At 39.1% G+C, this 72,089-nt stretch overlaps 1 protein-coding gene across 1 annotated transcript; it reads right to left on the bottom strand.

Annotated features, from left to right (window-relative positions):
* Positions 1-46,900: 46,900 nt before the first annotated feature.
* PLK2 (polo like kinase 2) lies at positions 46,901-52,965 on the bottom strand. The gene is made up of 14 exons (XM_040452718.1): positions 52,567-52,965; positions 51,866-51,973; positions 51,605-51,721; positions 51,281-51,410; positions 50,947-51,034; positions 50,379-50,474; positions 50,069-50,267; positions 49,832-49,979; positions 49,386-49,483; positions 48,943-49,072; positions 48,460-48,700; positions 48,208-48,337; positions 47,829-47,939; positions 46,901-47,693 (listed from the first exon to the last, which is right to left on the bottom strand). Exons 1-14 carry the CDS (start codon positions 52,834-52,836, stop codon positions 47,502-47,504), a joined length of 2,058 nt encoding a protein of 685 aa, XP_040308652.1. The 5' UTR covers positions 52,837-52,965; the 3' UTR covers positions 46,901-47,501.
* Positions 52,966-72,089: the final 19,124 nt, after the last annotated feature.

Here is a 72,089-nt window from a genome sequence, read left to right as displayed (position 1 = left end):
CTGCATTTTTGTGATGTGCAGACTGCTGGATGTGATCCCCAATTTGCCTCGAAGGGTCTGCCTGCGAGGCACCAAGGATGTGAGCAGCAAGTCACATCCCTTTTACTTCCATATGTGTACATGTCTATTCATGTTCACTGTCTTCTCTCTTCTTGGCTATAGTGATATCTTCCTATTCTTTCTGTAATCACGCTTGTAGTTTCTGTAATTCATTCTCAATATCATAGAAAGATAGTTTTTATAAAGGAAAACTTGATTGTATGATCTTCATGTTAATGTATGTTAAAATACTTAAGAAAAAAAAACTCTTTAGCCCCCTCATCATTGCCTGGCTAACACTTGTTTTCAGATCTCAGTTTTCCTACAGGATACCTTTCCTATACTCCAGCAGGTAAATTTCTGCCACCCGTGCCCATAGCAGGCTGCCTTCTACATTGATGGCTATTATTACAGTGATTATTCCTTGCTCACTGCTTGTCTTCCTCACTTGACTGTATACTCCAACAAGGCAAGGGACTCTTTGGTCTTGTTCACTGTTCTGTTTTCGTGCTTATGACCATGCTTGGTGCTCAATAAATATTTGCTGATTTGATTGATTGAATTATAGCCATATTTGCAGTTTATGCTAATTTGAGAATAGGCAGATTAATGTAATCTATTATATTCATTGAAAGATCAAAGGGGTCTTATTTTTTAAGAAGAGTCATCAACATTTATTGTGGGCTAATAAGACATCAGGTAAAATCACCCTTGTTTCTTTGAAAAAAGACACCCTTGATACAAATCAGGTGTGTGAATAAATCCCCACTGAGGAGCTGTTGAAATCCCAAGTTAACTGCACCATTTTATTCAGGGGATCAGCACACTTTGAGCAATTTCAGGAAAAACTTACCTGTGCCAATCATTGAATTAAAAGAACTGTTTCCAGAGTGTTAAGGCTCTGCATGCTCTCTGACTCCTGCCAGGAATTGATCTTTCCAACAGAACTGTTTGTTCTGAAGAGAAGCATGGATTCTCTGATAGGTGCTTAGACCAGATTGTGGAAGACAAAACAAACCATCATCCAGGTCATGGCCCCTACTTTTTCCATTTGTACTGTTGACACACTAGTGTTTCAACTACACGTTTTGTGAATTTATAAATTTATTTGACAAATACCATGCCACAATATCCTTAGAAAACATGTTGCATTGTGATGGGGCGCCTGGGTGGCGCAGTCGGTTAAGCGTCCGACTTCAGCCAGGTCACGATCTCGCGGTCCGGGAGTTCGAGCCCCGCGTCGGGCTCTGGGCTGATGGCTCAGAGCCTGGAGCCTGTTTCCGATTCTGTGTCTCCCTCTCTCTCTGCTCCTCCCCCGTTCATGCTCTGTCTCTCTCTGTCCCAAAAATAAATAAACGTTGAAAAAAAATTTTTTTTAAAGAAAACATGTTGCATTGTGAATAAGACATACATGTCTTACATTTTCCTTGATGTGGGTTAGGAACTGGGAAGAAGCATGGAATGGAATTAACTATATCCTATCTAACTTGTCATGGTAGTGAAGAGAAACACTGATTCAGAGGATGTAACACCATGGAGAGTTTGCCCATCAATTTCGGGGTGGCCCCTTAACCTCTCTAACCCTTTGGTATGTGGCCCTAGTCCTTGCCCACTGGCCGGTTCGTGTAGTAGAGTGATGAGTGTCACCTGACCTTGTCACAAAGCCCAGAGCCGTTTCTTCCCTCCAGTTGCAGGCTGGGTGTGGGTTCTGGCCAGTCATCCCTTAGTTCAAAACAAATACCTACTGAATAGTTTTTATGTGCTAAGTACTCTCACAGGTTGTATGTTGATATGATACCCCAAACAATCCTAAATTTTCTAAGTTAGTTATATCTCAGAAACAGGCCCACGTGGTAAGTCTGAGATCACAGACTGTTGTAGAGAGAGCCAGGAATGGCACCCAAGCCTTGGGCTCTGTCAAACCGTGACTGCCCTGGATGGTAGTATAGTCTACCCTGGGTGTGGACCTCTGCTGTCTGACTCTCACAGACTCCTACAGCAGGTGGCATTCTTAGGGGTTGGCTCAGAGCATGGAGAGGATTTATCACAGAGGAGAGGATCAGGGAGCGGGAACCAGGGCACAAGGGAGGACTTTTATGTGTCTCTTCCTGAAGAAGGGACTAGAACCACCCCTTTCCTCTGGCTCTCCTGGCTTTCCCTGTCTCCTGCTCTGACTGCAGATTCCTCCTCAAGCATGGCTCAGTGAATTCCTTTCCCTTTCGTCAGGTCACTGAAAACAATCTAAAGGTAGCAGGTGGGTGTCTGTCCAATACAGCGGGGCCCAAGCTCCGACTTAGAACAAGTATGAAAAGGAAAAAATGGCTTTCTTCTCCATAACAGGATTTCTCCCCTATAAATGGACTCGCCCCAAATTCTGAGAGTCACGGATATAGGGCTTACGAACAGGAATTGAGAGGATTGATCATCAAAATTTCTATGAGCTTATTGGCCAGCACGAGGTGTCATTTGTCTTTGTGTTTCCTGTCAAGCAACATGAAAACTATTGAAAAGTTTTAAACTACATCAGTAAATAAATACTTATGTATGTTCAAATTGTAGAATTTTATGCCAGAGATATTGTATGGACAGATGTATGAGGAAGAGGACAGAGAACAGATTTGATTTGTTTTGCCCCATTTCCCCTTTTTTCCTTGCAAGGTCCTCCTCTCTCACTCCCTCTTGGCTCATACGCACTGTTCCCAAAATTAGTGTCACTGTGTGTCTGGCCAAGAGGAAGATCCCAGAATGGCGCTGCTGCTGGGGTGGCAGTCACATTTGAGAATCCAGCATAGAGGTGAAGATGGAGGGTGAGAGGAGAGTGACTTTTACAGATGTAGAAATTTCAGGGAACAGTAAGAACCTACAGAAAGAAAAGGCAGACTCTTGTCTTTTGTTCATTACTTGTTAGAAAATTTGTTTTGCCAAATCTATTTTTCTTAAGCTGTTTGTTTTTCTTTATATGTGGTGTAGTCATAGAAAATAAACTCCTTACTTGGGGCAAGTAATTAAAACTATTTCTTGGCTCTTTATTTGTGTGCCAGCCAGACTGCTAGAAGTGACCCAGAATTGCCCTGAATGAAAAGGTAGGAATTACAAGTTGGAGATAAACATCCTGATTCTTATGAGACCACTAACCTGAATCCAACCCAGCATCAACTGTTTTACTAAGTTGTGTTTCAGTTTTATGTTCAGATACTGCTCATTTACCGGTCCCTGCACTCAAGTCTTAGAGGAAATCTTTGGAATTTAAGTGATTTTATGTTCCTTTGTTATCAAATGGCAATTTGAAATGTATGCAAACCTTGCTGCCTACTCCTAAAGCTTAAATTGCCTCTAAGGAAAATAAAAAATACAGCAGAATAATTAGTTTTATAAAACCTCTTTACATAATCTAGTAGCTTTTTCCTTAGACTCTCAGTGTGACTTAGGTAATCCCATTAGGCTACTTTTGAGGCCTGTTTGCTCAAGCTAAGAGAACATCATAGATTTAAGGTCACTAAACTGAACAACTGCCATGTTCTTGGAAGACTACAGGTCTCTAAACAATTGATGTCAATACATTTCTTTATAGTTTTGTCTCCATGAAGGTATTCCAGATTGTTTACAAGATCCCCTTCCCCAATTTCTTCATTTAGAATGTGATCCATTCAAATCATCAACTTAATTATCTAGTACTAGAAATTCTTAGCACTATTTTTTTCTTTGCCTACAGATAGAGGAGACACTTAGTGTTGTAAGTTCTCTTGGCTGCCTAAAAGTCTGACTTATATGATGAGCATTGGCCACTGGTAGAGGAGAAACTATATTCTATGAGAGCTGCAGAAACATTTCCACTGTTCTAGGAATAATTCCTGGGAGAAAGCCTTTGACAAGTAGTCCCCAAATTGGGCATTCTTCTGTGTATATTTCTGCATTTGGTTGTCTGGAGGATACCGTTGTGGATGAGCTCATCTTGCCCACTCAGCCACAAGATGGCAACTGGGTCATTGACCCAGGCAGACATGCAGACACCTAAGGACTGCTGGAAACACACTTCTCATACATCTTTTAGACACTAAGAGGAAATACAGCCCATTATAGTTATTGTGACTCTAGAGAATAAGATACAGTCTGCATTTGCTTGTCTAAATGAAATTTAAACATTTACAAATCACAAAACCTTATAAGTTGTAAATAGATTGTCACTGCAAAACTGTACCTGAGTAAAGAGACGTGTGGAGACATGAAACATTAAAAATGTTACGAATACCTTAGTGCTGAAATATCAGGGGGAAAGGATGTAAGATGGATACAATTCTATTTTATAAATATATAGGTCTAGAACCCTTAAAAATGTGTTTTATAAAAATAAGTACATACACCTGGCTGAAACTATGCACCTTTAGGTGCATAATGGCCACAAGTGTTTCTCATTCTCTACCTGACCCCCCACAAACAAACAAGCAACAACAAAAAGCCTGTATGGATTTGTGCTTGAATTTCATCAAAATATTTCTTATCTAACATATATTCATTCTTTAAATTTTTCATTGGTCTGATATAAACCATTAATTGCCCTTGATGTTCAATATCACAAATTCAAAATAGTGTGAATCTAACAAAGGGAAGCTGCTTATATTCATGAAATCTAAGAGTTGGGTTATAAATTTCAAATCTGCAGAACAAGGTAGTGTATGACTTTTTTATGACATATATTCTTTTTTGCGTCTTTCATCTAATGACATCTCCAAGATCTCCATTTGCATGAAAGTGTCTGCAGTTACTGTCAGATTGCAAACAGTGGCTACCTGGGTTTGGCATAAGAAGGTACGAATGTACTATGATTCACCACATTAGAAAATGCCACATTTTATTTTCCTTTAGTTTTTAATGACTTGAAGGGTTTTGAACAATTAATTTGCTGGTGAAAATAAGGCTTCTTGTGTAGTGTTATGTTGACTGAGAACAGACTATCTGCCAACTAGAAATGCCAAAGCCCCACCCAAGGGTAATCATCACTTTACAGCTTGACACAGTGTTTTACTGGAAAGATGATTATCTACTTCAGGGAACGGCCTTTTAAAAATATGGATTCTATATGGCTTCATGAATAGAAGCCTAACCATTTCAACAGCACATGAGTTAAAAGAAGTCAGGTAAGATTATTAAATCAAGTGCACTACCAAAGGCAGTGGCTAGCATTTGGCAAACAGGGACAGAAGAGAAATGGGCATTTCTAGTTTGGCAAAACATGGCCATTGCATTCAGGGTGAAAACTTATAATCAGTTTATCATGGGGGAAATTGCCATGGAAATAGTTCCCCAGTCGACACTACAAAACACAAAACCAGGGAGAACAGCTTTTAAAAGCTCTTAGAAATAACACGGTTCCCTGAGGATGGTTTCTTTTAAAGTCAGGAAGGGGAAACTGGCTAATATACTCATGGTTTGGCTTTGGCAAGCTTAGGAGCCCTACCTAGTCAGGAGGCTTCAGCTTTGCCTGCCTGTGCAGGCAGTCACTGACTTCAGTGAGGAAATAAGATAATGCCTGCAGCAGGGAAAGAACCAGCTCTTCATTCTTTTCCCCTTCTTCCTCTGTTTCCACTCCCTTCTCCTTTCTTTGCTGCCAAGAAAATCATGTGCATGAGGCAACGATAAAGTAACTCAGTGACCAAGGTGAGAGTGGCCATTGTGGGTGTGGATATGTTAGGGAAAAAGAAGTTATACAACACTAGTGTCTTGCAACCTTGCTATTACCCCTTCTGCCAAAATGATTCAGAATAAAGTATCTGTTTTAATCACTAAATAAGGTGATTGCTGTACCATGCAAAGTTACATCCAAACCCTCCAAGAGGACCCCTTTCAGAATAGATCCCAAGAAAAGCAGATTTGTGAGATGCTGGCATGTAAGTTAGCATCTTTTTAACTCTTCTTCTGACCTTAGTTTAGGTAATGGGAACACTTATCTCAATATCAGAAGTTCTAGTTTTCATATCCCCTGACCTTTTGACATTCTCTTATATTAATTTTATTGTGCTTGCTTAAGACTTCCTCAGTGTCGACAGTGGCCTGAGTACTCTGCACAGCACCTCTGTCCTTCCCCAACTGATGTGCTCAGCACATGATGTATTTGTTGAATCACAGTTCGAAGACCTGGCCTTTGCCTTGCCATTATTTGACCTTGGGTACATTTGTCTTGTCTCTGTGTGATCAGTCACTTCCATAGTGTAAGAGCATTTTCTAGACATTCATCTCCAAGTCTGTGATTCCCTGAAAATTAGGTAATATTGATTGCTCTATTTGAAAATTAAATAGTTCTATCAGGCTTCATTATAGAAAAGCCCTACCAGAGCAAATTTGTGAAGAGGGACACAAAGGGATTATGCAGATGGCCTACAGCTCCAAAGGTACTATGTGGTAGAGGCAGGAATTGATACCAGATCTGTTTTGTCATCCAGATCATGTATTTGCACTTAACCAGTATTCGTGGAATCAAAATTCCTTAACACCAAAGTTTCTAATGGCGGAATGTCAGGTCTGACAGGTATGACTGGAAGAGGTCTTACCTGGAATGCCTGAAGACGTATGAAAAGCCAGCTCCTAACTCAGTCTAACTGAAGGGTGCAACCCTTCCTCGCAGTCCTGCTTTACAAGGATATGGTGAAAACTGAAGCTCTTTGGTCTGGAGTGGAATCTGAATCATTCAAGAAAATGTCTTTGTCAAGAGATGTCTAAGGACTCATCTTGGTGACCAACACTCCTCTGTTTTGCAAATCTTGTTCAAACTAGAAGGTTTGGGAAGAGTTTATTACCATATTTCGTGTTGCCCTTTTGAGTCAGCAAAAATTTTGGAACATTTGGTGCAACCTACTTTAAGCATTGTTTTAGAGAGACTGCCAACGTGATTACAGTAGTTTCTTTCCATTCTCAAGTATACCTCATGTTACCCCCTGTGTGAAGACCTAAAAACATTCATCCTAATATCATTTTTATAGTTATATTTTAAATCCTTTAAAGAATTTCACTGTTTAAGAGAGTCTCTACTGAAAAGCTTTTCCCAAGAAGGTACAGGTTTCCCTAATTCATCAATTTTTCCATTTTAAATTTCCATGTGTTGCGTCTTGCTTAAAGGGAATTATTAACACTGCGTATACTCCACACCTACTCTGGATTTTACTGCATGGATGACTCCAAGATACACAGTTTTTTTGTTTTTTTGTTTTTAATGTCAAACCAGAAGTATTTCTTCAGCAAATAGTCTATGTGAAAGAATTTCTTGGTATTGCCTTTCTCTCCTCTTAAGAAGAAATAATAGATAGATGGGCAACTATAGACTCTAGTGTAACTACAGAAGCTGCAGAACCAAGAGAGATTACTCAGTGTAGTATCAGCACAAGGTGGGGAACTAGGGATTGGAATGTGGGGCTGTGGCTGGAAGATGAAAGGTTGGTAAAGGAGGAGGGTTGGATCTTTGTCACAGGGAATCTGGTGAAGATCAAGGGTGCAGCTGGGCTTGAAGGTCAAATGCAAGGCTGAAAAAATGAATTTTTCATTCAAAACCATAACTTTCCCCTTTCCTATTAGTGTAATTCCATCAGTGAAATTATATTCTTTCCTTTGATGAAGGGATGCTCTTCCAACCAGCGAGGCTCATGATCTTTGAGTCATCTTTGCGTCAGAGATGCATAGAATTTGAGAGCTGGATGAAGTCTTGAAAGCATACCTAATCCAATCCCTTTACTTCTCAAACAAAAATATGGAGTTGAAAGAGGTCCTGTTTTTTCCAATTCACATTTGTTCACAAGCAACAGAGCCTAATGCTTAGTTTCCTAAAGCACCACTGAGTGTCTCACTGTTCTACCTGGCTCTTCCCTTTCCTTCATCTGTTATTTAGCCAGATACCAAATCTCACTAACTCTTCTTTTGGAACTTCTCTTAGGCCTGTTATTTTCTTTTGCCTCCAGTCTAGTCTAGGCTCTACTTACGATTACTTCCTAAAAATGTTCATTGTCTCTAGTCTCTGCTTCAGTCCATTGTACTCATCATAGCTATGTTAATCTTCCTTAGACATTAATTTTGTCGTATTTCTCAATAACCCACTTGTTAAAACCTGACAGCATGGGGTAATAAAAAGTGCTTGGGTTTGGACTCAGATAAATTTGGGTTCAAATCCCTGATCTACCCCTAACGGTAGGTGAGTTACTTAACTTCCCTGAAATTCACTTTCCTTATCAGTAAAATGGGAATTAAAGTTATAAATAAAAACCATAAAAAATGGTGGCTATGGTAAGAATGGAATGACCTCATGTATATTAATTTGCCCAGTAAATAAAAGATGTTAAAAAAAATGTGAATTCTCTTCCATCCGCAACATGGCTCCCACCTACCTTCAGTCTCGACTCTCATTGTCCTTACAGGACAGGATTTTTGCTTTAGCCAATGGGTGTGGCTCTTGAACACACTCAGCTCACTCTCTTTTGCTTGAGTTATCTCTACTTCCTGAAGATGTTCATCCCCTTTTTTATGGTTTGTACAAATCCTTCTATTTTACCAGAGTCTATGTCTCCTTGGCTATCACTTATTTCCAGGAGAAAAAAGAAGTGTTCAAACAGAGCATGTAGACAACACTTTGAAGTCTTTAGCTCTGAACACTCAAGCAGGCCTGTGGCAGGGACCTGTGGACATCTGTTCTCCTGGAGTGTACCAACCATGTCACTCCTCCACTGGTGCCTCCATGCTTATTGCCTTACCGCAACAGTCACTCATCCCCATCCTAGCTGCTGTTGCTGTGTGGCACTCTGGTGCTGTGGTTGCCCCTCTGACATCCTTTGATTCCCAGCATGGTCCTCAGCACTCCTTCCCCATTCTTTCCCTTGCTCACCATCCTTTCTGATGGCACTAAATCATGCTGGGTGACTTTGGAACCTATGGATGACTTAAGCGTACAACTTATGCTCCTCAAATCTTCATCTTATCAGGTCTGGGTACATCAGTGTATCTAAAGGAAAGGATGGCTCCAGGTGACACAACCCTGAGTAATCTGAATGTCTCACCATCCTCTTGCTGAGGCTTTTGGTAACTGTTGTTGCACCTCCCTTATTAGGCTTGCTTTCCTAGTTTGTCACAAACCCTTCTTTCCCTCCCACGGTTTTAAACTCTGGGCCTGAGCTGGGAGGCACTTCTAGGGGCTCTGTTCATTGTCTCATACCAATAGTTAGGCTTTCTGAATTCATGGAAGGCAGTTTTCTCCTCCTGCAGACTAAGTTCTCAGCCCACGTGGGGTGCTGTCAGGAAGCTAGGAAGTCCCATTCGCTGTCCCTTGCCACCCCTTCTCCCCTTCAGTAAGTTTCTTAAGCTCACTTCCAGTAGTAGTTCTCAAACTGTGGAGCTCTTGCCCTCAAAATTGAATTAATCTACATAAAGCATTTCACACTGTGTGTGGATGTGTTGGTTGTAGCACGAACAAAGGTATCTTGCTGAGGAAGCAAGATATGATCCAGCCATATGCCATTCCCAAAGCCCAAGCGTGGGTATGGGATTGACCTTCCCAGAGGAAGAGGCAGCACCTTATTTATGCATTTATTTGTCTGTTTATGCCATTTATTTATGATTTAAAAATTTTTCAAAATATAAATGAAATATAATAGAATCTTATATTAGTTTCAGGTGCACACAGTAGTGATTCCACAATTCTGTACATTATGCAGTGCTGATCACAAGCTAAGTGTACTTACGTACATACAATGTTACTACACTATTACTATTTTTCCTATGCTCTACGTTTCATCTCCATGATTTATTTTGTCACTGAAAGTATGTACACCTTAATCCCCCTCCCCTCTGATGTCCACCAGTTGTTCTCTATATTTATGAGTCTGTTTCTGTTTTTTGTTTGTGTGTTTTGTTTGTTTAGATTCCGCATGTAAGTGAAATCATATGGTATTTGTCTTTCTTTGACTGACTTATCTCACTTAGCAAATGGGTCCATCCATGTTGTTACAAATGGCAAGATCTCATTCTTTTTATGGCTAAGTAATATTCCTCCGTGTGTGTGTGTGTGTGTGTGTGTGTGTGTGTGTGTGTGTATATACACATCATATCTTCTTTATCTAGTCATCTATTTATGGTCATTTGGATTGCTTCTGTATCTTGGCTATTGTAAATAATGCTACAATCAACATAGGGGTGCATATGTCTTTTCGAATTAGTGTTTTTATTTTCTTTGGGTAAATACCCAGTAGGGAATTACTGGGTTATACAGTATTTCTACTTTTAATTTTTTAGCAACCTCAGTACTGTTTTCCACAATAGTTGCACCAATTTACATTCCCAGAAACAGTGCACAAGGGTTCCCTTTTCTTTACATCCTCACCAACAGTTGTTATTTCTTATCTTTTTGATACTAGCCATTCTCACAGGTGTGAGGTGGTATCTCATTGTGGTTTTGAGTTGCATTTCCCTGACGATGAGTGGTGTTAAATATCTTTTCATGTGTCCATTTGCTTTCTGTATGTCTTCTTTGCAAAAATGCCTGTTCAGTTTCTCTGCCTGTTGTTTTAATCAGTTTCTTTTTTAGGTTGAGTTGCACAAGTTCTTTATACATTTTAGCTATTAACACTTTTAAGATAGATCACTTGCAAATATCTTCTCCCATTTAGCAGGTTGCCTTTTTGTTTTGTTGGTGGTTTCCTTTGCTATGCAAAAGCTTTTATTTTAGTGTAGTTCTGATAGCTTATTTTTCATTTTGTTTCCCTTGGCTCAGGAGACATATCCATATATATATTGCTAAGGCCCAGGTCTAAAAGAGTACTGTTTATGTTTTCTTTTAGGAGTTTTATGATTCCAGGTCTCACTTAGACTTTTAATCTGTTTACATTTATTTTTTGGGGGGGAGCACCTTTTTAAGTCTGTACAAAGATACTATTGCTTGTTAAACCCTATGCCCACCAGCTAAGGGGCTTTTTCTAAGTTATATGAAGGTTCTGAGCCAGTGTAAGCCATAGTAGGACTTAATCCAAGCTTCATAAATCCTAGCTAACATAAGTCTATTACTGACTCCAAATATTAACTGTCCCAAGAGACTGTCTCGGAAAAAAATTAATGAGATACTATTAAGGGCTTTAAGTTCATGGAAACACTGAGACTGCAACCAAAGGAAGGGCATCGTAATCAAAGTAAACATTCCCTCATTGATCTTACTTATATTGTTCATACACTAACCAGAAATTTTTCCTTGTTGCAGTTGACCTTACTCAAACCTTAACAACAGGAATCTTCCGGGGGTGTCTGGGTGACTCAATTGGTTAGGCATGCGACTTCAGCTCAGATCATGATCTTATGGTTGGTGCGTTCGAGCCCCACGTCAGGCTTTGTGCTGACAGCTCAGAACCTGGAGCCTGCTTCGGATTCTTTGTCTCCCTGTCTCTCTGCCCCTTCCCTGTTCGTGTTTTCTCTCTCTCTCTCTCTCAGAACTAAATAAACATTAAAAATAAAACAGAAATCTTCCTTTGAGTCTACCCCTTGTTTTAATTTTGAAATATAACAGGTCTGACTTAGTTATCTGCCAGGTTAGAGGATTGGCTCATAGTAGTCCTATACAGCTTTTGTTAAAGCAACAATCAGACACAGAACACATTTATTTTGGGAAAGTTTGAGAGATAGTATGGTGTTTTACTCAGAGACATACTAGGGGGAAAATGTACTTTCCTTCCCACTGTAAATGCTGCACAGTGAAATTCTCAGACATGACATCATCAATTTCTGGTTTCCCAATGAGGAATCTTAGACTATAGAGCTAGTCTGGGGGAATAAGAAGCAGATGCACCAATACTAGAAAAGGTGAAAACTCTAGAGAACAGTTCCTTTCTTAAAAAGGATCCATTTGAAGCAAGGTCTCCAGGAATTCTAGAATCTTTCCATGAGAACAAAGGGATGATTAAAGTGGTAGGTTTAAGAGAAGCAAGGTATTTAAGAATTATCTAATTTATAATATGTGACGATAATAAAACTATGGCATACTCTATTCCTACACAAGACTGTTTTAGCTTCAGGGAAATTAAAGTAGCAAACAGTTTTTTTTTTTATTTTCGTATGAAATTTATTGTCAAATTGGTTTCCATACAACACCCAATGCTCATCCCAACAGGTGCCCTCCTCAATACCCATCACCCACCCTCCCCTCCCTCCTACCCCCCATCAACCCTCAGATTCTTCTCAGTTTTTGAGAGTCTTTTTATGGTTTGGCTCTCTCCCTCTCTGACTTTTTTTTTTCCTTTCCCTCCCCCATGGTCTTCTGTTAAGTTTCTCAGGATCCACGTAAGAGTGAAAACAGATTTAAAGAAATGCCTAAAGCGTATTGTTGTGATCATTTCTACATAAATGGCACCACTTTCAAAGTAGCTGAAGAAAAGAGATAGAAATATTTCAGTTTCAAAAAGGGATACACAATGTCCAGTGTAACATATGCATTCAGAGTGAAGGATTTGGGGAAATACTGTTGAGGGATTACAGAGCTACAAGTCAGGGACAGATGAAGCGTGCGTCAGGGAATAGAGACTTCAAAGTATACTGTTCACAGTACGTATATGACAAGAAAATCTATGGACCCCCACTCTAAGTACATGTCATTTGTGAAGAAAGCTGAGCAAAGGAGACATATGCTGTTTAGAAATATTAATACCAAGAGTGTAACACCTTCCAAATCCAAGCTAGAATACCAGATGCTGATGCTTCCTGGTCAATTGCCCAAGGTTTACTATTTACTGTGTTCATAGGAGTATCACAGCACTGCCACAGTTATGTCACTTTTGGGAAATACCAGTAATCTCTACCAGGAATATATTTTTCATAAATAGAGAATAAAGGATTTATATCAATAATATGTAAGTCATTTAAATATATACAAGTAAAATACACCCACATAATTCATAAGAGCAATAAAGCATAGCCACAAATTAACATGAATTAGATGTTCTGTCGCACTAGTTAAAGAGATGTAAGATTTAAAGACTTTTCTTTTCCTATGAAATTGACTTCAAACTTTCTTTTTTTTTTTTTTAACTTGTCAGAGTTAGATGAAAGTGCTGAAGCTAGTGTGAGCACATAAAGCAGCATACACACTCCTAACAGGATCAAAACTCAGTACTGTCCTTCTCGAGGTCATTTGGCAATATGGGAACATAACTGTAACTCTAGTCCAGAAGGTTCATTTCTAGTAATCGGTTCTAAGAAAATATTCAGAATATCGAGCACTGGGTGGCTCAGTCAGTTAAGCACCCAACTCTTGATTTTGGCTCAGCTCATGGTCTCATGGTTCATGGGTCTCAGGGGTTCATGTCCTGCTGACAGCACAAAGCCTGCTTAAGAGTTTTCTTTCCCCCTCTCTCTCTGCTCTTCTTCCCCCACTTGTGCACTCACTCTCTGTCTCTCTGCAAATAAACAAACATTTAAAAAAATATTCAGAACTAACAGAAGTAAAAAAATTTACACATAAGCTTGTTCATTATAGTATTTTTTATAATGGCCAAATAATAAAAACAACTATAATATCCATCTCAGTGAGTTTTAAAAATAAAACATAGTTTGTAATATGCAATATGAAGCAGCCAGTAAAAATACTGTTTTAAAGACTATAATATAGGGGCGCCTGGGTGGCTCAGTTGGCTAAGCATCCGACTCCGGCTCAGGTCACGATCTCACAGCCCGTGAGTTCAAGCCCCGCGTCAGGCTCTGGGCTGATGGCTCAGAGCCTGGAGCCTGCTTCCGATTCTGTGTCTCCCTCTCTCTCTGCCCCTCCCCCGTTCATGCTCTGTCTCTCTCTGTCTCAAAAATAAATAAACGTTAAAAAAATTAAAAAAAAAAAGACTATAATATATAGGGAGAATAGAGAATTGTTCATGTCATAATGTGAAACAGTAGCAAGATATAAAGCTGAATATATATTAAGATTTCAAGCATGAGTGTGAGTGTAATGTGTGTGTCTCTGTATGTATCTGAGAGGTGATACTCTTAAATATTAGCAGTGGTTATCTCTGCATGGTGAGATTAATATTATTTTTTAATGGAGAAGATATGTAACCAGCTTGTATGTCAATTGAAATATTAGGAAATACTCCTCGTTTGTATGAATGCATTTGCTTGACACTTCCAGATACATTCAGCACTTGAGCTGAGGAAATGCTGTCACAGTAACTGCACTGCTTGAATAGGTTTGAAGAAATATCTGTGACCTAATAAACAAATAAGGTGTGGTGGGAACCAAAGTGGAAAATCAGGATCCTGGACACCACCTTACAGCATGTTCTCTCTAATGGGACACACTAAGCCAATCTCAACCAAAAAGCATTAAAAACTCTGGGAGACTAACCCTGACTAACGAGATTTGGATGTCTCACCACAGAGTCAGAAGCAGAAAATGAGGAGTCCTGGTCTTCTTGACCTCTAGGTGGGAAGGAGAGCCATGTATTTTTCCTCATTTGAGCACAACGTAACTCCCTATATGTCTATCACGAATGCATCTGCTTCAAGCCACAGAAACCCCAATCAAGTAATGGCTTAAGCCATTTAAAGGTTTTATTTTCCTTCTGTAACAACATGTCCAGCAGCCCAAGGTTGGTATGGTAGCTCCACAGTATCGTCAAATACCTAAGATGGTTCTACCCTTCCGGTTCAGTCATTTTAACAGATGGCTGTCACCATCATGCCTTTGCACTGTGGTTGCAGGATGGCTCTGTCCAAGAAGAAAGGTCAAAAGGAGACAGGAGAAGGGCAGAGGGAAGCTGCTGCCTTAAAGAACTTTCCCCTATAGTGAGAAACATAGGTCCTCATTTGTTTAAGAACTGTTAACAGACTTTCTATTCTTCATTGCAACTGAATGCTTCCCTAATGACATAGCTTATGTCCCAAAGGGCCTTTCTGATAATTCTCAACTAAGCCCTACTGAGAGAACAAAGTACATTGCATATTACACAATATTGTGTGCTTATTGAAAGGACAGCCCACTTTTTCTTCTTAACCTGGACTCTGCTTGGGTTGAACACTGGCTGTAACCCTTCCTAGGATCTAGACTCTGCTTAGATTGGGTGCTGGCTCCAACCCTTACTATTAAATTACTCTAGGCAAGTTTTTTTTATTTAACTAGAAACTTCCTCATCTGTAAAATGGGAAATACAATACTTACACCTTATATGGTTTTTTGTGAGCCTTAAATGAATGTATAGCATTCAGCTGATCTGCTAATGCTGAATGATTTAAATTATTGATATTTCTTTTGTAAACTAATTTTAATACTTATGTCAATTTTTTAATCTATAAGGAAAACAGTATTTAAGAAACCATGGGTATCCTGCACTAATATTAAGCACAGGATGAACAAAAATCAATTTTGGTTTTCTGTTAATATTTTCAAGTCTTTATGTTTGGAAGCTTCACCTTTTGAAATTCTACCTCCTCCAAACCTTATTCACCTGGAAAATTGGTTGTGCATGTCTCACCTTGAAAATACATCTTTATGTCCCCACATTTCTCCTTATTCATTTATACCTCATCTTCTTTGCCTTCAGCTATGTTACTCAACAATAAATCATTTGGTCAACGATATTCATTGAGCATCTATTATGTTCAATACGCATTTAAAGGAGATAAGAAAAACTAGAAGTATTTCCATTCTGTGAGAAAGAAATCAGAATTTATTAGATAGCTGTATCTTCTGTCAACAGAGGTCTGCACTCTGAGAGCTGACAGTCAGAGTCTGACAATATTTGAGACCAGACCGTTTTGTAATATATAATATTGTGGCATTTTTGAGAGTTATACATTGCATATATTTATATTGCATATGATATAATTCATCAGAGATCTGGGGCATTGCCTTATAATTAGCATATTACTACAGTAAAATGTATTAATAGTTACTCTAAGAAGAAGGAATAAATACTATAAATGGATTTGCATCAGTTGAAGTCAGCTTTTGCTACTAAATAATTCAGACCAAGTGAGGTTTTTGTCTCCAAATGATTTACAAAAATCTTTTCAATTTTTCAGTGTTTTTGTATTTTAGATTTGGAGAAAAGGGATTGTAGACTTGTACCAGACATTTCAGTGAGATGTGACACAGTCTAGATAGATGAGCAAACCAAGATGGCTTCTCTCTCAATAACCTTTTTATTACATAAATTAATCCAAGAACAGACATACATGTCCTCAGACCACATTTGTGAACCCTATAGAAGAAACAAGAAAGATATTGAGAGCTATCCAGTATTCTCCTCCCTGATTCCAAATTTCAACTTTGGAAAATCCCAGCCACCACAGATTGGAAGGAAAGTGTGTTTTTTTTAGGAGAGGAATATGTACATAAATGTTAGTTAAGACCCTAGTCTTAACATCGTAGAAGTCAAAGAAATTTTTTTTTTCTATCTTATTTATGGTTTTGCGATTGTGGCCTGCATGAGTAGAGTACTTGGCTCTGGAAGTCTGAAGTTATTTTATATGAGGAATACATGTCCATTCTAAATCAGACTTAAAGAAGTAATGCATTTGAGTGAAAATGTATGACATCAGATTTTTCCTATGAGAAAATCATAAAAGTGGGATAAAACTTCATTGGCCATTCGAGAGGAAAAGGGTATGGGATAAGGGAAGAAGAGAGTGTTAAGAAGGATCCAGGGATACCAAAAATGTCTTCGTGATCAGCTTCAACCAACACTGTTGAAGGCAGGGTCATTATGTTGTTGATGGAGCATTCCTTCCACCTCCCACAGTTAGTGACTTATTACTAAGATGTTTGTCCCTTCACATCCTCCCTGAAATAGCTTTTCTCCATTTCTGAAGTTACAGCTTTAATCAGGAAATGAGGACCATTGTGTAAGTTACCTATGAAAGAGTGCAAGTTGCACAGATAGAATGATCCAATACACCATCCATTAACTCTTAACTACATTGATGTTTTTTTCAAGGTTGTGACAAAAAATGAAAAGAGCAGAATACGTTCATGACAAGAGAATGCCGGTTCTAGCTAGTGTCTTTCTCAGAATTTCCCAAATAGTACCTCTATAAATAGTCACCCTCTACCCAGCAGAATTTGATTTGGAAATTAACAGCTGCCTTAGTGAAGAATTTTAGCCCCACAGGAAAAAAAAAAAGTTTATTAGAGAAGCAGCTGCTAATTGCACTGCTGCATTTCCCGAATGTCTGACTGCTTCTGAGCCGCAATACAATGTTCCTCCATATATACAGTGTGGCTGTTCCAACAGTACAACAGTACATCCTTAAAGTGATTTCAGTGTTGTTTTAAAACATAGTCTCATAATGTAAGTCAGTAGAATTACAAGGCCGGATACCTGATTCACTTCAGTGCCCTCAGAGTACTAGTGCTTGGCTTCTTTATTAGTTAATCTACACTAGGCGCTTTCCTTTTGCTTCCTGTGGTTGTTCTAGGGGATAGTAATGGAGACTGGATAGGACCTAAGTACTCCCTGTGCCATGGGCAGGTGCCTGGGCAAGAGGCTGTCCTCTCTGTGTCAGAAACTGTGGGAAAGCCATCGCCACAAGGTTGCTATTCAGTCTCTCTAGAGAATTCAGCATTTCTTTTAAATGTTTTGGTTTTATTGAAACCTTTTATTTTTTTTTATTTTATTATTATTTTTTTTTTATTTTTTTACGTTTGTTTTTGAGACAGAGAGAGACAGAGCATGAACGGGGGAGGGGCAGACAGAGAGGGAGACACAGAATCGGAAGCAGGCTCCAGACTCTGAGTCATCAACCCAGAGCCCGACGCAGGGCTCGAACTCACGGTCTGTGAGATCATGACCTGAGCTGAAGTCGGACGCTTAACCGACCAAGCCACCCAGGCGCCCCTAAACCTTTTATTTTTTTATTGAAACATTTTAAGTATTTTTTTTTTAGAAGATGTTAAGTAGACCACTCAATGTTTCTTTGTGTGAATGATTCTTCTTTCTCTCTCTGTGTCTCAGAGTTTAGAGTTTGCTCCACTGTAAATTGCTGTTAATGTCAAACAATAAAGAACTAAAAAATAAGAATGGGACAGATTAATACACTCATTAATAAATACGTAGTGAGAAACTCTTTGGTGGCCGATGCTGTTTTAAACTTCTAGAATCTTATGTCTAGTAAGAGAGAGAATCCACATTCATAAATGGCTACAATGTGAGATTTTATGTAAGAAATTCCAAAAAATGGGGAGAGATCAGGAAGGTTTAGAGAAGCGGCTGGCAGGATAACTGAAGTAGTCACAAAAAACACAATGTCTTTTGTCTCTTGTCAAGCTGTAACACTTTTTCTGTTCTCTTCTGTCCTTCCTCTGCATCATAGGTGCTAGAAGGCTGGGAGCAACATTTTCTTGAGTCCCTTGCTAGTACATTTGGGGAAAGATTCTGTCAATAAGAGGCACTTACACAAAGTTTGAAGCCAAAAGAGACACAAAACCATATTATTGTTCCTTTGCCAGCAGTAATCCAATGGGTGAGCTACAGCATAGTTGAGGGGTTCTAGTGACTTTTGGTGTTTTCTTTAGAATTACCTACTTTCGTGCTTGAGGCCATCATGAACATCGATGGCAGTTTTCTGTGGTTGTTTGAACTTTCTTATTCTGTGAATGTTAGTGGCAAAACTAAAAACTAGTGGTACTTTTCCCTGATCTTGGTTTCCTGCCATCCTTTCAAGCACCTGTATCCTCATGTTAAACCCTTTCCTAACTAAACTTCCTATACATGTCACCCTAGCTGAGCACATAGCAGTAAGGAGGATTGGGTGTGGGTGGCAGAGTGGGAGATAATCAGAAGCCAGGGTTGTCTAGAGATCAGCATGAGAGCAAGTACATCATCTTACCATCATTAACATTATCATCACCATTGCCAATATTTGTAGGATGTGCCAGGTACTGTTCTAAGAGCATATTAACTCCCTTAATCCTTAAAATAGCTAACCTGAGTGGTATTATTGTAAAAATGAGGAAGTTAGTGTCAAGAGGGGTTAATTAAGCTTGCCTAAGTTCACAGAACTACCAGGTAGTGAAACCAGAATTCATCGTGTTTGGACAATGAAAGATACATATTTAAAAAATAAATAAATATATGGCCAAAGAAATTTAGCCAAAACATTGATGGATGGTCTTTACTAGTGTAAATTACTAATTTTGTTTAAAATTTTTATTTAAAAATGTTTTTAAACTCACAGAGGTTGCAAAAAAGCAACAGAGAGGTCCTGTGTACCTCCCCCACCCCACCCCCGCCATCCCTAAATTATAACATCTTATGTAACTATAATACAATATCAAAAAGCAGGAAATTGACATCAGTGTCATAGTGTTAGCTAGGCTACAGATCATATTCTGATTTCACCAGTTTTTACATGGACTTGTTTGTGTGTTTGTGTGGTGTCTGTTATATATGATGTGATCAAATAAATTAGAGTTTTTGAACTTAAGAATTTAACTTCATAATAAAAATATGCCCTAACATCTTTTCAAGAAGAAAAAGCTTTGCTCAATATAAACTCAGTGTGAGGGAATAATATAACATGATCCTTGAAAATGGCCATAGGCTGGTTTAATAGAAATGCAGTGGTAAGAGTGGTATACATTGCTTGTGGTATACATTGCTTAGACCTCATCTGGACAGTTGCTGTGCTCACCCAACTTAGGAGACACAAGACAAACTAGAGGAAGAGGAAAATGGATGTTGCAGAGTGATGAAAAAGGATCTGAAGTCCCTGCCTTACAAAGGAGGGGTGAGAGAATAGGCACTATTTATCCATGAGAAGAAATGATCCAGGCAAATGTTGTGTCATGTTGCTCATCAACCCCCATATCTCACTTTTACACATGACACTCAGTTAAGCCAAGTACCCACTGAGGCAGGAGCATCTATACCTTTCTCACTTTGGAAGCCGTCTTCCCAGAAAGACTTCCTTGATTTTTTATTAATCCTTTCTGGAATATATAAAGCGTTATCCAAATGACCCACATAATGAAGCCTACTGGTTATCAAAGTGTGATCCAAAATCAGCAGCCTCAGAAATCCCTGGAAATTTCTTAGAAATACTAATACCTGAACTCCACTTCAGATATTCTGAATCAGGAACTCTGAGGGAGGAACCCAGAAATCTTTACTGTAACATACCATCACGTAAGCTAATGCACACTAAAGTTCCAGATCTATGGTGTAACCCTTAACTGCCTAGGGTATTATTGTACCAAATATGAATATCTTCTCTCCCCAATGACTGCTTTGTGAGAGAAGGTTCTACATCCCCAACTGTGTCCAGAACAAAACTAAACATACTAAGATTGATCTAGAAGTGTTAGTCTATTTTGTTGAGAGAATTGTATCTGTTCTGACATATATCTGGAATTGGCATCCATCCAAGCATGAGAACTTTCTCTGATTTCCTAGGATTTGATATAGTTCACTGTCAAAGCTAAGGTTATTAAAACTGTGATATACATTAACTGTCAGTGTTGTTAATACATTTTTTTACACCAAACTGAGAGCACAGACAATGACTTCCCTTAAGGCTCTCCTGTCATATAGACTTGGCACATGTCCTCTGTTGACCAGCTGAGCTAAGGCCATGGCCAAAGGATAACTAACATGCCTTTACTATGCAGCTCAGTTAGCTGGCTTCCATATCAAAGTTTGGGTCATGGGACGTGTGGGTGGCTCAGTTGGTTAAGCGTTTGACTCTTGATTTCAGCTCAGGTCATGATCTCACAGATGTGCTGACAGCGTAGAGCCTGCTTGAGATTCTCTCTCTCCCTCTCTCTCCCTCTCTCTCTCTGCCCTTCCCTCACTCATACTCACTCTTAAAATAAATTTATAAAAAAACCTTAAAAATCGAATTATTAAAAAAAAAAAAGCTCAGGCCAGAGAGTATAGATTCGCCTTTTCCATTCCAGTAAGAATATTGGAGCAAAATTCTTCCATTGGAAGTCATTAGTCTTATTTCCAAAGAAGTGTCACATAATCAAGAAGTATACATTAAATAAATGTTTCTAAGTGGTAAAAGGCATGCACCGTGCTCTTTGAGAGTTGTTTTTAGGGACATCAGAGTGCTTCTGAGTTTAGTTCAAGAGAAAATCCTTCTGCCTCCCATCTCTCCACTGAATCCACAGGCTATGAGCAGTGAGGATCAGGTGCCCAGGATAGGTGATTCTTCTGGGTATGACTCCCAGTTTCCTGAGGGGGTTCCAGGACTTCTTCACTGACTGACAGTGGTGGTTCTCAGGGCAAGAAGAGTAGTTCTCAGCATTTAGTGTATTTCAGAGTCATTTGGTTGAGAATTGCAACTCTCAGTGTATTTGAGAACATATTGAAAATGTACCTGGAGTCAATATACAGAAATTCTGATTTAGTGTGTCTGAAGTGAAGCTGGAAATTTTATGTTTTTAGCAAGTACCTATAGAGACTGATTCAGGAGGTCTGTGGAACACACCCAAACAAATTACAAGAAGAACAGTCTCACTTAGAGTATTTGACATAGGCTGAGACCCCAGTGAAGGGGCAGAAAGCAAGATGTCTGTCCTCCTCCCCTTCCCAGCCAGTCTTTAGAAGTGTATCATTGGTAGTGCACGTGCTGCTCATAATATATATACATATATATAACCCAGGGATTATTGCACATATTATGGCAAGCTCCTGTTCTAGGCTCTGGGGATAGTGAGGGAACAAGAGAGACAGATCCACCACTAGGGGAAGACAGATATTAACCATACCAGTATCAAGGAGACAAGGAGTACAACAAAAGTACAGCGATCTGAAGAAACATAGAGTAGAACTATGGCCAGAGTTGAGGAGCCAGGGGTTAGGAAGGGCTGACACTTTAGGGCACTTAAATAAAGATTTCACCCTGAGGGAGGGACATTTGGAGCATATGCAGAATATCATATTGCTATTGCTCATCCTTTGGAAACAGAGGCTGAAGCAGTATAAATTCCTTGCAATCAATTGGCTAAATAAAATATCTTACATTTTATAAAACATAAAACCATTTTTAAACATGTATATAGAAACATATTTATTTAAATGTTATAGCTGTACATAGAGAAATAGCTGGAAATGCATGCTGAAACAATTTTGATATCTGGATTTTGCGATTACTGGTGATTTCCATTTTATCTTTGCATTGATCTACATTTTCCAAGTTATTTATAATAAACTTATCTTTTGCAATAAAAATATTATTAGAAACATACTAAGGCAGACTCTGCAGTAATAATGAAAAGCATTCATATAATACAATTATGGAAAATGTATTGAGCCAAAATACATTTATTAAGCATCTCCTATGTAGATAGTAAAAATCCTAGAACCATAGTCTATAGATATTCCGCTTGTTGTGTAATATTGGACAAATTATGTGTGCCTCAGTTTATTTATCTGTAAAGTAGTTCAATTGCATCCATTTGGTTTTGGTGATAATTAAATGAATAATGCATGTTAAATGCTTAGAACAGAACTTGGCACTCAATAAGCCCTGAATAAATGTTAGCAATTACTGTTTTTACTGTTATATATTATATTATATATAAATATATAAATTATATAAAGAATTGCTGTTTTTCCCTAATTGTGAGTCACCAGGCTTTTCTAGAATATGATTAGAGGTCAGGATCTCATTATTTCCTAAGATAGCCTCTTAGATTATTGAACAGTTCTATTTATTGAAAAGCTGTGTTTTACGCTGAGCCAAGATATGCTTCCCTGGAATTTCCATCCATCGAGCACTCTTCTTTCTGTTACAGTACTATAGAAAATTATCACTTCTACACAAATTCCTTCGTGTATGCAGATTGCGGTCTTTCCTTCTCTCAGGCTTCTGTTCGATGAACAGTTCCTCAGATGACATAACATGAGCAGTTCCACTTGCCTTGTACTTTATAAAACTCTATCACGTGTCTTACCTGAGCCTCTCCTCAGTACATAGGGTAATATTACTTCCATCATCATTTTAAGGGACAGTAAATTCAAGCTTGGAGAAATAAATGGCTCATGCAAGATCACAGCTAGTAGGTGCTAGGACTGAGAATTAAACACAGGATGCTTCTCAAACCCAGATGTCCAAGCTTCTTTCCTCTACCACGCCCATTTTAAAATACCATATTTAAATGTAATACTCCCAACTGTACACTGAGGGACTCGGCCATGTCTTCAACTGCACCCTTTTATTATTGTAACTTGAGTTCGAACCTCTGCAACTTCCAAATACAGGGAACTATCCTAGAAGGAATTGGTTACACACATGATGGAGTAGATGAAAAGTCAAATGGGGTGCAGAGGCAACCAAGAGGATAGCAAAAGCAGGAAGCCATTACCACCCCTCAGACACTGAAGCACAGTCCAAGAGCCAGGTCCACACAGTGGAAGAATTAAGATCTAGCATGGACCGTCTGTGGGAATGAGAGCCACGTGACATAGGAATGGTGAGGGGGGTGGGGGGGAAGAAATGCTCTTGCTCCTCGTCTTTTCCTGCTTCCAGTTATCAGTCCGAGCCTGGCATTGGCTGGACATAACCAGAAGCCAGGATCCAGGGGAACTTTGGAAATGCTGTTCATGAACAGAGCTGAGGTGGGGAAGAGCAAGGACTGGTTCTGAGAGAAGCCTGACTATTGGAGGCACACGTCTTGCTTCTAATTCACAGTGAGCTTATTGCCAAGGTAGACCCAGGCCCTTTTTCACATGAACTTAAAAGACTGTCTTGTTTCATGTAGTTTTAATTTGGCAAATGGCTTTTCAAATGCAATTACTTAATAATGGCTTTGCTTCTGTCTTGCTTAATTTCGTCTTTCGACTTGTGGTCAGCCTTTTAGATGGTTATAAACCTCTCTTGTCCTACCTAGCCTTGGGTAATAAATCAATTAGTATGTTTCATATACCTGTATTCAAATTATTATTAAATATTTTGAATGAGTCAGGGCTGAGTCTTGAGATCAGCAGCCACAGAGGGACAAGGTGGGGGCGCATGAGGTACAAAATTTCAAGTTGTACCAAAAAACTCAGTGATCAGGATGAACAAGATTTTTATGTACTGTTTTTAAAAATCAAAATTAATGCAAAACTCCAAGGTAAACAAAATACCAAAATTATAATTCTACATAAGGACACAATCCATAGATGATTAATATTTATCAATTTATCAGTTTGTCAGCCAACTACAAATTCTTTTTATGCTCTAACTTAACCCACCCATTTCATCTATTACTGAAGAATAAGATAAAGTACTTTGTCAAATATCTCTCAAATTCTTTGATACATTATCTTCTAAAATCTAGTATACTGATTTCCTCACGGTGTGGAAGAAGAAGTCAAGTTCAGATCTGAAGCTTATATAAATTGGGGATTATCATGCTCTGAAGTCAATTATAACAAATGTATCCCTAACTTGACATCACTTTGTGCCAAATGTCCAAACTGTGGCCTCCTGAGAACAGGGAAAGTGTGGGGAGTGCAAGTGGACAGAGACAAGGGTCTTAACTGCTTGTGGCTAATATATTTTGCAAACCTGACAAATGCATGTTGTTGTGAATGTATTGTGCTGCTTCTAAGGACATGGGAGGGGTCCTTCCAAGTGAGGCTTTATTACTTTCATTTAGAGAAAATTTTTAGTAAAATTTTCTTCATGTAAAATAAGTCACAGCAGCATCTCACATCATGCATTATTACACAGATCTGATTCCTTTCTAGACCAAATCCATGTCTTCTGACCAAAATCTCTTCTTTTAAAAAAAAAAAAGATTTGTATGCATTTTTAAACGTTTATTTGAGACAGGAAAGAGAGAGAGCGTGCATGTGCCCCCGAGTGGGAGAGGGGCAGAGAGAGGAAGAGAGAGAGAATCCCAAGCAGGCTCCGCACAGTCAGCGCATAGCCGAACGCAAGACTCAGTGTCATGAACCATGAGATCATGACCTGAACCAAAATCAAGACGTGGACGCCTGAACAACTGAGCCACCCATGTGTCCCGACTAAAATCTCTTCTATATAAATGAGAGGATTGGAAGACATGGTTTTGAAAGTGCTAATTTAAAAAAAAAAAAAAAAAATCTATTTTCCAAAATAAAAGCTGTTTCAAAAATAATCTAGAACAAAAGTGACCGTCAATTTCCCCAACATAGGTTTTATAAAAAGAAGTCTAAATGTAAAGTATATTTTTAAGTAAAATGTATCATTTACAAAAATGCTGTCCCAATTAGAAAGAACAGCTAATTCACAGATTTTTTTTTTTTTTCTAACAAAGACAGATATCCTGGTGTACTTTAACCATGAAACCAACCAGAAAAGAGAAAGGTAAATGAGCATTAAATCTTCACAAAGTCCCACTGGTGCTTTCTAAAGAGGATCATGTCTAAAAACAAGCCCAACTATGGATAAGACTGGGAATTTTAAAGAAATGATTTTAAAATGCTAATATGAATGCTATAAACTTGAATCTCTATCTTATGTTTAATAGTTTAAAATTAATTCCCTTCCAAAATTGTGACATTGCTTTTTTTTTTAACTGTTTTTTAATGTTTGTTTATTTTTGAGAGAGACAAAGTGTGAGTGGGGGAGGGGCAGAGAGAGGGATACAGAATCTGAAGCAGGCTCAGCTGTCAGCACAGAGCCAGACTGGGGCTTGAATTCAAGAATGGTGAGATCATGACCTGAGCCAAGGTTGGATGCCTAACCAGCCAAGCCACCCAGGTGCCCCAGCATTGCTTTTTAAGTCAGTGGAAAACCGACAATGGCCAATTCTTCACAATGAACCTCAAAAGCAATGTGTTAGGATACATGATAGTGTGGTAAGACAATCTGAACTAAATGATTGATGTATAAGAAAGATATTTTTGGTCTTTAATCTTGGAAATGATAAATACCCATTTTAGAACAAAAGGCAAAGCCTGACTCAGCTAATCTAAATACATTTCTTTATCACTTGTGAAAAACACCCACAAATAAGAGACAGATTTTCTTTGCTCACATCATAATAACTTCCCAGATCTCTTTAAATTTGTAAAACTGCCAGTTGACTCTAATAAAAAACAATCAGCATAATTTTCTCTGGCTTGATATTTAAACACTGAATTTGATTATTTAATTGATACTGAGTTTTGAATCTCAATGTTTAAAAGCCAACTTGAAAAATTAAGTCTCGGTAGTTTAGAAGCATGGATTGCACCTAAAATTCACAGTAAAAAATAAAACAATGTAAACCTATGTCGTTTTACTAGTAGTGCGGTATTATTTTGACAGCGACCTGGTTTTTGTCAGCATATAAATGATATTTATTTTAGTTGTTATTTATTCTAATAAATGCCATCTATTTTTAGATTCATTGTATAGTTCTTGATTTACTACTATTAGGTCCTTTATACATTCTTCTTAATTGTTTTCCAGAACATGTCTAAATCTTATCAGATTAAGTGTAAATAAAATTTGATTTCATTCCTTCTTCATACAATGGCACCTTTCAACCAGTAAATATCAGTTGCTGTTGGGGAGCTAAACCACCACTGTAGCAAAAGATGGGAACAATATAAAGTATACTGAGTTTTAGTATCTGTAAAAACCATCCATTGGTTTCAGCTGACCCATATGAAGGGTAAGTACGTATTGTACAAATGTATTTGTAACAACTTGATTCCATGTGGTCTCATTTATGCAAAGGAGGTCAAGAAAACCCCTAACAACCCACTCAGCTCAGCAGTTATATGGTGATAATGAACTAGTTATCGTCTGTAAGATATTCAACTACTTGTGGATAGAACAAAATTTATATTAGCATATTCATCATTATACTTTGAAATAAGTTTTGGCACTCATTACTCATGAATAAAAGAATGTCAGAGCAATGAAATCCTCTGAGGCAATTTTCATAACATGAGCATTTATTTCTTCAACCAAAACCTTCCACTACTAAGGCACTTTTTGGAAATTGAACTTAATGCTTCAAAGTACCTATGTGAAAAAAGGATGAAATTTAATTTTTGAAGGTTGTTTTTTTTTATTATTATTTCATAGATTTCCACTTGAGAAGATGCAGCAGGTGCAATTCAGAATATAAAAAATAACTACCTCCTTTGTTTATGATGATGTAAATGTCTAGATTCTTATTCTGACCAATTCATATTTCCTCCTGATCAAAAAGGATCAGGCCTCAAACCTGATCTGAGCATAAGGTAATTTCTCATCTCCTGTGATGGAGATGTTTATTGGGAATTTGTGTTTTTAGGGATAAAATAGGGTCCTCTATGTTGTACCTACTGTGTATTTAGAGGGCACTTTGAACTTGAGAGTATTTCAGTGAGTTTTAGTTGTCATTTCTCATTGTTTTCCTTGCAGTTGTATGATTACCATCATTTGATAAAGAAGCTCATGAACATTAAGGTTCTGGTTTACATTGTGTCAAAAATAGCTATCATTCCATCAATGCAGCTGATCCAGTCATGGCGGAGAAAATAGCAGCTTAGTCATGACATTTGGGACTATCAGGACAATAAAAAAAGTAAATAAAAATAAAAAAAAAATATGTACAGTACTTTTATGGGGATATCTTAAATAAATTTACTATGTTCATCTAAGATAGAAATTTATCATAAAACTTCAGACCTGGCAACTGCCCAGCATGGGAATAAATACTCATGGAGATGACACCAGATGGGAGGGCTACTCCCCACCGCCATCCCCCAAAGATATAAGTCATTTCCATCATGTGCATACAAAACACTTCTTTTAGTTCATTTCAATTTTCTTTTTCACATTAAGAATTAGATTTCCCCAGTGTGAATATTTTGAAGAAAAATGATAGCTGAAATGTAGTGAGTCTTCACTGTATGTCAGCCACTATCGTGGGTTATTTTTTTTTTAATTTTTTTTTTCAACGTTTATTTATTTTTGGGACAGAGAGAGACAGAGCATGAACGGGGGAGGGGCAGAGAGAGAGGGAGACACAGAATCGGAAACAGGCTCCAGGCTCTGAGCCAACAGCCCAGAGCCTGACGCGGGGCTCGAACTCACGGACCGCGAGATCGTGACCTGGCTGAAGTCGGACGCTTAACCGACTGCGCCACCCAGGCGCCCCTATCGTTGGTTATTTTTGCCCAATCTTCAGAAAGTTCATGGGCCTATGACTCACATTTTATGCCTAATTTACAGGGAATGTGATAAAGACCCAGAGAGAAGACAAGCAACTTGACTAAATTCACACTAATTTTGATAGAGCTATGACTGGTACTCAGTGATCTGACTTTAGCTTTACCATTTCATCAGATGGGGGAGAAAATATACCCGGCATGATGTTCATCACTCAGATTTTTTCTCAGTCTTGACCCTAGGACCCATGACTTGGTCCCAGGTAGAGAAGGCATGATGAGTAAAACCTGGAGTACTTGTTTTCACTGAAAACTCACAAGGCAGCAGTACTGTGGTATTTGCAAAATGGGAGTGGGCCGGCCTGCACACAGCATACCATATGCTTCATGAAGACAGCTTCCACCGCTGAAGTTTCATACTCTGATTTGGCATCTGGAGGTTTTCAGGCCAGGAGCGGGGTATTGCTTTATGATGGCATCAAGGAAGACGTGTTAGGTGGGCCTGGTGAAAGCCTTTGCATTTTTCGAAGAGCAGAAGAAAAAAAAGCAAAAGAAAAAAAAAAGGCCAGTTTTCAGTGCCTAAAGCAACTACAAGAACACAGGAGAATGCCAGTGAGAGATTCCCCTCAGACTCCTTAATTAGGTGGGGAGGAAATAATTTCCCTGGAAGTTAAAGATTCTGCAATAAGAAGTAAGAGCAAAAGCTCAGAACACCAACATCACTATTCATCTCACTCCATTTTTACCTGCCTCCCCTCCAAGGCTGGGGCAGTCCAAGAAAACACAAAGCATGAAGTTAGTCCCCTGACCGTGTCCTTTGTACACAACGTATTTGACAAAGAGTTTTTAAAACTTTTCTCACTCCACTGTTGATGTTTTGGATTTCCATGATTTTTCTATGTATGTGGCTCACTGTGCACGATCAGTAGGATGTCATACTGTGATTACCAAGAACTGAGTTTAATCTCTTTAATACAGCATATAATTGTCTCTGACCAGAAAAGTAAATCGACATTGTAATTATATTCAAAGTTAATACATAGGTTTAGGGAGTAATACAGAGAAAACATCTCAACATCATAGCAGCCATGTAGGTGCCAGGATGGGGGCTAAACATGCTGCTACACTAACCTAATCATTGTTTTTTGTTGTGTTTCATGCTTCTGGTATTTTTAGGGGCCTGTACATGGGAAATCTTTATTATTGCTTTTTTATGGCTGGGACTATTCCTGTTGATTTTTAACAGAAGAAAGTACAGGTATGGTTTGAAGGATTTTTCATTCAAGGTCAGAAAGCAGGCAGATTGTCATGAGGTATATTGAGAATGATTACAGAATGTACACACACATACCTATATGGGCTGTGTGCCTTGGAAGAGGGACAGGGACCTTTCTTTGCTCAGTTTGAGCAGTATCAAAGTGACATGCTGGTCATGGTAGGCAGCTGAAATATAGTAATCCAAAAGAAAGAGTCTTCTCAATTGCCAGGAATATTGCCAAGGTTAGGAGGCTTCTAAGAGGTGTGGCAGTCAGGATCTGGGATTCGTCCTGGAAACACACACAGCCCACCCACATGTTTCCCTTGAATGAGGATTAGGCAATGGACACCTAGCCTTTCTTTCCCCTGATAGAGGCATGAACTTTGGGTCCCTCATGGCTCCATATGGTTACTCTCAGTGTATCCTTCCTGAATCCCTCAATAAAAGAAGCTCTGCCTACTGTGGCTTTGCTTCTGACATCCATAATAATGATTAGTAATAATACTTCATTTCAGTAGAGGACTTGGCATTCTCCAAAAGCATTTGAAACCTTTTATCCCCTGTGATCTAGAGTTAGGGTGACATTTAGCCTTGATTTGCAGAGGACACAGACTCAAGGAAAGACTTGGTCTATGTCCGACAGCTAGTGAGTGGCAGAGCCAGCGCTGATGACATCAGGTGACTTCTATTGCCACAGTCCCATGCTGCCTCTAGAGCCATGGCCAAGTTTCTGAAAAAAATGAACCCCTAAACTGCTGGAAAGATTCATCTTCAACTTTTACTTACCACAAGGGATTCTGGGCAGTAAGTCCTCTTTAAAATGTTGGATGAAGTGAACAAAGAGATGAACTTCTTTTTTATTTGTAATCTTTGTCATAAGTTTCTGTTTATCATTGACTCTGCAATGATGAGCAAATTGTTAGCTTCTCTGACAGTCGATTTCTCTATCTTTAAAAAAACAGAGGAGAGGGGGGCGCCTGGGTGGCTTGGTCGGTTAAGCGTCCGACTTCGGCTCAGGTCATAATCGCACGGTCTGTGGGTTCAAGCCCCGCGTCGGGCTGTGTGCTGACAGCTCAGAGCCTGGAGCCTGCTTCCGATTCTGTGCCTCCCTCTCTCTCTGCCCCTCCCCTGTTCATGCTCTGTCTCTCTCTGTCTCAAAAATAAATAAACGTTAAAAATTTTTTTTAAAAACGGAGGTAATATTTGCCACTTACTGATGTCACTAGAACTAAGGAATTAATACCTCCAAAGTACTGTGAAAGAGATTATTTCAAAGACAAGCTCTAGAAATAGAAATATGAGGTTTAGACTGAATACATTTAAGTGTTATTTTTGAGCTAAAATTACAATTTCACCACTGATTTTTACCACCCTGAACTCTTCATTGTTTTGTATTGTTATTATGATGATTTCTTTTTCACTTTAAGTGCCTAGGCAGTAGATGGACTTTCCAGTTTTAAAGATTCTGCCATTTTCCAGCTCACTGCTGCAGCTTGAAATCCCATTATCTTGTACCTCCACCTGAGACTTCATTTTACTTGGTTTGTATTAGCTAAGGATATAAACATGGCCTATTTTGCTCTACATAGGTAGCCATGTGTTCTTTAGATACTGACTCAGAAAAAAAAAAAAAAAAAAAGCCTCGGATGATGGAGCAGGCTTTGCTTTAACACTAAAAGTGCCACTTTGCTCCATAATCTAACAATGACACAACAGTACCACTGGCCCTGGTGATTGTTGCATTACAGTGATAGTCTTCATTAGTCAGGCTGACATGCCTCCCACTCAGGGGAACTACAGGATGTGTAATCTCTCCAAAGAGAGCCTGAGGTGTAGCAACCAGACAGCTGAAGTCTTCTTAATTAATGACTCTACTTCAATAGGCCAGAGTTACTCGGGATAAAACTATTAAGATAGAGAGACATCTATGGCTTGCACATTTGACGTGTTATGCTTATTCTTCAGAAGCCATTTTTAGATAAGAAGGGCAGACTTACACCCTGGATCGGATCGTCCAAGAACCTGAACCAACAAAATGTTTTCCATAAAGGTGCTATTTATTATCTGTCCGTGTTGACCTTGAAATGGTACAGAAGCATTTTTCTGAAAGAACCTGAAATTTGGAAATCAGTATTTTCATGAATGATAGCATACATTATTAACTATTTCACAGGAAGTAGTTTTTTCTTTTTTTTTAATTTTTTTTTAACGTTTATTTATTTTTGAGACAGAGAGAGACAGAGCATGAACAGGGGAGGGGCAGAGAGAGAGAGGGAGACACAGAATCCGAAACAGGCTCCAGGCTCTGAGCTGTCAGCACAGAGCCCGACGCAGGGCTCGAACTCCCGGACTGTGAGATCATGACCTGAGCCGAAGTCGGACGCTCAACCGACCAAGCCACCCAGGCGCCCCAATAATTTTTTTCTAAATTAGGTTAGCATCATTTAGTTTTTCTATCTTTCTCTTGTTTTTAGAAAGACATTGAATTAATATACTGCTAAAAGTCCTCTAAGACATAAAAACTTATCTTTTAAAGGCCTGCCTTTCTAGATCCTTCCCTGAGTCTTAATGAATAGTGTCAACCACAAAAAAAAAAAAAAAGCAAACGTAGCAGTTTATTTCTCAAAAGGTCTATTTATTTGTTTATTTTCTTAAAGACGGGGAATGCTAACTCAAAATGCTCAAAAATGCTCATTTTGCTCATGGCCCCTCCCTTGTATTTGGACACTTGGGTTAGGGATGTGCTTTTTGTGTTGTTGTGCTTTATTTTATAAGGTAAGCTATGTTCTTTCATTAGCAAGACAGGACACTGCCCTCTCATTCGTCCCACACCCACTTAAAGCAAGCCCACTACATTTAGAGGAGAATTGACAATATCTTCACCAGAGCCATAGGTTGGAATATAACCAAAGACTGAGAATTTGTCCACTTTATTGAGCTAAAATTCCTTGATGTTGACAAGAAATTTTCCCCTATGGATACTTGGTATGTTTTCCTATCAGACTGGTCCTGTGACAACAGTGTTAGATAAATAATATAAAATGTCTATTACCTTTTCTGAGAACTTCTTAGTGCCTCATTGAAAAAAAGTCACTAAAATACATAGAGAAATTAAGGCTATGTCTATGTAATTGAAATAAATTATATTATTTAAAAATAAGTTACTTTGGTCATTTTGATGATAAACTGATAGAGTAGAAGAACGAGAGACAGAGTCTACACCTTCTTTATAAGAATTTGGAGTATTGTGATGTGGCTGTGTTTTTCAAATCACAAAGTTTAAGTTGTAAGTAAAAACATTGTTATAGCCCAAATATTTTTTAAAAATGTTTCTCTTGACTATTAATTCTTAGAAATCTTTAAATGCATTTTTGTTATTATGTTTTGTTATGATGACCCCCAATCTTAATTCCTGCTTTTATTCTTCTCCCCATTAAAATAAAAAGATAGCTTCAGGAAAATGTGGTATGTCACTTTTATACCATGAACACTAAGAGAAAAGCCACTTAGAATCTGAGAAACCCTAATAAAAATTTTAAGTTGGTATGCAGTATGTTTTGGTGTAATATCTACATCACTAAAGCAAACCTGATATACCTGATATAAAGTGCATTCTTTTAATTCATGGGTAAGCCCATAAAATGTACCAATACAACTGCAATTTTAAATGCTTCAATAAACTGACAGTGTTACTAAGCTAAAGGTGAAATTCCTTTAACGTACTTAGGAACTCAGAAGAATATTACTTTATAACTTCCTTACCTAGATAATTATAGTGTCTTGGTATGTTTAGTTAGTATTGGAATTTCAGCTAATATTGACCAAAGAAGCTAGTGTGGCTATATTTAAACTCTTATCTTCATAAGAGCATCATCACACTCCACAGAATGTTTTAAATATTTTAAAATCAATAAGATCTGTTACTCTCAGAGCACAGTTCAAATTTATTCATTTTTTTCTGTCAAATTATTTTTCCAGTTTTATCCACCTGAACTGAGGGAAATCAAACAACTACTCTGTAATTCTATTTCAGCCCTTCCTTTTTGAAGCCAGGATGAAATCATGTCAGTGCTTAATATAACCATATACTTCCACATTGAAATGATAAGTAATTGATTATGACTCAGAGTCTGTAAAAGATTGGTGATTAGAGAAACCATATCCTGCCCAAATAAGTTTATTTCATTCTCATTTTCCAGATGGTACCTGTGTCATTAATGTTTTTTTACCAACATAGTTTTAATGACCTTAACAAGCAGATAAAGTAAAAAGAAAAAGCATATAATGTGTACTAGGGACTGTCTGACTAAATTTATGTAGCTTGAATTCATTTTTCTTCTGCTCTGTTTAATGAAGCATAAAAATAAGGTCACAATATTGGAAACTTGTGGCCTTTCTTTCATAGGAGAAGGAATAGAAATAAAAAGTACAGTAACCTGGGAGTGGGTCATGGTGGGTGCATCTTAGCTACGTTAAACTCATGTGGGATCACAATAGGGTAACCATATAATTCATCTTCCAAATCAAGATATGATTGGCTTGGACAGGGCATGGCTAAAACTTTCCCAGGTAAACTGGATTGTGTGGTCATCCTTCACATATATGCATCATATTTTCAGTAGTGCACAGCTGTTTGATACGAGAAGAATAAAATGGACTATATCATCAATAGCTAGCACAACATGTTCCAAACCATGGAGTGAACATTGAAGGACCCTCTCCAGTTGAATTAGAACTATAAAATTATATTTCAGGAACAGTGTGAGATTTATTCAATTGAGGTTTCCTGATTTTTCTTCACTGAACTGAGTTTCTATGTCACTTCTGAATATGTAACTCCTTTCCTCATCACACCTTTAAAATAAATCAGTTATGTCTTTGGAAATATCTTCTCCCACTCCATAGGCTGACTTTTAGTTTTGTTGGTTATTTGTTGGCTGAATGAGAGCCAGAGTCTACACCTTCTTTATAAGAATTTGGAGCATTGTGATGTGACTATGTAGAAGCTTTTTATCTTGATGAAGTCCCAATAGTTCATTTTTGCTTTTGTTTCCCTTTCCTCTGATGATGTGTCTAGTAAGAAGTTGCTCCAGCCAAAGTCAAAGAGGTTTCTGCCTGTGTTCTCCTCTAGAATTTTCATAGTTTCCTGTGTCACATTTAGGTCTTTCATCCATTTTGAATTTATTTTTGTGTGTGGTGTAAGAAAGTGGCCCAGTTTCATTCTTCTGCATGTTGCTGTCCAGTTTTCCCAGCACAGTCGAACAGCCCAAAAAATAAATAATACAGTTAAGAAATGAGCAGAAGATGTGAATAGACATTTTTCCAAAGAAGACGTCCAGATGGCTAACAGACACATGAAAAGATGCTCAACATCACTGATCATCAAGGAAATACAAATCAAAACCACAATAAGATACTACCTCACACCTGTAAGAGTGGCTAAGATTAACAACACAGAAAACAGCAGATGTTGGTTAGGATGTGGAGAAAGAGGAACACTCTTCTACTGTTGGTGAAAATACAAATTGGTGCAGCCACTCTGGAAAAACAGTATGGCATTTCCTCAAAAAGTTAAAAATAGAACTACCCTAAGATCCAGCAATTATACTACTAGGTATTTACCCAAAGGATACAAAAATACAGATTTGAAGGAGTACATGTACCCTGATGTTTATAGCAGCATTATCACCAGTAGCCAAACTATGGACTGAGCCCAAGTGTACATCAACTGATGAGTGGATAAAGAAAATGTGATGTGTGCATGTGTATGTGTGTGTGTGTGTGTCTATAAAACTTGCTCTAATATATTCCGTGTATACACACACACACACACACACACACACACACACACACACACACACATTATAATAAAACCTTGGTTTGTGAGCATAATCCATTCCGGCAACATGCTTGTAATCCAAAGCCCTTGTTTTTCAAAGTGAATTTCATCATAGGAAATAATGGAAACTCAGATGATTCATTCCACAACCCAAAATTGTTCATATAAAAGTTATCATAATACTATAATGTGATACAAAATATTAAAGAAAATACAAAATATGAGGAAAAATTAATTAACCTGCACTTACCTTTGAAAACCTTTGTGGCTGGTGTGAGGGAGATAAGAGAAAGGATTATGGTGTAGGATGACTTTCACCATCATTAATAGAATCACTGCTATCTGTTGGCTCAATGGAATCTTTGTCTGTATAGGGGCCATTGTGTACACTCACATCGATGTTGACTACAGTACAGTATTAATAAACTCTTGTCATATACTGCATTTAATGAAACTGTCAATAAGGCAGCAGAGGAAAGGGTGTATATCTGCAGGCAGCCTGACCTAGAATGAAGTGAAGCATTCCTAAGCTTACTCCTGTATAGAAAAGCAAAGGACTGTCCATAGGTGCTTTGAAATGACAAAAAATACACTAGTGACAATTGTGGACACCTTACAACATTCTGAAAAATCACTGATTTCTGCCAAACACCACTGCCTGAGACTGAGCATCTGACAATGGGAGTCAATCATCCACAATCCTGCAGAGGAGAGAAAGAGAGAGAAGAACCATTGGCTCAGTTGTGATCATGTGAGGTTTGGCGTCATGTACTACTTGTATTCAAGACACTGCTCATTTATCAAGTTAAAATTTATTAGAAATGTTTGCTTGTCTTGTGGTATACTCACAGAAAAAGTTACTCACAATCCAGGGTTATACTATGTATACACACACACACAATGGAATATTACTCAGCCACCAAAAATAATGAAATCTTGCCATTTGCAATGACGTGGATGGAGCTACAGTGTTTTATGCTAAGCAAAATAAGCCAGAGTGACATATGATATCACTCGTATGTGGAATTTAGGAATCAAAACAGATTAACATATGGGAAGAGAAAAGGCAGCAAATCATAAGAGACTCTTAACGACAGAGAACAAACTGATGGATGGATGTGGGTGGGGGTGGGGTAGATGGGTGGTAGGTATTAAGGAGGGCACTTGTTATCATGAGCACTGGGTGTTGTATGTAAGTGATGCATCACTAGATTCAACTCCTGAAACTAATATTACACTATATGTTAACTTACTAGAGTTGAAGTAAAGATTTTGAGAGAAATAAGATAAATCAACTAAAGCTTGCCTTTATAGAATTATCTCAAAATTTAATTAAAAAGCTTAGTTAAAACTTGTTCTAATATATTCCGTCTGATCCATTCACATGCTTTGTTGGGTAGGTTCCTCACAGGAAGTGGCATATGGAGGAGGATGCTTTACAACTTTTACAAGCCTATCATGCTCTTATCCAATCCCAAAATGTCTTTTGAAAACCATAGTGAACATGGACTAAAATCTATTTCAAAACATTTCAATTCTATTATAAAGATAGAAATATGCAAAAGCCAGCTATATGCCACTACTTATTATGTAGAAATGGAATATCTGTATTGCATGGTTAACCTAACTGGCCATCCACTTGATTCCTGGACTGTAAATTTCTTTCTGTAAAGGGAGAACTTTCTGGCTGAATTAAAATGTGAATAATATATCTAATAGCTCTGGAACTATGATGTCAGAGGTGGTTCTAAAGTCCCTGTTTCCCTAAATATTGTTTAACCAACATAAAGATCTGGGGTTCTGTCCAACCTATCTGGCAGGTTCAAGATCTTTTAAAAGTAAATTTGAGTCATCAAGGACAGTTACTACACACATTGACAAACTGTGTTCCGAAGAACATTCTTTATGATCGTAAAAGTTAATTCAAGAAACATAGTGTACTAGGGCAAGTAAGTTTGGGGAAATTTTTATACTGTAGTCCTCTCTTGTAGATTCACAATGCAGATACAGCATATTAAAGTTCCAGAGAAGCCTTGACTTTAGAAAATCTGTTTACAGGGTGCCTGGGTGGCTCAGTCAATTCACCATCCAACTCTTGATTTCTCTTCAGGTCATGATTTCATGGTTTGTGAGTTCAAGCCACACATTGGGCTCTTTACGGACAGCGTGGAGCCTGCTTGGGATTCTCTCTCTTTCCTTCTGTCTCTGCCCCTCCCCTACTCATGAGTGTGCTCTCTCTCTCTCTCTCTCTCTCTCTCTTAATAAATAAATAAACTTAAAAAATATATATTTACATTTATTTAACCTAGTATCTCTCAAAACAGTTTACCAGTGAAGATTTTGGGGGGGGGGGATATTTTATGATAGCAAAGAACTGTGGTATTCCTTAGAAAAACATTGGGAAATTTTTTTGAAGATAGTTGAGAAGGCACTGTAACAAGCAAAGCTAACAGAGGACTCAAAATGTGGGAAACATTTACATGATGAGCCTTCACTCATACATGATGAGAATGTATGTTGCTCTCACTTTGGGGCATTCCTTATTTGATTCCTTAGGAGCATGATGAATAAAACAATTCCTAATTGAAAAGCTCTGAAAATAATTTGTTAAGTAAAAGATATACTCATTACTGAATGGCAATAATATGAGGTGAAATACAGACACCCACTGATTTCAATGTAAAACAAAGAGGTAATATGCACAGGGAAATATTTAGAAAGATAATATTAAAGTAGGGGAGAGGGACACCTGGATGGCTTAATTGGTTGAGCGTCTGACTTCAGGTCATGATCTCATGGTTTGTGGGTTCAAGCCCCACATCAGGCTCTGTGCTAACAGATCAGAGCCTGGACCTATTTCAGATTCTATGTCTCCCTTTCTCTCTGCCCCTCCCCTGCTCGTGCTCTGTCTCTCTCAGTCCCTCAAAAATAAATAAATGTTAAAAAAATTTAAAGTAGGGGAGAAATTTTATGTTTTCATTTTTTTCTGTTATTCTTGAAAATAAATGGCTTTTCTTGTAGATCAAAAATGGTCAAATATTAATATCGCATTTTCAACCTAATAGACTCTAAAACTTAAATTTTTTTTTTATTGTATGGCAGAGAAAAATAAGCATTGTCTTTTTTATGACTACTCAGGAAGCGTTTGCCCCAGTTGTGTCAAACTTGATGTATCTCATTAAAATCCTAAGCTTTGTCTGGTGTAGCATATATTTTTATGACTTGTTAATTTTTGTTTCTGTTTTAGCCCCCAATGTTTCTTGGGGAACTGATTTTTGGTCATAAGTTGTATATTTTAAACAAAAAACATAACTTGCAGAAAAAAATATATATGTAACTTGCCTATTTTCTTTACAATTAACTAATTTTTCACACATGAGGACTTTGAAAATATATTAATTTATGTATTTAGGTTCAGATCACTTGGGTTTTCATTGCTATTTAGGAATGTGTGAGTTTTTGAATTACTGTATTGAAGTAAAAAAGATTACTGCTGACTACATTGTTTTAACTTGAGCAATTGTAAGGTGATTGTGTGTGTGTGTGTGTGTGTGTGTGTGTGTGTGTGTGTCTGTCTGTCTGTCTCTGTCTGTCTGTCTAATCCTGGGGAAGGGAAGGCCTGAGAGTAACATACAAGATTCCACCAAATACAAAAGTTATTCTGTTTTCTTTAATAGTCTAAGTAGAAAAGTAGAATTGGTGGAAAATGTAACTGTTTCAATGCAAAGTATATTAAATCTAGATAAAACCAAAAAGCCTGGTGTTTTTCTTAGGCCTATTTCATCATATGCCCTTCGATGTGACTAATCTGTGTTGAGAACATTCTTTGAAGTTTAATCCTTTAGTTTTTCTGCAACAAAACTGCTAGGCATACCCATAGGGTAATGAATGGAAACATGGAAGTAGGTCATTAGAGAATATAGGAGGTCAAGGTCATGTGCTGCAGCTTCACCATCCATAGATTTTGTTTCACCTCTGATGATTATGTTTCACTAACAATATGCTATAAGGAATGGAAAGACCCCTACTCACCCACATAGTTCAGATAGTTCAGAATCAGAAAGTCTGTCCATCTGCCTGAAGAAGGAAAATAGGACTAGATTATTGTGACTGCTACTAAAATTTGTATTTGAACCAACAGTGTGATTAAGTGAGGGATGACCTCTTATTCCCAGTCTATTAAACTTCCAAATTCCCCTTAATCCCAAATTTCATCATGAATTAAGAAAGTGGTATCAGATGAGTTTAATCTCCTTATGTTGATCAAGTAGGAATCCATGAAGAAAAGAAGTCCCATATTCTGGTGGAAGCCTTACATTATGAAATTTTTTTTTTTGCCTGTGTCAGAATTTACTCCTTCGCTTCTCTTCAGTTCTCTTGAACCCTTAACAAACACTGAAACCAGTAACACTTAAACATCTCAGAAGGGAGCTTTTGGTGAAGAACATACTTTCCCCCACATCATCCAAAATATATTTTATAGAAATGAAACCAGCTTTTGTAATCAGAATTTGAAAACAGATAAATCCCCTAAAAGGCTCACCTGACTGTGAGTAGGGCTTATATTCAAATGTCTACAGGAACCAAAGAAGTGATGTAGTCCTGTGAGGACCATGGAGGAAGCTTGCCTCCACCAGTTGCCTCCAGTCAGCTCCAGCTAATTGTTGATATGCAGAAATGCAAATCCAATATTGCCTGGTCTTGAAATTTTTCAAAAGCAGTTGGAAATTTTTGTTTTTATATGAAAGCTCCAACAATTATGTGATGATAACTAGTTGAGAATGTTTTGAAAACCTGTTACTCCAACCAAACATCTATTCTCTGTCAATTTCCAATCTGGGCTCTTAAGATTTTCCTTATATATAGATTTTCTTATATATAGATTGTACCTTCTCCTTTCATTCCTACTAGCTCTTGGCCCAAGACATATCCTCAAAAGCATATTACTGGAGTGGAATTATATGTTTGTATTAGAACATATCGGTACTCATCCTAAAACATAAATTCCCAGGAAAACAGTTTGCCAATGAGATTTTTTTATTGAGGTTGACTTTTATATTCAGAACTACATTTGGTTTAAAAAATACTGAAATCCAATGTATTTAAACTTCTAGTTCTTTGCATTTTTAAGTTTAGATTAAAAATTGTTATACTTCAACAAAAGACTTTAAAGAGACATTAACATATCCAATTTTAAAAATTAAATTCCCTTAAGTCTTTTATATTTCATTTATAATGTATTTGACTTCCTTTTAAAATATCTTATTGCAGTTGTCTGACGTATAAGGTATTCACATTTATGTAAACATTCTAATAAATTGAACAAATTAAACTTAGAGATATGAGAAATTTAAGTTCTCATACATTATACTACTAAATATAAATGTCATAAGATTTCATCTTAAAATTCTAAATCCATATGTTACTAAAATTTCACTTTTCAATTTGGATTATAGTACTTACAATACATTTCTAGTACTAGCATACAGTTCTTTTTTTAAGTTTTTTTAAAATTTGGTTTATATTATTTAAGAGAGAGAGCATGTATGTGCATGAGCAGGGGATGGCCAGATAGAGAGGGAGAGAGAAAATCCCGAACAGGCTCCACACTGTCAGTGTAGAGCCCGATGTGGAGTTTGATCCCACAAACCATGAGATCATGGCCTGTGTTGAAACCGACTGAACCACCCAGGTGCCCCTAATATATTAATTTCATGATCTTGATTGTCTTAAATATTTTTGTGGTTAATAGTTAACGTTATTGGAATTAAGAGAGACTTCACTACTAAAACTATTATGTCATCTAAACAATTTTTGTTTGTAAGCTAAGCTGGCTGAGGTCTCATATACAGCCAGAGCTATGAAGCAAGATACTGCACTACTGTTGGAGATGTCAAGGGAATGTATTAAGTCCTGTTAATTACCCAGAACATAGGAGTGATCCTCTCACTCTCAGAGCCCATATAGTCTACATCCCTACATTTGAATCATTACCATTGCTGTGCCACAGCTAGCCTATACAGACAGACTCATGAGAACTGACAGTTAAAATTTCAGGAATTGTGCAGGCCAACTAGTTATTAAACACCGCCATTATTAAAGTAAAATTATATACCCTTAGTATTATATAAAAAGGCAATGAATACTCAAAATGCATCACTAATTATTTTACTACATCACTTAAATATTATCAGTTTCTTGAAGTTATTTACACTATTCTATCTGTATGGTGGAAATACTTTATAATGGGGTGTTACTGTGCACTTCTTCCCAACTCCACATTCAGTGACATCACACTGGTAGCTTGAAATCAGCCAAGGTGAAAATACCTATACCGCAGAAATTGGCAAACATGATAAATCTGGGTTCTCCCAGACTCACAAAAAGTTGGTTATTAACCATTTCTCAGTACATTTCTAATGAAGTCATTATCTAATTCTCTGTCTGCACTCTCTCCAAGATGGCTGTATCACATGTTATGATTTTGCATTTCCTTAACTCTTGAGATATTTAAACATCTTCCATGTAGTTCTGAAGTTCTTTGAGATTCCCATAATCCTGAATGTTTGGTACTCTTTGTGTTTAGCAGGACTACACAAATCAGGTAATAAATTGGTATCCCAGTTCTCTTCTTTTGGCATGTTTGACGTGATCCTAGCCTTAAGTGTTATTCTGTTGCCATTGATTCCAGAGCAGTACAAAAGACAGGTATTGTGGCTTTTATTTCAGTTAGGCCTGTTGCCTGTTTTCTTCTAGTAATAATTTGCTATAGGCCTCAAAGAGATAATTTGTTGTAACCTGCATGGTTAGGTTAAAATATCTAATAATTCAGTATTTCATAGCGGAGATATCTCAGTAAATTTGTTATTTTTATTTTAATTTGGAAGTGAAGCTACTGTACATCAATCATTAATATCAATTTCATTTCAGATATACCTGTATTATAAAGCTAATCCCAGGGGCAAAATCCATATATCCTATTCAGTTGAATTCCAAACATTGATGAACCATGATACTAGATTCCAACACTGCATATGGGAGTGTAACTTTTTAATTTGAATTTTTTAATATAACTAAATTGTGGTAATTCAAACAAATAGATGCTTTCCATTACTAAAGTTAATAAGGCATAAAGAAGTGCTAGAACAAAGCACGAATCTAAGCATATATAGACTAGAATGTCTTGCAAGTCAAGGAGAAAGAAAATGGAATCTACAGGTTTCTGTTTATAGAAGAGCTTATTCCAAGCCTTAGACATATACCAACTCTGTCACGCATGGAATTACTATAAAACAGCAACATTGATTTCTTTGTGTACTTCATGAAAAAATTTATTTTATTCATTTTCAGTCACCTTCATCTTCATCAGCCTAAAATCTCTGTAATGCAAAAAAGGCCTGATGATGTTTCAAATCCCAGAGACCCAAAGCAAGAATGATTCTGGTCTTAATGCCCCTTACCCTGTTCTTTTTCCTCCTCTAACCTTCTACTGCCTGTCATCCTTCTGCGTAGGGGACTACAGATCTTAACATTTTTGTCACTTTGGGATTAAAGAGGAAGGGAAGGTAGAGATGGGCATGGAATGAATGGAAGATAAAAGAAGGAAGGTGGGTCACTGTTTTCCTGTTAAGGCTAAGATTCATCCCTGCCCTTTCCTTGCTTTGTTACACACTCTTAAGAATCATCTCTGCAACCACACTTCTTGGGTTCCTTTACGACTGGCTCCCAGTTCATTTGGCCATTGGAAGACTGAAGGGCAAAAGGAAGGAAGGATCCAGAATATTTTGTCCCATTCTTTCTCAGCCACATAGGTACAGGAATCATCTCAAGCAGTGGCTACGTCTGCTTCATAATTTCGAACTGGTAGGAGTGACTGTGATTCTGCTGTCTGCCAGAGACTCCCAGTTCTGAAGTCCAGTATTCCTGCTTTCTCTCTGGGTCTCTCCAGCCATAGGTACAGTAGTGGCTTACTGCTGCTGTTAATATCTTGAATGCCTCACCACCTCCTGTTTGACTCTTCCATCGTCTTCATAACCAGTGACTTCAATTAAATTCCTTCTCTTTGAAAGTGCTAAAATGATTTTTGTATTCCTGACAGGACATGACTGACACAGAGCGATCGGAAGGGCGAGAATGAGTCAGATATTTTCTTTTCTAGGTATCCAGGGTTACTGTTATTATGGGTGTGGAAGGAGGCAGAGGTTGAGCACCTTGGGTATGCAACTGCTTTATTGTCATCTTATCTTCACAGATGAGGAAACTGAAGCTGATAGACATTAGGTGTTTACTGTGATCATATTGTTAATACATGGTTGAACAGGAATTTGAATGCAGAACTGATTCCAAAGCTTTTCCACTGGAGTATACTTCTTCCCTAGCAAACATAGGGCTACTTTCGGAAATAGTTCTTGAAGGGCTGAGGGGACTAAGATATAAAGCAGTAAATGTCAGATAACCCATGATCTGGGTTCCTGTCATGACCACACCAAAGTTAGCTGAAGGTAGCTATTACTATGCTTCAAAACTAGTATATCTTTAAACATTGCCTTTTATCTCAGCCTGTACTCTGCCAGGATTTGGGGTGGCTAACTGAGAAACATTCTTGAGGTTCAAAGGTGTTCATTAAGAGCATCTGCTATTTTGGAGTTGTTTTTATGGAATTCAGGGCCTTTTGTTTAGAAGACTATAATTTATTTGGGAATTTCTTATCTTCCTTCCCTCACTGCAAAGGTTTATCTACACCATTAGGTTTTATATACCTGGCCTCAGTACCAAAAACAAACAAAACAAAACAAAACAAAACAAAGCAAAAAAAAAAAAAAACAAAAAAAAAAAAACAAAAACAATCCTGGGTAGAAGGGATGAAAGAGATTTATCCTTATGTGCTCAAATCTACTCCTATGATGTTGCTTCAAGCCTGGCTACTTCCAAATATTGTTTTGGAATATTTGGAATGTTTGCTTTCTCCTGAGATGTAGACTTGTATGTCTACCTGTTTTCTGGGCCTCTTTTGGTATCCTCACACAAGTATGATTGAGCGTGTCCTGCACTCACTGTATTTTCCTATGTGGTTCTTCCTTTTATATTCCTGATTGATTTCAGTTGATGGCCCCACAGTAAAACACATTTCCCCCATTGACTGCTTGGCCAATCATCCCAACCCTCACCCTCTCCCTCAGACTCCACATTCAGTCAGGTGCCAAATCCTATTATGATCAGCTTTCTAAGTCATTCCCAAATCTATCTTCATTTATTCATTCATTCCGTATTTCACTGCTATATGGCTGGCCTGGTGTCCAGTGCTGGGAATACTGAAGTAAACCAGAAAGGCCAAAAGATATATTCCTGTCTAATTCTATGTATGCTTTTTTTTTCAGTTAGTCCTTTCTCCACCTGAATCCTACCATTAATCTCTTTACTGTTTGGGTTGTCTTTCTTCATATTCTCCCCTACCCATTTTGGCTATGCCCCTAGAATGAATTTTATAAAACTAAAATAGTAGGTCACTTTCTTCCTTAAAATCTTTCAGTAACTACACATAGCCTTCAATGCAGCCTATATGACTTGGGATGGCATATTGGTCAGGACACATCATGTCTATTTCTTTCAGCTTTTACCTATGATGCTTCAGACCTACACACTCACTTTTCCTGCAAACTCTTTGACCCTCTAGCATCTGCACATGTTATTTCCACTGCTTATAACACCTTTTCCTATCTTAAATTTCTGTTTACCCCCCCCCCCTTTTCCAAACCCAATAAAAAAGAATTTTATTCTCTGAATCAATTCTCTAAGTCCACCCCACACCTGGGGCTCCTTCCTTATGATTCCTGTTCTTGGTTCCCACAACACCCAGTGCATACCTTTATCATAATATCACAGCACACTTATCAGATTAATAGGTAAATGAACTGTCTCCTCCACTCTGCTGTGACTTCCTTGAGGGAAAGGACAGGCTCAGGTTCATTCTGCATCTCCAATGCTGGGCCCTGATCTATACACAGTAGATCCTGAAGAGTGGATAAGTGCATATTTTAAAAATGTGAAGCAATGTACACTGTGAAACTCAAAATGAAAGACCACTTCTTACTATTTGCAAACTCCCATTATTTTCTCTGCTCATAAAGATAAAAATAGGTTCTGCTTTTGCACACCCAGCTATTAGTGTAATTACCTAGTTTTCTTCAGCTATTACTATAAGACATTTAACCAAGACTAAAGTTGTGTTTGTGGCCAAAGAATTCCAACCAGCCCAAGTTGTTCTAGAACCTATGAAACATCCCTAACAAATTCCCCAGCTCTGACTTTTATTACTAAAGTCTAACCGGTACCGTGTAATAATTTTAGAAAAATGTAAAAGTACCACCACCGTTTCTGCACTACACTGTTCAGGATTGCATCGTAGAGAGGGCCTGATACAGGAGAGTGCTCTTTTCTCAGGACAGTGTTTTCCTCAATGGGATTACAAATGAACAAATACGTATGTGCATCTTATACAGGTCACTGTAAGTTCAGAGTAACAGAACAAGCAGTTTTTTACACCCGCCAAAGAGCAAATCCCACGGAAAGACAAAACATTCTCAGATTTGCCTCTTGGATCATTTGATGGTATAAAAAAGATGGGCTTAAAACCACAGGTTGGTTCCCATGCCATCCCTCATCCACCACGCACCAAAAGGAAAATATAACGACTTATTGACCAAGTACTTCCCCACTACTGGAATTGTGTACTAGTAGTGCCAGCGGCACTGGGAGTGTTTAGGCAGGTTTAAGCTGAGTAATACATTCAGGCGGTGCACATATTTTACAAAGCATAGCGTTTTGCCCATATTAAGATAAACTTCCTGTACCTATTGACACATAACAGAGGTCTGTTTACACAGGATTACTCTGGCTTTCAGCTCCAAGCTAAATGAGTGGGGTTTTTTTAATTAAAACAAATTTTTTTTAATGTTTATTTGAGAGACGGGGGGGGGGGGGGGCGGGGGGGAGAGTGCATGCGTGCAAGTGGGGGAGGGGCAGAGAGAAAGGAGAGAGAGAATCCCAGGCAGGCTCCACCCTGTCAGCACAGAGCCCGATGCAGGGCTTGAACTCACCAAACCGTGAGATCATGGCCTGAGCCGAGACCAGGAGTGGTAGCTTAACTGACTGAGCCACCCAGGCGCCACCCCTTTTTTTAATTAAATGTTTTTAGTTTTGAGCAACAGAGTGTGAACAAGGTAGGGGCAGAGAGAGAGAGGGAGGGAGGGAAGGAGACATAAAATCTGAAGGAGTCTCCAGGCTCTGAGCGGTCAGCACAGAGCCCAATGGGGGGCTCGAACCCACGGATTGCAGGATGATGACCTGAGCCAAAGTCGTACGCCTAATCTACTAAGTTGCCTAGGCACCCCCAAGCTGAAAATGAGTTTTAAGGTAATACTCCTGAGAGAAACTGGTTGTGGATTTAGTAGGAGGACCTATTTTGGTTGTAACAAGAATAGTATTTTTGTTATAATCTTCTCTTCTCAAGCGAGATCTACCCAGAAAATGTGATTGCACTTTAGGTGTTAAGGATTACTTTCTACAAAGTACTATCAATGAAGCCAAAGAGCTAACTTTCTGGCATGCTTCTATACTCCATGTCACACCCAAGCGTGCCAAAGAATCCGTGATCAAAGCATGTGTGATGCGGTGATGTACCATACAAAAGACAGTGGACCACAATTTCTGCTTTTTCATACTCTTTATTGCCAACAGTTTAAAATGGTCAACATAAAAAAAAAGAAACATTTTGATAATAAATACTGCTCTTTGGGCTGTAATAAATAAAAAGTTTATTAACAAGGAATGCACTTTTCCAGCCACAAGTGTCTTCAAAAATTAACAAAAAAAAAAAAAAATTATATATGGCCATAGTTCACAGTTGAGCAGCCAAAAGCTGCTCTGATTACAGCCTTTAAACAACATGGGAGCTTCCTCCCTTCTCCCTCCCCTTCGGGAAGTATATTCACAGTTCCAAGTCCTCTGTCTGAATGCTCTCAACAGAGAGAAGAGTCAATGCACCTTCCTGCGAAATTGTCTGAAAAACCTTTTAATACAGGTACATCAAGGAAAACTGCATTCTGGTTCACTCTCAGACTGTCCAAAGTTAAGAAGTGTATGCGTCAGCCTGGTCTGGTTCCGCCCAGTCCAGCAGGCCCCAGAGGAATTGTTTTCGTACCACCACCTGTCCGTCTTTTTCAACATGCTATAGATCATCTGACTGCTTCCCTGTAGATCTCACAGTGGAAAAGAGGAGTCCCATAGGGTCCATTAAAGAAGTCGTTTAATTACATCTCTGTAAGAGCATGTTCAGAGCGTATTCCATTCGATTTTTTAATTCTGATGAACAGCCAGACATCAGCAGAGTTGTTAGTCTGAATGTTGTAGATATCCTGTCCTCGTTGATGTAAGTCAGCAGGTATTCTTCATTTTGGCTACAGATGATTATTTTCGTATGATCATGGTAGAAATTCACCTTTCAAAAGGAAACATAAATATTAGATCTCTACAGATATTCAAGAATTAGTAAAGTGTGTCCAATCATTAAATGGCTACCTGAAAATCACTTTTTGTGACCTAAACACGCACTTTCCTGAAGGGTTTCGCTTACCTGAAAGGTGCCATCATTGAAGAGCATCATTAAGGCCTTATCAGATTTGAGCCACTGAAGGAGGTAGAGCCGAGGTCTTCGAATATCGGTAACACTAGGCAGATCACCACCCTAAAAGCAATTGGGAGAGTTAGTGCCCATAACAATTTTGCAGTTTGCACTCCATTCTTCTAGGCAAATGCCTCTCCAAGTTGAGCAAGCATCAGAATGTCCTGGAGATTCTTGGCCCCACCCCCCAGAGATTCTGATTCAGTAGAGAGCTAAGGTAGGACAAAAGCAGGTGCACCTCTAAAAAGCTTCAGAGCTGTGCAGATGCCACTGGTCTGTGGACTACACTTCAAATATTACTGCTCAAACGCCACATCCAGGAGGTACTTACATCCATGAGGTTCTCCTCCATGTAATGAGAGAAGTATTTGAGCACCGTCACTTGACTAATGAATTGTTCAGGGGCATCTGTTGCTGGGAAAACAGAGCACTGGCCAAGCTCTGCGTAATAGTGAACTGTTCTGAAAAACAGGAACCATAGGGAGAGAGAAGAAACAAAATAGAGGCCATTAGTCACTGGTTTTAGATTTCTTGAGTGCAAGAATACAGAAGTGACAGAATCTCGTTAGTTGGACATACTTACTTTTTGTCTGGAAGGAGGCTCATGTGAGCACCATTGTTGAAAAGGACACCTACAGTGTGGTCTGAGAGCTGGTACCCAAAGCCATATTTGTTAGAGTAATCGACCCATTTGGTGACCCACTGAAAGGAAGTGCTCAGCTGCTCTTTGGGAATGCAGTCAGCTTCCGGCATGTTTTCTAGACATCCTCGAAGGACTCTTGCCACTGTGTCCGCAACACTTCCCATGGTACTGTCCTCGAGGCCTAGAAAGTCAGAGAAAGTTGTAAACTAATTAACAATAAAATCTTAGGCGTTGGTAGCTTCTAACTTTCCCTCCACTACTTCTAAGGACATGAGGGACTCAAAATTGTTGCTTGGCTTTTTCCGATTCCTCCAATTTTGCTGGTACTGTGTAATTAGGCCACAAAACAAACTGACTCCAGTTACTTAGTATTAAGCACTGGCATTTATAGTCTCATTTAAAATGCCAATGACGGCAACTTACATTCGCTGCTACTGCTGCAGCTGCCAAGAGTGCCTCTGACTATCATGCGAATAGCATCTCCAATCTGCTGCTTATTTTCTACTGCAGGTGTTCCTGATCTGGCGACTGTAGTGGTAGGTGGCTGGAGCTCCTAGAAAAGAGAAGGGTCAGACAAGGAGTCAAACATCTAAAATTCATTTGAGGTTGAGAATTCTCAGTTAAGCTGAGATTGTGGCAACTGGTGGGAAAGCTTATCAAAAAGCAGTGGACACAAAAGATAGTTCAGTGACTCGAGTGCATGCCTCGTTAAACTAAAACACAAAATCTTTTAAAAGGTTCGAAGAAAAGCTTGAATCATGATCATCACATGCTTGAATCGTGATCACCATAACCCATGTGATAATTAACAAAGAAACAGAAATGATATAGAGTGTTTGTATCTATTTTATTCTTTTCCAGCATACCTCATCTGTCCTGTGTTTGCTGGGCTGCTGAGTTATTGAAGTCTTTTTCAAATCATGCCTAAGCTTGTAAATTTCTTCATCTTCTTTAGACACTCTATCTGTAAATCAAAGACAAGAATTATGAGCATTAGTCTGCTAACAAGGTAGGAACAGAGCTAGCCACATTTCCTCCTTTTGTGTTAGCAATCAGCTTATGAGCATTCAAGGCTAAACGAGCATTTTATCATTACCATCAGCTGCAATTAAGCAAGGAGCACACTTTAATGTGTATGGGGAAAAAAAAAAGCTATCCATCACATTTTTCAGTAGAGTTTTATCATTCTATAAAAAGTTCAACAGTATTCAAACATACTGGCTGTTATGCTAACATAAAAACATTCTTTTAACTAACTTATCGGATTTAAACATACTGGATCCAGAAGAGCAGAAGAAGTCTTATAACTTACTATGTGTGTCAATGTATCTTGCTTTGTCTTTTTTGCCACCAAAAAGAGCAGCAGCTGCTTTCTTAAAGAAATTCTTAGCTGGGCTTGACAAGTGGAAATCTGGAACTGTATGACAGCAGCTGGAAGAGAGTCTGTCTGGAGTGAAGCCCTGCGTAGTGTCAGAAAAGACTTTTCAGTAACCAGTTGGGTAACTGTGATCAAAAGCATGCAATAAAAAGACACAAGAAACATGCCAACCTGCAAAAAAAATTCATGTCGAATGATGTCATCCAAACTGGGACGATCCTCAGGATTTTTGGACAACATGCTAGCTATTAAGTGCTTAGCAGGAGCCAGCAACGACGATGGCATTGTATACCTGGCTTCTCTTATGCACCTGTAAGTTTCTTTCAGATTTGTCGTTTCAAAGGGGGGTCGTCCTAGTAACATTGTATACCTGTGTGCAAGATAACACTTCTTTAGGAATGGTCATAAAGTAACTCTTTTCGAATGTGAAAAAAATCTAAACCCAAATTTGCATTTTTGTCATTTTGGTGCATTTACTTACATTACACAACCTAAGGCCCAAATGTCTGATTCACAGCCGTGTCCTTGCTTGTTGAGGACTTCAGGGGAGAGATAATTTGGGGTACCACATATTGTTCTGGAAAAGCAAAATATGAAGGTCTCATTAAGAACTGTTCTACTGTTTACACTTAGTTCTCTGGATAAAACCTTAAGAGTGTTATGTTGAATTTCTATTTAGAAAAATTTGACTTTTGATTTTTGCCATCTCAACAGTTAACAGTTGACCAAGTGGCTTAATTATTTTTAATGCATATACAATTGTTTTCAGCCACATGACAGTGTTTTTAAACCAACTGAGACCATGTACAGCAGAGCGTTTGTGTAACATTTCAGGCAAATATGAGACAGATTTGTTTCATAATCAACTTATAGGTATAAGGTCCTCTGCCTCGTCCACAGTGGGCACTTAGTGTTTCCATGGATTAACATCATTGTGGTCTGTGAATTTTAAAATCAGCTGACCCTTCTCCAACACATTAACTGGAAAATAATAAGAGCATATTTGGTCTCCGTAAAACCCTGTCAGGATGTATCTTTCTGACTCATACCTCCTTCTGTGCTCCAAGGGTTCCAGCCTGGCTGCCAAGCCGAAGTCCCCGACTTTTAATTCCATGGCTTCGTTGATAAAGAAGTTCCCTAGATGGTAAAGAAAACAAAACCTCAATCCCCTTGAAAAGATGTTCTCACCAAATACACACACACACATCCATCCTCTTTGGAGGGAGGCAGGCAGCCAGTTGTTGACTAGTAAAGTCACAGATTCAAAAGCAAGAGGGCACAGGCTAGATCCCAACTAGAAACACTAATACAAAACGAGGGAGACAGGGAAGAAAAGAACACCTCTCCCTAACACGAAATCAGCGTTTGGAACAAAGGGCTTACCTAGTTTGAGATCTCTGTGTAGGATTTCTTGTTCATGAAGGTACTTCAGTCCAGACACAATCTGCCTGAGGTAGTATCGGACTTCTGGCTCCGTCAACACCTTCCTCGCTTTCAAGATATGAGCCATGGACTAGGAAGAGCGGAAGGAAAAAAGACAGCGTGTCAGAGTTATGGGCATCAGTAGTTGTCCTGCACAAGGTGCGTGATGAAAGTTAACCCTGCAGTAAAGTAACTGCCACCAGAGCAGAAGCCTCGATACAAGGCGATGTGGATGCCACACCAGCCGGGGGGCGCAGATGGACTGGGACAGGGGTCAGCGCTCACCCTTCGACTGCAGTACTCCAAGAGAATGTAAATGTTCTCTTTGTCCTCGAAGTAGTGGTAAAACTGCACTACATGCTTATGATGAAGGATTCTGTGAAGCTCTATCTCTTTGTCAATCTGAAAGAAAAAGCAGAACCAGGCTTATGAGCCTTCTGTCACCGCTTCCAAGCCAGCTGCTTACACACGCAGAAGACATTTTCTTAGCAGGGAAGGGCCATTCCTGCACACAAAGAAAATACTTTACTCAACAGTCATACACACCTTTTCCCTTTGATGAGGTTTGGCTACTCTGCTGTGAGGAATAATTTTTGCAGCATAGACTTTGTTGTTGGTCAGATCTGTCATCTCGTAACATTTTGCAAAGCCACCCTGAAAACAAAGCCGAGACAGCACTGAGTGTGGGAGAAAAACGGACAGTACATGTTTTTAAAAATGAATAAAAATTAGAAAGGAGCGCAACATTACGGGTGGCAGTGAGGGTGGAAAGACGTGTGCACTGTACTTTTTAAAAGCTCCCTCGCGAAGCCGAAAGCATTCCTGAAAACAGTGAACCGGTTCCCCTTCTCCCTTTACAAAGAGGAGCTTTATGGAGGGGGTTGGGAACAGGGAGATGAAAAATAATGTCTGAAGAGACCTGTCAAGAAAATTCCCTGGGGGGCAGGCGGAGGAAGCCAGGGGCGCGAGCAGAAAGCCCTCGCTTCTGGCCTCCAGATCAATTTCTTGGGGCTGCGGGAGGCACTGAGAGCTGAGGCTAAGGATATAAAGGCAACCCGGCGCTGTCAGCGCACAAAAGCCAGAGCAGGGCAGGTGAATACCCACGACCCGCCGGGATCGGAGCCCCCGAGAAGCCAAAATGCGGGGACTCAGGGTCCGGCCGGCTCGGGGGGGGGGGTGGCGGTGGGGGATGCCCGGGCAGACCTCCCAACCGCCCGTCCGGCAGCCAGGCGCCCGCCGCTCGTCACCTTTCCCAGCACTTTGCCCCGGCAGTAGCGCTTCCCCGTCGTGGGGTCGACGATAATCCGCGAGATCTCGGCCCCCGAGTGCGAGTGGTGATGATGGTGGTGCGGGGCCGCCGGCTGCCCCTGCGCCTGGGGCTGAGGCGGCTGCGGCTCCTCAGGGGGCTGCTGCGGCCGCTTCTTCTTAGAGTCCCCGCCGCAAGCCTTGCCCAGCGCCTGCTCACACATCTTGGTGCTGGCGGCCGGCTGGTAGGTGATAGTCCGCAAGAGCTCCATCGTCGCCTCACCGCCCGGCACTGCCAGCTGTCACCTCCAAGGCGCGGACACACGTCCGAGCCGGCCCTCACCCTCGAGCCCCCGCCGCCACCTCCTACGACCCACGCCCGACGTCCGCTTCCACTTGTGGAGTGCGAACGCCCGGAGAAGTCTTATATACGGGCCGAGAAGGGGGGCGGAGAATCGAAACGGGATGCGACGTCACGGACGACGCCCCGCCCACCGGCCGCCCAAGAGCTCGGGTCGGACGCCACGTCTGGACCGGCCGCTGGCGTTCTTCTTGCGAGCGGCATGCGGACAGGGGTCGTGTAGCTCGTGCGCCGGTCTCGGGGAAGGATCGCCGCAACGGGCAGGGCGACAACAAAGAAGTCCGGCAATTCCGGGACCGCCACCCCATTCTTCGAATGCTCTCAGGTTCTGGGTTTGAAATGGAAACCCGAGGGCTTGGCGCCAGGCCCCATCCCCTCCCTCAGCCCCGCCCTCGCCCCGCCCCATTCGCCGGGTGTCCCGGCGGCTAGGCGTGCGAGCCCGGCAGGGCGCTGTGCCAACGCGGGTCCCCTCCCCCGCACAGTCCTACTTGACCGCCTCGCAACCTGACGCCTCCAGTCAGGTGTGACCGTGTCCAGAGTCCACTGCACAGGCACGTGAGGCCTCGCCCTGACCATCTGGAGGACCTCGGTGCTGCCGTTCGCCGGCCCTGCCGCCACCCAGCACGGCCGCCCGCATTATTACCCCATCAGCTCGCTTCTCGATGGGGCACTGGGGGTGGTAGTGCCAGCGAAAGGCGAGGATTCCTAGAGCAAGGCGTACCGAGCTCAACGCCGGTTCTCAGTGAGGCGGGCCCAGGCCGGGGCGCGTAGGCTGACCAAGCCAAGTCCCATTTAGGCCTTCCTGGCCTCTGCCCACCGCGCAGAGCGGGTCTTTGTAGGAGGTCAGGTCCTTAACCTTGGAGAGGGAGACAGTCCCAGGCAAAAGGCTTCATCTTGTGGCTGCTCTCAGACTGGGGAGCAAGGGCGTCATCTCCTGGGAAGTATTAGAAGCGCAGGCACGGATTCGAATGGGGAGCGGTTTACAACGTGGGCCTTTCTTGATAGTAAGTGGTGTTAAAAGGGCTCCTGGTGCTAATTATGGTTTACCATCGAAGTCATCTATCACTTCTTTTTCGGAAGGGCTTAGGCACAATGCGTCCTTTAAATGGCTCATTAAGTCACAGGGCTGCCCTGGTGCTGGGAGAGAATGCAAGGCCTTTTCCCCCTGCAGGGGGACTGGTAGGATGAAGGGAGGGACATAGGCTAATGAGCTTCAACATGGCTTAGATTCCAGTTCCCGGATTTTGCTATTCGCTTTTGCTGACCGAGGAATACCTGTTTCCCTTGCTGTCCTGGCAACAGTGGAACATTTATTAAGAACAAGGCACCGTGTATAGTATTTTGAAATGCCTTATGTAATCCTACAACAGTTGGGAGTGGGAAATACTGTTATTCCCATTTTACAGATAAGGAAACTGGGGGTTAGTTAACTGTTCTATGTATATGTTAGTAGACCACCCAAGTTATGTTGATGAGCAGTAGGCAAATCTTTTAATCCAAGGTTAACAAGATGCGGTAAACCGTTTTTTGATACTAAATGCCAGGGGCTCTTTCCAGTACCAGATTGATGAACCTCTGGCAGGTACTTAGAAAAAGGGTTTGCTCCAGTCCACTCTCAAGTTTAGGTATGCATGGTGTCAGTTAGACAAGCATTTCCACAGGCCTTCTGTGTCAAACACTTCCCACCTAATGTAGAAGGAGACTTCACTGGCATTACAGAGTAGGAAGGGAACGTCTTTCTGGTTCTTTACACAGTTCAGGGCAAGCACAGGCATGTCTCTCATAAGTGAAAGTAGACTTTACTCCCAAGATGATCAGGGCTGGAGTGGGGTGGGGTGGAAATGAAGAATTACGTAATCTTCCCCTTCATTCATAAGCCTAGGGTGACTTTTGGTCCCCAGATTTATGCAAACCTATTCACTAGCCTATTCACAGCAGGCTTGCTGGTTAGAAAAGACCATCTTAACTTCCAGAGCTAATCCCACACCATATCTTTATTTGACTGGTTGACAATGAACTTTTTATCTCTAATTGTTTATGGCCTTCTAAGACAAAAGGACTGTGAAGAACAGGTGGTCAGGGTATCTTTCATTATTATTTCAACTCTTTGGTTATCCTACACTATTGTATATATTTTTAGCAAATGTACTTAATTAAGCATTCGACAAACCACTTGACATTCCATATGAAGTTCAGATCTACCCTTCAAAACATTCTAGTATTTACTAAAAGATTAACACTGTGTGTGTGTGTTCTGAGATTTCCTGGCCAACTGTGAAAATCTGATTTTTCAGTTTGTGGTGCCATCACGTGGGCAGAACTAGAATTGCAGTTCATGGAACATGAGGAAGTAAGTGGTACCTTCCGATGGAGATCAGTCTTTAATTACAAAGTTTTATTTCTCTGTAGTTCTACAGATTTAATGCAAATACAATAAAAGTCCCAATATGATCTCTAATGACACTTGGCAGGCTGATTCTAACCTTCATAGCAACGTGTAGGTAATCAAAAATAGCCAAGTCCCTTTAAAGAAGAAAAGGGGCAAGGCCTTTCTCTACCATCTATCATCACTTATAATGAAGCCGTAGCAAGTAAGAAGGCACAGTCCTCTCACAGGGATAGACTGATCAATGGAATAAAGTGCCTGGAAATAGCTCCACATTTATTAACTTATTATTTATTAACTTTGGTAGATGACCAAAGAGTCATGATAGATCAGTGAGGAAGCGAGGGACTGTTCAGTAAATGGAACTAGAAGCCAATGGTTTTTCCATATTAAAACAAAGTAAACTCCATACCTCACACTGGATTCGTTTTCCAGGGCCGCCACTGCAAATACCACAGACTGGGCAGCTTAAATGACAGAAATTTTTCTCAGAACTGGAGTCTGGAAGTCCAAGATCAAGGTGTGGGCAGGCTTGCTTTCTCCTGAGACCTCTTGACTTGTGGATGAGGGCCTTCTCGCCGTGTCCTCACGTGGTTGTTCCTCTGTGCACAAGCATCCTTGGTGTCCCCTTGTGTGTCCAAACTTCCTGCAATAAGGACAGAACTTAGAATGGAGTAGGGCTCAGGCATGTTCTCATTTAAATGTTAAATGTCCTCATTTAACCTGAATTACCTCTTTAAAGTTAGTTTATTTATTTATTTATTTATTTTGAGATTGGGAGGGAGAGGGTAGAGAGAGAGAGGGAGAAAGAGAGAATCCCAATAGGCTCTGCACTGTCAGTGCGGAGCATGATGTGGGGCTGGAACCCAGGAACCATGAGATTATGATGAGAGCTGAAATTGCCGGTTAGTCGCTTTACAGACTAAGCCCCTCAGGCGCCCACTGAATTGCCTCTTTAATGGCCCTATCTCCAAATACAGTCGTCTTCTGAGGAGTCAGGGGCTTCAATACATGGAAGTTGAGGAAACACAGTTCAGCCTATAAACACCATATGCAAAAAAAAAAAAAAAAAAAAAAAAAATCTCCAGATAGAGTAAGGACTTAAATTCAAGAACAAAGAAAATAATAGTAGCAAGTATAAGCAATCAACTTTCTGAGCATAGGGTATGGAAAGAGTTTTGTTTTGTTTTTTAGTTGAGATCTAATTGACATGTAACAGTGTATTAGTTTTAGGTGTACAACGCATTGATTTGATACAGGTAAATATTGTGAAATGGTTAACACAGTAAATTTCCGTCATTGCAAATAGTTAGATTTTTTTTCTTGTTGATGAGAAATTTTAAGATCTACTTTGTTAGCCACATTCACATATAAGAACAATATTGTTAACTATAGTCATCTTGCTATATGTTACGCCCCCAAGACATACTAGTCTTATTACAGGATGTTTGTACCTTTTGACCCCCTTCACCTGTTTTGCATCCTGACCCTAACATCTGCCATCCACCAATATGTTCTCTGCCAGGAGTTCGTTTTTTTTTTAGTTTCTAGATAGAGTGAGAACACACAGTATTTGTCCTTCTCTTTGTGACTTAATTCACTTGGCATAATGCCCTGAGGCATTACGTTGTTACAAATGGCAGGATAGCCTTCTTTTTTTAATCACTGAATAATATTCTATTCTCTCTCTCTCTATATATATATACACACACACATATATATATATACATATATATACATATATATACATATATATGCAAATTAAATTTTCTTTATTCATCTGTTGATGGACATTTAAGTTGTTTCTATACCTTGGCTATCATTACTGATGCTTCGGGGAGCATGGGCATACTGTTACCTATTTGAAATTATGATTTTGTTTCCTTTGGAGATATACCTAGAAGTGGAATTGCTGGTCATATTGTGTTTCAGTTTTTAATTTCTTGAGGAAACTCCGTACTGTTTTATACATTGTACCAGTTTACATTTCCATCAAGAGTCTACAAGGGTTCCCTTTTCTCCATATCCTTGCATGCATTTGGTATCTTTTGTCTTTCTGAAAACAGACATCCTAAAAGGTACTGCATGGTGTCTCGTTGTGGTTTTGGTTTTACATTGTATTTGATGTTGAGGATTTTTTTGTGTACCTGTTGGCCATTTGTACATCTTCCTTGGAAAAATGTCTACTCAAGATCTTTGCTCAGTTTTAATTGTGTGTTTTGTTTTTTACTATTATATGGGTTCCTGGTATATTTTGGATAATAACTCCTTATCAGATGAGTGGTTGGCAAATATTTTCTTCCATTTCATAGGTTGCCTATTCTTTTGTTGATAGTTTTCTTTGCTGTGCAGAAACTTTTTAGTTTGATGTAGGCTGATGACATTATGTGCATCTTCTTTGATTTTTTTAACCTCTTATTTTGAAATAAAATTTCTTTATCCCTTGTCCATTGTTAAAAAATTGAAGAATATAGAAACACTAAAGGAGGCAGGTATTGGTAAAATTCACTGTAAGAATTCAGAGTGCCTAGGTGGCTCACTCGGTTAAACATCTGACTTTGGCTCAGGTCATGATCTCACAGTTCGTGGGTTTAAGCCCCATGTCTGGCTCTGTGCTGACAGCTCAGAGCCTGGAGCCTGCTTCGGATTCTGTGTCTCCCTCTCTCTGCCTCTCCCCCACTCATGCTTGCTCTCTCTCTCTGTCTCTCAAAAATGAATAAATGTTTAAAAAATTTTTTTTAATTCATGTAAGATGCAATGATAAATAATCCTAAAGTGGTCTTCTCCCTTACTCCTCTATTATGGATTTCTTGGCATGTCATCCAGGTAGTGATTTCATTCCTCTCCTCTCCATCCAGATGGCAGCTGTCAATAGGCTTCACTGTCCAATATCTCGAATTGCTCTTTCAGCTAAGTCATTTTAACCCTGGTGATCTGGCTCAATAGTATTGTAAATGGTACTCTATTTTTTCTTTCATCATCACTGCCCTATGTTTTGAATGTTCTAAACAGACTGTTAATTCTATCACACCTGCAGAAACTGCATTCACAAAGATTTCTATTTTTAAAAATCTTTTTTTTTACTGTTTGTTTATTTTTGAGAGAGAGAGAGTGAGAGAGGAGGAGCAGAGAGAGAGAGAGAGAGAGAGAGAGAGAGAGAGAGAATCTGAAGCAGGCTCCAGGCTCTGAGCTCTCAGCACAGAGCCCAACGTGGGATGCAAACTCTCAAACCATGAGACTATGACGTGAGCTGAAGTTGGACACTTAACCGACTCAGCCACCTAGGCTCCCCCACAAAGATTTCTATTTAGTTACTATTCTCCTTGACCTTTCTGCAACATTTGGCACTTTTCATGCTCCCTCTTATTTGCCATCATGCTTGACTCCTAGAGTCTCTTCTGCCTTCTCTTCTAGTTCTCTCCCTATGACTTGGATCTTTCTGATCCTTTTCTCTCTCTTCAGTTCCTCCCATTCACAGGACTTCAGATTTTGGTCCCCATACTCACTAATAAAGCCAAGAATTATGAACCCCCTCACACATTTTTTAAGTTGATTCATAAATTTCTTTAACTTTATTTATTCATTTTGAGAGAGAGAGAGAGAGAGAGAGAGAGAGAGAGCAAGCAGGGGAAGGGCAAAGAGCGAGCGAGTCAGAGGATCCCAAGCAGGCTACACGCTGTCAGTGCAAAGCCAGGTGTGGGGCTCAAACTCACCAACCATGAGATCATGACCGGAGCCAAAATCAAGAGTTCGACGCTTGACCGACAGAGCCACCCAGGTGTCCCAATATATAAATTTTTAAAAGATTAAGAGTTATAAATCATATCATATCTGAAACCATGAATGTTATGTGTGTGTCTTCACTACGGTTTTGCCCCAACTGTAGAGCCACATGTTCAGTTTATGGCGAACTTCCATGGTATAATTTAATGGCCAAACACAGTCTTCACCGTCAAACTAATCAGTCAGAAAATTGACTTTGTGTTCATACTGAAATAAATGTGTTAATACTTGTCTTTGTGGTAACCATATTGCTTCTAAATTCTTGTGGAGCACGGGGAGGAGGAATAAAACAGAAAGAAGGGAAGGGGAAGAGGAAGAGACAGGGCTAGGGGAAAGGGAAGGGGAAGGGAAGATGAACCCTAAGATCTTGCTACAGGTTTGCCACTCAAAGGAAGCTTCTTACTGAAGATCTGCAGTCTTATATTTTCCCTGTGTTTGGGGGACTCCAGAGGTATTTAGCCTTGGTAGAAATGAACAAGAGTAAAATTCTGGATAGATGGGTGCATGGATGAAACATGGACAGATGAGAGATTGGCTCTCCTATTGTAAAATGGGAGACAAGCAATTGTGAAAGCAAATTTGGGATAGGAGAACCGGCAGAATTGGGTTTCTCAGGCACATCAGTTTTAGGGAAGAGTTCTTATAATAGCTGGAGTTTGTAAATTGATTCTCTTCAAACTGTCCATCTGCCCCATTGCTCCTTGAAACATCTTCAGGTATATACATATCTTCTTCATTGAATTGACTATTCTTAAAAAAAATACTTACTTTCTATTTCACTCCTGCATAATTTACTCATTTTCACCAATCCAGTTATCACTTAGTTGGATTAAGGGTAGATGCTCAGAAACCTGTTGATCTCTTGTTTACAAGCATCAACCAGATATTTCTATTTGAAGATCTCACATTAAACTGGAGATATTCACTTCATCGTCATCATGACAGTAAAATCTATACATTTTGGTGTACAGTTGTTTCTTAAAGTTCCCACAGCTTAAGATAAAATCCAGCTATATCAGCAATAACCTCTTTGTCTCTGGCTTGAACTTGCCCTGGATAAAGGCAAAACATCAGTCTTTTAGCAGGCCCTTCTTTCTCATGCAGATTCCAAGTGAAGATTAGGTGTGCTGCCTTTAGTGCAAGAAAGGAAGAGAAATATAAGTGTATAGATATAAGTATATATGTATTAATAGATAAGTAGGTAGATGGGTATAGATAGACATATCTGCTGATATTTGCAGAAAGGAACTGCAAGGTAAACCAGATACTGGTGAAAATACTGGTCGGGGCGGTGGGGGGGAGGTGTAGAGGCATAAACAGTGTAAAATGAGCAGAAATTTAGGCAAGACTTCTTGGAGTATACTTTCCAATGGAAGTCATGTAATTCATGTAAATCATGAATCCTGTAAATGTTTTACATATTCAGAAAAAAATGTTCCCTAAAATTGAAAATATCTTAAAAGGAAAGATACTAACTGTATATCAAAATTTAACAAAACCATTCAAAGGAAAGAATTACTCTAGATATCTGAAATATTGTATTCTTGCTGAAAACCCTTGGAAGGATATAAGGAGAAAAATAGCTTGAAATTCAGCGGTTTTATTATTAATAGTAATATTGGTATTGTTATTTGGAAATCATTCATATTATAGACCTAAAGTAAATAAATGGTTATGTTACTATTATTTTAAAATAAAATTTTCATGTTAGGAAATGACTATAAAATTAAAATAATTAAGTAAAACCCTATAAGCCAAATTTAAATTGACAGATGTCTATTTAAACTCTTTTTGAAATCATTTGAAATCAAATGTATCTCCTACCTGTATTGTCTGAATGGACCTGCATTTAAAAAAATAGTGTATACAGTGGAGTACTATGTGGCAATGTGAAAGAATGAAATATGGCCCTTTGTAGCAACGTGGATGGAACTGGAGAGTGTTATGCTAAGTGAAATAAGCCATACAGAGAAAGACAGATACCATATGTTTTCACTCTTATGTGGATCCTGAGAAACTTAACAGAAACCCATGGGGGAGGGGAAGGAAAAAAAAAAAAAAGAGGTTAGAGTGGAAGAGAGCCAAAGCATAAGAGACTCTTAAAAACTGAGAACAAACTGAGGGTTGATGGGGGGTGGGAGGGAGGGGAAGGTGGGTGATGGGTAGTGAGGAGGGCACCTTTTGGGATGAGCCCTGGGTGATGTATGGAAACCAATTTGACAATAAATTTCATATATTGAAAAAAAATAAAACATTTATCAAAAAAATAGTGTATATAACTGATTAATACATTTGCAACATAAAAATTCATGAGACCGCAGTGATACTTTTTAAAAGTTAAATTTGCTTACACCAAATCCTAATTCTGAAAGTTGGTAATTATAGGGAATATATATTAATTTATTCTTGTAGTTGAAGGTAACAAAATAACTCTGGTTAATGACATTTTTTCCAGTTTTTTAAAAGATATAATTGACATACAGAAGTGTAAGTTTAAGATGTACAGTAGGATGATTTAATGTACAAATATCATGCAGTGATTACCACAATAAGTTCAGTTAACATCCATCATCTCATGTAGATGCAAAATAAGAGAAAAAGAAAAAACACTTTTTTTCCTTGTGATGAGAACTCTTAGGATCTATTTTCTTAACTTTCATATGTAGGTGATCTTTGAACAACATGGGTTTGAAATGCATAGATCCACTTACATGCAGGGTTTCTTTTAATGTATATATAAGTATAGTACAGTACTGTAAATGTATTTTCTCTCTCTTATGGTTTTCTTAATGACATTGTCTTATCTCTAATTACTTCAATATAAGAAAGTAGTGTATAATACATATAATGTACAGAATATGTGTTAATGACTATGTTATCAATAAGACTTGCAGTCAACAATAGGCTATTAGCAGTTAAGTTTTGGAGAAGTTTAAAGTTGTACACAATATTTCAACTGCACAGGTTAGGGGTCAGTACCTCTAAACCCTGCAATGTGCATGGGTCAACTGTAGGTCATAGCGCAGTGTTAAATATAGTCATCAAGTTGTCCATTACATTTCTGTATTATTTATCTTATAAGTAGAAGTTTGGACCTTTGACTAGCTTCATCCAATTTCTCCTCCCTCCCAACCCCTACCCATTGCCTCTGGTGATGAGGAAATATTTTTACAGGAGAATACTAACTAATAAATACACAAAGAATGGATAGTACCAGAAAATTACCATTCTGCAACTACATATGGAATAACTGGCTCTTATTAAGAAGCATTGATATGGATGAAATCATTAGATGAATGGCTGATGGACAGATTTTCCCATGGGTTACCCCACCGATGACCTGCCAATAATATGTGGGGGCAGAAGGGTGCACCTGTATGATGATGAGATCTGGCTGACACCATCACAGAGACCGAACTATCAGGAATGGTGGGACACCATGTGCCTGCTGGTGGCATGCAGGAGGAATTGCAGTCTTTTCTGTGAAGTATTCTTACTAAGAAATATTCAATCAAAACCTTAGTCTGTATTTCTAACTTCAAGTTCAAAGGAAATTCAGGGAACAAAGGAATAAAATGAAACCACCAGGAAAAAATAAAATTCAGAAAATGGACATTTTTATAAGACATCTAGCCTGGTCTCTTCAAAAAGTCAAAGGGAGTAAGTAGTGATTCTTGCAGCTTAGGTGAATAGGAGTCCTAATGGAATGTCGCCTGTTGTCTTCAGTTGGTTCTTCGTTTGAACAAATGAACTATATAATGCATTTGGGGAACAAGTGGGAAAATGTGAATGTGAACTAGGTATTAAAGAATTCTTGTTTTTCAAAGTGTGGCTGTAATGCCACTCTATGTAAGATAGCATGTTATTATCATGTTTGTAACATACTTTTAAATGGCAAGAGAGGGGAATATGTGTAAACAGTTGTTTGATTTGGTGGTGGGCATATGGGTATTCACTGTACCCTTCTATCCACAATTATGCATATTTTAACTTTTTTTCACAATTAATGTTTAACAAAAACAGGCTCCAAGCTTCCAACCAGTCACTGCTGCTCCACAGTGAGGAGCCAGCAGCCCTAAGTCTCGGTCTCCTCCAGGGCTTTGCACCCTCTCCAGTGGCTGGAGACCCAGGGTTGTGGGCACCACACTGAGCCTCTGGAGCCAGGCGTGCCATTTGCATTCCCAACTTCCCACAAACTGAGTTAGCTACGGATGTGGAAGTGGGGGTGGTTGAAGGGGAGTGGGGGTGTGGAGAAGTATTGTTTGGGCAGAGTGGGTTTGGGACTTCACAAGTGCAGCAGGTCACTTTCCACCCACACTGCCTCTCACAGACTGTTTTTCAGGACAGGCCTCCTGGAGCAGAGCCTAGGAAACCCTTTCCTCTGTGGCGTTACCTGCCTCTCCCCAGCCCTCAGTAGGTAAGCTGCTGCTTCCCGCAGGGTCCGTGTCCTGAGCTGGGGCATTTTCTCCATGGGCTGGTGGTGATAACGTCCTAGATGCCTCTCCTATCTCTTCCTCTTGCTTCCCATTTCCCCAAGTCAAAAACAAACCAAAACGGCAAACAAAACAAAACAGTGCTTCTTGCTCACTCTTCCTCCTTGGTAGTTCCATTCATTTTTGTTCAATTCCTTTTAATAAACCAGATGCTGGAGAGAGGATCTCTCCATTGAGCCTTGGATTGAACTCCTATGCATTCCTCTTGCCCTTGCTAGTTCTTTGTGTTGCCCCTCCCTTTCTTCTGAGTATTAAATAGTAACTAATAGTATTGATCACTTAACCGTGTGTCAGATGCCGCTTTAAGCACATTCTACGCATTGGCTTCTTTGACCACAACAACGTAATAAAATATAACCTTCATGGTACAGAAGAGGAAACTGAGGCACAGAGAGGGTCAGTAACTTATGCAAGATTGAATCTAGGATGTGTGTACTCTTCTCAATAGTTCTATATTTATAAATGTGTTTATCAGGAAGTAACTGAGTTCCTACTCTTTGCCATGTATTACTGTAGACACGGGGAACATAGTACTGAAGAAAGCCATGTACTTGTCTTCATGGAGCTTTCATACCTGTACAGAAGAAAAATAACCAAAATGGAATAAATAAATCAAGGCATGCATCAGAAATCTTAATCAGATGATAGGAACAGAAGGAGGGCAGTCCAGGAAAGCCTCTTTCAGGAGCTAATCTTTGTCATTAAAAAAAAAAAAATTATAGGGACACCTGGGTGGCTCAGTTGCTTCAGCATTTGACTTTGGCTCAGGTCATTATCTCATGCCTTGTGAGTTCAAGTCCCACGTCGGGCTCTGTGCCGACAGCTTGGAGCCTGGAGTCTGCTTCCGATTCTGTGTCTCCCTCTCTCCTCTGCCCCTCCCCTGCTCATGCTCTGTCTCTGTCTCTGTCTCTCTCTCTCTACATAAATAAACAAAAAAATTTTTAATTAAAAAGATTATATGTAGTTTTCAATAGGTCATCTATTCTCTTGGTTCAAACATTAAAATGTATAAAAAGTGATCAGCTTTTCCTTCTAGAAATTTTATGCTTTATGTGTACTTAAGACTGTCAAATTATTTTTTTCCTTCCTGTTTGTCTCCAAGGAAACATGTTTTACTATACCATATGCTGTCCTCCTTGCTTTTCACAATATTTATTTTGGACATCTTACCATATCAATACTTAAAAAGCCTCATTTTGCTTTTACAGTTGCCTACATTTTCATACTATGAATTACAATCATTATTCAGTCTCCTATTGAAGGTGCTTAGGTTTTTTTCTAGTCTTTAATTGTTACAAACAATGCTTCAGTACATAATCCTATACATCAGGAGTTGGCAAACCATTTCTGTAAAGGGCCAGATAGTAAATATTTTAGGCTTTGTAGGCCATATGGTCTCTGTCACAACTATTCAACTCTGCTGTTGTAGCATAAAAGCGGCCGTAGACCATGTATAAGCAAACAGGCGTGGCTGTTTTAGAATAAAACCTTATTTGAAAGAGCAGATGCTGAACTAAATTCGGCCAGTGGGTTGCTTTATTTACTGATGCCTGTTATTCATCATTTTATATACTGGATCATCTCCACAGGATAAATTCCCAGAAGACAGTACATGAATTTCTAATTTTGATAGTTTCTACCAAATTGCCTTTCACTGAGATTGTACCAATTTGCTTTCCCACCAGCAGTGTATTTGTCTCTTCAACACTTTGCCGATATAGTATGTTCACACAAAGTGAGGATTTTGCCAATTTCATAGGTAGAAAATGGAATTTCAGTATAGTTTTAACTTTCATTTCTCTTTTTATGAGTCCAGATGATCCAATAGAATAATTTGTTTTCTACTGGCTAATGGGTGTTTTAAAAATCAACTGTATAAGCTCTTTAATTTTAATAAGAAGATAAACCCCTTATCTGTGATATGCTGGGGATACTTTTTCCAGTTATTTATCTTTTGATTTGACCTAATTTTTTTTAAATGTTTATTTATTTTTGAGACAGAGACAGAGCATAAGCATGGGAGGGGCAGAGAGCGAGACACAGAATCTGAAGCAGGCTCCAGGCTCTGAGCTGTCAGCACAGAGCCCGACACGGGGCTGGAACTCACGAACCACGAAATCATGACCTAAGCCGAAGTCGGAAGCTTAATGGACTGAGCCACCCTGGCACCCCTGACCTAATTTTTTTTAATGAAGAGGTTTTATTTGTGTATAGTTGCGTTAATGGATCTTTTATTTATAGATTCTGCATTTTGTATAATAGTTAAAAAATATACCACATTCCAAGGTTATAAATGAATTCTCCCACATTGCCATATGATTTCACATTTTATATTTCAAACTTTAATCTAGTTGGAATTAAGCCAGGTATAAATTATGGATCTGTTTTACTTTCTTTCTGAACATTAACAAGTTGCCCCTGTGACATTTAGTAAATACCATACCAAAATAGTGGTTTAACCTGATTTCATTTGACACCTTCATAAAATATTAAGATGCTGTGTATGTTGGGTCTTTTTCTGCACTTTATGTTCCACTGGTTTAGCTTACTATTCATGTACCAGTATCACGTTATTTTAATTACTCAAGTTTTATGGTACACTTTGGTACCTAATATAGGCTAACCCCCCCCAACACCCCTACAACTTCTCTTTATTTTAGGATTTTCCTTGATATTCTTGCCATTTTTTAAACATGATCTTTAGAATCCTACTGTGTAGATTAAAAAAAAAAAAACTTCATTTGGATTGAGTTTAATTTTTTATTTTATTTATTTTTATTTATTTTTTTTCAACATTTATTTATTTTTGGGACAGAGAGAGACAGAGCATGAACGGGGGAGGGGCAGAGAGAGAGGGAGACACAGAATCGGAAACAGGCTCCAGGCTCCGAGCCATCAGCCCAGAGCCTGACGCGGGGCTCGAACTCACGGACCGCGAGATCATGACCTGGCTGAAGTCGGATGCTTAACTGACTGCGCCACCCAGGCGCCCCTGAGTTTAATTTTTTAATCTGAGGAGAATTGACAGATTTAAGATAAACTATATTTCCCTGTCCAAGAACATGGTACAACTTTCCATTTTTCCAAGTCTTCTTTATCTTTTCAAGAGTTTTCTTCATATAGGTCTTGCACATTTCTTATTTATTCTCAATTATGTTAACTTTTTGTTATTGTTGCTTTGGTAAGTAAAGTCTTTTCTTGTGTATACTGACTGCTGTCAATTTCTGCGTATCAGTTTCTATACTGTTACTGAATCCTGCTCTTCATAAGTGATTCTTTTAAAATTTATTTTCTGGGGTTTTCCGGGAATACAGTCACATCATATGTAGATAGTGATAGTTTTAGTTCCTTTCCATTTTAATACCTGTAATCTCCCTTCTTTCATTACAAGGTTCACTCTTTCTGGTAGAGTAATAATAGTGGTAAAGATGACCATCCCTGCTATTTCTTACCTGGAGTTCTACAGCTTTTAGTATTTCCCCATGAAGCATGATGCTAGCTTTTAAGTTGAGAGCTGTATTTTTTCATTGTAGGTAAACAGCTATCGATTCTTAATTTGAGTGTTTTTATTAAACAATAGATGCTGACTTTGTGAAATGCCTTTTCAGTACTTATGAAATTGATTATTTGTTTTTCTCTTTATGTCTTCTAATATAAATTATCATTAATATTGCATCATGTTTGTTGCTCAGTAATATTGATTTCTCATTATTGAAGCATCCTTGCCTTCTTGGGATAAACACTACTTCATCTTGATGTAATATTCTGTTACTATGCTGCTAGGTTTTATTTTATAATTTCTTATTTTATTTCATTCTAATTTTTTTAAAGTTTATTTATTTTGAAAGAGAGAAAGAGAGAGAGAGAGAGAGATGAGGGGCAGAGAGAGGGAGAGAGAGAATCCCCCATATTCATGTGAAGCCTGACATGAGGCTCAATCCCATGACCCTGAGATCACGACCTGAGCCGATACCAAGAATTGGAGGCTTAACCGAATGAGCCACCCAGGCGCCCCTCCTAATGTCCGTAAGTATTCTAAAATGTCAATAACTATTCATGATATTATCTGTACTTTTTTATTTGTTTTGCATAACCTTTGTCAGGTCTTGATGTCAGTGTTATGGTTGCTTCATAAAAATAAATTCTGAGTTCTAAAAATAAAATTCTATAATCTGAAACATCCTAAATAGCCCTGGAATTATCTTAACTTTGATAGCTTCACAGAATTGCCCTGTGAAACCATCTAGGACTGATGTCTTTTTAGGGGTAGTTTTTGACAATTTCCTACATTTCTGTAGAAATTGGTCTACTTAAACTTCTGAATTTTTCTGGGGGTCTGATCTTAGAAAAGTATCCATCGTATCTTACTCATGTGGAATAAAGTAGTCTCCAATTATTCTTTGAATTTCCGCTGTGGTTATTTTGTTTAAGCAGGTTTTCTGTCTTTTGGCCTCTTTTTCTGAGGGAAAGAGTAGTGTGTAAGCTAGTTAACAGTTAATCTGTTTTATTTTTTAATAGATTTACTTTCATTCTTCTTAATTTATTGGCATAAACATTTAAGAGTATGAATTTGCCTCTGGGTATTTTAGTTCAGAGTTTCCCAAGCTCAAAACTATTCACATTTGGAACCAGGTACTTCTTGTGGTGGGGGGCTTTCTCATTCATCCTGGATGTTTAGCAGCATCCCTGATCTCTGTCTACTGGAGGCCAGTAGCATCCCTAGCCTCAGCTGTGACAATCAAAAACATTTTTGGATATTGACAAAGGTCTCCTTGGGCGGGGGGAGGCAAAATTGTCCCAGGAGAAAACCACTGCTTTAGCTGTGTATACCCTAAGCCTATTTTTCGCTATGTGCAAAAATTTAGATTTGCATTTTCATGTGATCCAATTGTTATTTAAGATAAATTTTCAAATATAAATTCTGGGGGCACCTGGGTGGGTCAACTGGTTAAGTGTCTGACTCTTGATTTCAGCTTAGGTCATGATCTCAGGGTTCATTGGATCAAGCCCCACATTGGTCTCTGCACTGACAGTGTGGAGCTTACTTGGGATTCCCTCTCTCCCTCTCTCTCTGCCCAGCTTGCACTCTCTGTGTCTCTCTCTAAATAAATAAATAAACAAACATTAAGAAGTAAAATAAATAAATTTAAAAACAAATAAAATATAAATTCTGAACAACTATGGTTGTTTTTTACAGACCTTACAAATATTCTGAAGTCTTTATCCCTACTTTTACTGAAAGTGAAGCAAAAGTTTGTCATTTTATTATCCATTTTCCTTTCAGATGATTTGCTGGATTATAGAGAAGTGATAAATTGATATAGTCATTGCCATAGAAGTTCCTCATCGTTAATATTTACTCAACACAATGTATTCTAACCACTTTCAAAGCCTGTTACATAGACTATCTCATTTAATTCTTGCAGCAATCCTATTTGGTAGGTATTATCTACAGTTTCTAGATGGGGAAAGTCTCAAAATAACTTGCCAAAGATTTCACAGCTAGGAAGTGAAGTATAAATATGCCTTTAAAGGGCCTTTAGTTAATGAAAACAGCTTTGTTTTGCAGGGGCAGTGGGAAGAACAAAGTAAAGTTGTTTTTGGGTGGGCAAGGAAAGCATAAGGTGAAACCCTGTGCTAACTGGTTGTTCAGAGGGGTGTGTGCCTGAAGCATCGTGACAAACTTGAGTGGTAATCCTTTCTGCCTCCTGTGGAAGAGGCTTTGCTGGACAGGACAGAAAAAGCACCAAGGAGTAGGATATTTGAAACAAAGAACAGCTTTACCCTTGTATTTATATGTCTTTCTTTGTGGTGACACTGGACCCCCACAGAGGAAGACGTCCCTGGGGTTTCAGCAGCTACCAAGGCAGACAGTCACTAGGGTGGACTAGTTAACACTCATTCATTGAAAGAGATCAAGTGCATTTTGTCTTTGTGTGCTAAATACCCTTTGTTTATCACACTTGAATTTGATAAATACATTTGGGAGTTTATTAACTTTAACTCTTTCTAGTGTATTAAGAACCACGTTTTGGAATAGCTAATAATCTTTACTTGTGTCTTTGTGTTGTATTAAAGGCTTTGGTGTGAAGCTAAAACTAAATCTAGGCAGATTTCTTTTTCCTGGCTTTTAATTTTCCACTTGAAATACCAATAGGTTTCCCAATAAAATAGTTTTTCAAGGTTAATGGATAGTAACTGACCAGTTTTTTTCAAATAGTCTTAAAAAAATGGCAAAATGTGATCTCTTAGAATTTCAGTATTAAAATAGAATGACAAAAGAGGATTCTTGAAAGAAAATGTTTTTAAATGTTTTCAAAGGGTTTGTGTTGATCCACGCATTAAATTCCACTTGAATGGGATTTCATATTGAGTTGGTGATAAACACTTTCAAAAGTGTACATGTTACCCAACAACTCAAGTTCTGCTGCCTGTTGCTCAAAAAGCCAATAGTCAAAAGACAAGTTTTGAGTGGAAACGAACATGAACTTTATTCAGGAGGCTGGCCACCTGGGGAGAAGGCAGACTCTTGTCCAAAAACCAACTTGGAGGTTTCTGCCTGGCCCAAAGATTTTTTTTTTTTTTTTTTTTTATCATCATGAATATTTTATTTCCATATGAACAACAGGGTGGAAATGAAAGGTGTTATTAATCCCACAAGGAACAACATTGAATAAAGAATATTTATGCCTTGGAAACAGATCTGAGTTCAAATTCTGGTTCTGTCTCCTACTGATCTCGCGGCTTTGAACTACGTGCTCATCTCCATTAGCCTCAGTTTCCTCACCTGTAAAACAGAGACAACATCTATTTGTATGGTTGTCACGCATATTAGAAATACCAGTAGTGGGCCACCTGTGTAGCTCAGTTGGTTAAGCATCTGACCTTGATTTCAGATCAGGTCATGATCTCATGGTTCATGAGTTCAAGCCCCACATTGTGGCCCAAAGATTTTTAAGGAAACTTTAGGGAAGTTAATCAGTAAAAGGAGAGCACAGTGGTCTGTAACCTTCTTGACTGGGTGCAGACTCAATAGTGCCAGCTACAGACTGTATCATGGTGCTCAGAGGCTGTGGTGCCCCATGGCTGGTTGTGCAAGAGAGTTTGGTTCCGAGTCTATCTAGGAAACAGTGCATGATATCTAGGTATATAAAGAAAGGTTTAGTTAATTAGCCACACAGGCTAAAGGTGTTTGCTAAAACTTGAGGACTACTGGGGTGCGTGGGTGGCTCAGTTGGTTAAGCCTCTGACTTCGGCTCAGGTCATGATCTCGCAGTTCATCAGTTCGAGCCCCGCTTCGGGCTCTCTGCTGACAGCTCAGAGCCTGGAGCCTGCTTTGGCCTCTGTGTCTCCCTCTCTCTCTGCCCCTCTCCCACTCCTGCTCTGTCTCTCAAAAATAAATAAATGTTAAAAAAAGAAAAATTTAAACTTGAGGACTACTAAGTTGTCCTGAGAGGCCGATGCAGTGGCTTCATAAACCAAAAAGGTCTGTAATGTGAAGGAAAATTTTCTCCACTATTCTTATTTTTCTTTTTTATTTTTTTTATTTTTTTTTCAAAAAAAAATTTTTTTTGAAATTTTTTTTACTTATTTTTGGGACAGAGAGAGACAGAGCATGAACGGGCGAGGGGCAGAGAGAGAGGGAGACACAGAATCGGAAACAGGCTCCAGGCTCCGAGCCATCAGCCCAGAGCCCGACGCGGGGCTAGAACTCCCGGACCGCGAGATCGTGACCTGGCTGAAGTCGGAGGCTTAACCGACTGCGCCACCCAGGCGCCCCATCCACTATTCTTATTTTTCAAGCATGCATTTGAAGAAATGGTCTTAAATGTACATGTATGAAGGATAAGCAAACTGCAAGAATTCCAAAGGGGAAGAGAGGAAAAGATTCTTCCAAAAAAACTGTTTTAGAGAGGTCACTGAGACAGGTTTTTCCACTTCCAAGAAGCTTGTTTTTGTTTATGTTACCTTTACTTAATCATGTTTTTATTTACAAACTTTTAGATAAATTGACCTTAGGAAATAATTGTGCTCTTTAAGATAGATTCAAAAGTGAGATTACTCCTTAATGTTGATGCTGCACATCACAGTGACAGGGTGGGTAGGACTTAAAAGAACACCTGCATTTGAAACAGCCTTAAAACCTTGACAGCATTGAACAGCACTATCATTCTATACCAGTAGAGGGAGATGTAAGTCCACTGCAGTAAATTAACAGATATCCTTTGTGCACCAGTGAGGTGGGGGGGGGGGGGGGGGGGGCGGCGGGGCGGGGGTTGCTCTCAAACCAGGTCCAGGTCCAGAAAATAGAGGTAGAGAAATAGATAGAGAAATAAATGAATGAATAAAAGTTTTGGTCAAATATTTTGAGAAACACAAAGTATACATCTTCATCAAAGACTACAGGCAGGATTTGCCAGTTTTACCCATTTTTTAAACGGCAAAATGTCAAAATGAATGTAACATAAAAGTCTTGATTTGCATTGCCCTGATTATTAATGA

Source organism: Herpailurus yagouaroundi, unplaced genomic scaffold (assembly GCF_014898765.1).
Source record: "Herpailurus yagouaroundi ecotype Mexico unplaced genomic scaffold, PumYag 29, whole genome shotgun sequence".
NCBI lineage: Eukaryota > Metazoa > Chordata > Mammalia > Carnivora > Felidae > Herpailurus > Herpailurus yagouaroundi.
The sequence above is the reverse complement of the archived record's forward strand: the minus strand, read 5'-3'. Positions and strand labels throughout refer to the sequence as shown.

Coding starts and splice junctions, on each gene's coding strand:
- PLK2 (XM_040452718.1), bottom strand. CDS start 52,836: ATGGAGCTCTTGCGGACTATCACCTACCAGCCGGCCGCCAGCACCAAG. Junction 48,338..48,459: donor AGCCTCCTTCCAGACAAAAA/GTAAGTATGTCC, acceptor CCTGTTTTTCAG/AACAGTTCACTATTACGCAG. Junction 47,940..48,207: donor TGGAGGAGAACCTCATGGAT/GTAAGTACCTCC, acceptor AATTGCTTTTAG/GGTGGTGATCTGCCTAGTGT.